Source organism: Gossypium raimondii, chromosome 5 (genome assembly GCF_025698545.1).
Source record: "Gossypium raimondii isolate GPD5lz chromosome 5, ASM2569854v1, whole genome shotgun sequence".
Classification (NCBI taxonomy): Eukaryota; Viridiplantae; Streptophyta; class Magnoliopsida; order Malvales; family Malvaceae; genus Gossypium; species Gossypium raimondii.
The window spans coordinates 7,637,411-7,698,995 of NC_068569.1; the positions used below are offsets into that span (position 1 = coordinate 7,637,411).

General features: G+C 33.6%; 8 protein-coding genes across 11 annotated transcripts; 6 read left to right on the forward strand and 2 right to left on the reverse strand.

Annotated features, from left to right (window-relative positions):
* The first annotated feature begins 6,327 nt into the window (after window positions 1-6,327).
* Window positions 6,328-8,885, forward strand: LOC105766775 (protein NRT1/ PTR FAMILY 2.7). Its single transcript, XM_052630818.1, has 4 exons — window positions 6,328-6,490; window positions 6,616-6,833; window positions 6,923-7,464; window positions 7,875-8,885. Exons 1-4 carry the CDS (start codon window positions 6,361-6,363, stop codon window positions 8,716-8,718), a joined length of 1,734 nt encoding a protein of 577 aa, XP_052486778.1. The 5' UTR covers window positions 6,328-6,360; the 3' UTR covers window positions 8,719-8,885.
* Window positions 8,886-20,858: 11,973 nt separating this feature from the next.
* Window positions 20,859-23,781, forward strand: LOC105770552 (protein NRT1/ PTR FAMILY 2.7). Of its 2 annotated transcripts, none has more exons than XM_012591809.2 (4): window positions 20,859-21,017; window positions 21,215-21,432; window positions 21,522-22,060; window positions 22,718-23,781. In XM_012591809.2, exons 1-4 carry the CDS (start codon window positions 20,963-20,965, stop codon window positions 23,556-23,558), a joined length of 1,653 nt encoding a protein of 550 aa, XP_012447263.1. In that variant the 5' UTR covers window positions 20,859-20,962; the 3' UTR covers window positions 23,559-23,781. The 2 variants fall into 2 exon arrangements, with proteins under 2 accessions (XP_012447263.1, XP_052486849.1); XM_052630889.1 differs by having other exon boundaries at window positions 20,899-21,017; window positions 21,172-21,432.
* A 902-nt stretch (window positions 23,782-24,683) lies between these two features.
* On the reverse strand, window positions 24,684-30,872 carry LOC105769426 (serrate RNA effector molecule). 3 transcript variants are annotated; one of them, XM_012590053.2, is made up of 13 exons: window positions 30,748-30,864; window positions 30,250-30,674; window positions 29,235-29,347; window positions 28,546-28,603; window positions 28,306-28,392; window positions 28,130-28,204; window positions 28,006-28,053; window positions 27,755-27,823; window positions 26,849-27,652; window positions 26,716-26,764; window positions 26,347-26,624; window positions 26,093-26,269; window positions 24,684-25,465 (listed from the first exon to the last, which is right to left on the reverse strand). In XM_012590053.2, exons 2-13 carry the CDS (start codon window positions 30,651-30,653, stop codon window positions 25,405-25,407), a joined length of 2,223 nt encoding a protein of 740 aa, XP_012445507.1. In that variant the 5' UTR covers window positions 30,654-30,674; window positions 30,748-30,864; the 3' UTR covers window positions 24,684-25,404. The 3 variants fall into 3 exon arrangements, with proteins under 3 accessions (XP_012445507.1, XP_012445506.1, XP_052487187.1); XM_012590052.2 differs by having other exon boundaries at window positions 30,250-30,872; XM_052631227.1 differs by having other exon boundaries at window positions 28,306-28,380; window positions 30,250-30,871.
* A 2,039-nt stretch (window positions 30,873-32,911) lies between these two features.
* On the forward strand, window positions 32,912-34,647 carry LOC105769712 (60S ribosomal protein L30). The gene is made up of 5 exons (XM_012590526.2): window positions 32,912-33,081; window positions 33,201-33,306; window positions 33,635-33,736; window positions 34,271-34,339; window positions 34,427-34,647. Exons 1-5 carry the CDS (start codon window positions 33,061-33,063, stop codon window positions 34,465-34,467), a joined length of 339 nt encoding a protein of 112 aa, XP_012445980.1. The 5' UTR covers window positions 32,912-33,060; the 3' UTR covers window positions 34,468-34,647.
* A 145-nt stretch (window positions 34,648-34,792) lies between these two features.
* Window positions 34,793-37,275, forward strand: LOC105769711 (uncharacterized). Its single transcript, XM_012590525.2, has 3 exons — window positions 34,793-35,424; window positions 35,746-36,073; window positions 36,842-37,275. The coding sequence occupies exons 1-3, from the start codon at window positions 35,277-35,279 to the stop codon at window positions 37,044-37,046; spliced, it is 681 nt and encodes a 226-aa protein (XP_012445979.1). The 5' UTR covers window positions 34,793-35,276; the 3' UTR covers window positions 37,047-37,275.
* Window positions 37,276-40,716: 3,441 nt separating this feature from the next.
* On the forward strand, window positions 40,717-45,994 carry LOC105770103 (probable inactive receptor kinase At5g10020). Its single transcript, XM_012591158.2, has 3 exons — window positions 40,717-42,340; window positions 42,916-44,484; window positions 45,101-45,994. Exons 1-3 carry the CDS (start codon window positions 41,437-41,439, stop codon window positions 45,712-45,714), a joined length of 3,087 nt encoding a protein of 1,028 aa, XP_012446612.1. The 5' UTR covers window positions 40,717-41,436; the 3' UTR covers window positions 45,715-45,994.
* Window positions 45,995-49,389: 3,395 nt separating this feature from the next.
* LOC105770742 (NDR1/HIN1-like protein 13) lies at window positions 49,390-51,099 on the forward strand. The gene is made up of 2 exons (XM_012592072.2): window positions 49,390-49,677; window positions 50,130-51,099. Exon 2 carries the CDS (start codon window positions 50,154-50,156, stop codon window positions 50,934-50,936), a length of 783 nt encoding a protein of 260 aa, XP_012447526.1. The 5' UTR covers window positions 49,390-49,677; window positions 50,130-50,153; the 3' UTR covers window positions 50,937-51,099.
* A 3,640-nt stretch (window positions 51,100-54,739) lies between these two features.
* LOC105768049 (protein ETHYLENE INSENSITIVE 3) lies at window positions 54,740-58,186 on the reverse strand. Its single transcript, XM_012587754.2, has 2 exons — window positions 57,796-58,186; window positions 54,740-56,939 (listed from the first exon to the last, which is right to left on the reverse strand). The coding sequence occupies exon 2, from the start codon at window positions 56,821-56,823 to the stop codon at window positions 54,985-54,987; it is 1,839 nt and encodes a 612-aa protein (XP_012443208.1). The 5' UTR covers window positions 56,824-56,939; window positions 57,796-58,186; the 3' UTR covers window positions 54,740-54,984.
* Between the last annotated feature and the right edge of the window lie 3,399 nt (window positions 58,187-61,585).

The window sequence follows — 61,585 nt, forward strand, 5'->3', positions numbered from 1 at the left end:
GTCTTTGGTTGTCGATGCTATCCGTATCTCAGACCATTTCATGCTCATAAGTTACAGTTTTGGTCTCAGCCTTGTGTATTTTTTGGCTATAGTATGGTACATAAAGGGTACAAGTGCCTTGCTGGGAATCATAAAGTATTTGTTTCCAGACATGTCATTTTTGATGAAGGTTGTTTCCCTTTTATGAGTGGTTCTAATTTTGCAGATGATTCACAGTCTGCTCGTGACGTCACTGAATTTCAACATCAACAGTCTGTTGTTCCTATTGTGGTGCCTATCTCAAGGCTGGTCAGTTCTTCAAATTCAGCTATGTCTTTATCACTTCAGAACACTTCTGTCAGTATGCCAAGATCTGATACTCCACAAGGTCGCCTACAAGTACGTTGCTCACCTATGAATATGGTCTCTAACAGTCCTTCTTCCAATTCTCCATGTTAGAATCCAGCATCCTCTTGTTCCTCGTCTGGTCCGAATGGTTGTTTGCCTAGTCAACTTGCTCAGGCTTCTCCAGTTAATTTGCATTCCATGCAAACGAGGTCCAAAAGTGGGTCAAGCCCAGGATTTTTTCCGCAGAGCTAACAGCATCTGAACCTGTTACAATTGAATAGACGTTCACCAGCAAAGAGTGGACTCTTGCAGCATAACAGGAGTATGAAGCTTTGATGAAGAATCACACGTGGGACTTGGTTCATTTACCTGCCGATGGGAAAGCTGTGGGTTGCAAGTGGCTTTTCAAACTTAAAAGAAAATCAGACGGTACCATTGCTCGTTACAAAGGTCGTTTAATTATCAAGGGTTATCTTCAAGAGGCAGGCATCGATTTTGAAGAAATCTTGCCAACAACTATTCGATTCGTCTTGTCCTTAGTTGTTAAATTTGGATGGCAGCTTCGACAGGTGGATATTAACAACGCTTTCCTCAATGGAGAGTTGTCTAAAGAAATCTATATGACACAACCACCTGGCTTCGAGCAACACAGTGATGAATGGTTGCTAGTGTGCAGACTGAAGAAAGCATTGCATGGTCTCAAACAGGCTCCTCGGGCATGGTTTTCTAAGCTACGTGAGTTCCTGATTGGCTCGCAATTTGTTTCTGCTAAGTCTGATTGTAATACCCCGAAAATTACTACAGTAAGAAAGTAGGTTTCCTTGATAGTAAAATAAGGAAATAAAGTGACAAAAAGAGAAATTTTGAGTTATGGAAACATTGGAAATTATATTATGACATATTAATTCAAGAAAAGATTAAATCGCAAAAGTGAGAAAAGTTTTGTTGCCTAATAGTAAATACTCAAAATTTGAGGGATTAAAGTGTAAATACAAAAAGTTAAAGGACCAATAGTGTAAATATTTTAAGGGTGGAATAATCTAGAAACTACGGAAAATAGATGAATTAGGACCAAATTGAAAAGATAAAGAATTTTGATGGACTAAATCATAATTTTACCAAATTAAGTGATGATTCAAGGATGAAATTTTTAAAGATTATAAAGGGCAAAATGGCCAATTAGAAGAGAGAGAAATCTAAAAGATAATGATGATATTGGAGATATTTTATATTAATTAAATAAATATTAGTTTATTAATATTTTAATTTGATTTTTAAATGATATTTTATTATTTAGTATATATAAGAAAAGGAAGATGAAGAATCATCCATTCCACCATATTTCCATGCAACTAACGCGAGAAGAGAGGAGAACAAAGAAAGTTTTGCTTTCTTTACAATTTGGTCATTCCACAAAAAAATTACCATTTCCACCTAGAAATCAAAAGAATTTTCATAGCTTCCAAGAGAGAAGAATAACAAGGAGATAATGGGGAGCTAGAATATCAAGTTAGATTCAAGAAATAGAAGCTGAAGGAGAGAAAAAATCAAGTTAAAGATTGAAATCAATAGCACAAGTTAAGAACATTAAGATTTCAATATATTTTTAAGTTTTATATTATTGAAAAAGCATGGAAATAATGTTATAGTAGAGTTTTCTTATATAAGTCTTATGTTCTTGATATGTTAGTGAAGAGAAATAAGTGAAAGTGATGGGAAATATTATAGAGAAAGGGTATAAGGGAGTTATACACCTAGTAATCAACATTTTGCACTAAAACAGTTTTGGACAGCAGCAGTAGGTTAATCTTGAAAAATCACCATAAATTGTGGAAATATAATTAGAGTATGAATAAAATATGGAAATAAAGATTATTGAACCTAGTTTCTCATAGAAGAAACGATGTAAGTAATTGAATTGTAAATCATGAGATATAATAAATTTTGTGAGACAAGGTCGAATGAATTTGGGTTCCCTGTTTTGACTTGGAAGAATCATTAAAATTTTACAAAAATAATTATGGGTTATAATTTATATATATAAAATCCTTAATGAGTATTTTTCAATAGAAACAAACATAAACATCATCCAAATTTTTACAAAGAGATAATTAATTTTTAGTGAAGAGGGGTCGGAACTGTCAAACATTGAAACATGGGAAACTTTAAAGAATAAACTGTACTTATTGGCTAAACCAAAAATTTTGAAAATTTTATGGTAAGAATATATGTGAGTTTAGTTTTATATAAAATTTTGGGATCTCAATTCAGAGTTCTGTAGCTTAAGATATAATTAATTTAGTGGCTATGACTCAAGTGAACAGCTTGTTATGAGTAAACAAGTTAATAGTGGTATTATGTATATATCAAGGATGTGGATTGGAGTGGAGGAGGAGGAAAAATATATGTGAATATTCAGCTAATATGAGTTTATTTTAAAATAGCTAATTTACATGTTTTAGGTTCAGGACTAAATTGAATAAAAGTAAAATTTTAAGGGTAATTTTGTAAAAATGTCAAAAAGTGACCAAATTGCATGAAATGAATTGTTTTATTATTTAAATTAATAAATTGAATGAAATATTAATTTATATCAAGATTGGGTGGAAATTGAGGAAAATAAAAATTACCAAAATGTCTCTAAATTTTGGTATTTCGCAATTTAGCCTGGTAAGTTCATGTAACTTGAATTATATTCTTAGATGATTGAAATATATATATTGGATTGAGAAATTGATTTGAATTGTGAACATGAGAAATTGTGAATTGAATGAAATTGAAATAAAGCTTTGAATTACATGAGTAAATATCGGGTCTCGTAGGCCCTATTTGTTATGAATATAATATTTCAAGGATATGTTGTAAAGAATTATGAAAGCACGTTAAAAATTTGAAAGTTTTAATTTGGATGAAATTTTGTAACTCGGTTTAATACGTATGCAAATGTATGTCTTCTAGTAATGCCTCGTGCCCTATTCCGGCGTCGAATACGCGTAAAGGGTGTTACAATGTGACATCGCCAGATTCGATCATAACGTTTAGACCGGGTTTGAGGTGTTATACTGATGCTTCTTTTTTGTTAAGAAGGCTGAAGGGGTGATCTTGTATGTCCTAGTCTACGTTGATGATATAATAGTCACTGGAAATCATCAACAAAGCATTGACAATTTTGTTTCGTCCCTAGACACTCAGTTTGCTTTAAAGGATTTGGGGTTTCTTGGTTATTTCCTTGGTATTGAGGTAACCCCCACTGCTACTAGTTTTTTTTAAATCAGTCAAAGTATATCCTTGATCTGCTGAAGAAAGCCAATATGGATCAAGTAAATAGCTCTCCTACTCCTATGGTTGCCACTTCTAAACTATCTCAGAATGATGGGTGTACGATTGACAACGAGGCTGAATATCGTAGCATTGTTGGTGCTCTTCAATATGTGGTCATCACCAGGCCGGATATTCTATTTGCTGTGAACAAGGTATGTCAATTTATGCATCGTCCCCTTGATCAACATTTTAGAGCAGTCAAACGCATTCTCAAATATCTTCAAGGCACTGTTGATTATGGTATTCAATTCACAAAGATTGCTACGTTGGATGTGGTTGGATACTCCGATGCGAATTGGGGTACGGGTGTAGATGATCGAAGGTTTACTACGGGTTTTTGAGTATTTCTTGGAGGTAACCTTGTTGCATGGGGGTCAAAGAAGCAGCCAGTTGTCTCCAGGTCCACAACAGAGGCGGAGTATAGGGGGCTGGCTCATACAGTTGCTGAAGTTGTTTGGCTCGAGTCACTTTTGTTAGAACTGCATGTTCCATCTTTGTGAAAACCTACAGTGTGGTGTGATAGCTCAGGAGCTGTTGATGTATCTGCAAACCCAGTATTGCACTCCAAATTTAAACACGTAGAGTTGGATCTTTTCTTTGTCCGTGAGAAAATTGCAGCTGGAAAACTTGCTGTGGGTCACATTCCAGCGCATGAGCAGATTGGAGACGTGTTCACTAAGCCACTGTCAGTATCCTTGTTTACGAAATTCAGATCATGTCTTAAGCTAGGTCCAAAAGACTCCGTTTAGCAGGTGTTGTTAGCAGAAGTCGAAGAGAATGGTGGCATATTAGAGTATGGAAACAATTATGGTAGTTAGCAGGTAGTAGTTAGAAGTCTTGGCAGTTAGTAGTTATGGTTGGATAACAAATGTATTATAAATAGTATGATTTATGTGATGTAAAGAAAATAATCATTTTCGATAATACAGTTTAAGTTTTCAATCTCAACAGTTGCCACTTGTATAAATAATAGGGCAATACTATAATTTTTCAAAGTATAGGAGGCTTAAGCAATTTTACCTTTTTTCTGGTAGAGCCAAATAAATTGGCGCCACCAGATTCCAAGACACTAGTCTGTTCTGCCTATTTGCCTATTGAAACAACCTAAATTTTTTTTTTCATTCGTTACTTTTTCTGATTCTTTGTCCTTTTTCATTTTTTAAGTTTTTTGTTCTTTTTAAATTCTCATGTTTTTTTTAGAGTGAACAATTTACTTAATGAGAAGGGATTGTATGAAAATAAGATGCCACGCCATTTATATCCATTTCCAATAGTTTAATGTTACATCAACTTTTTCTCTTGAATTTTAGCATTTCCTCCTAAAAAATCAAATCAAACTAAAAATACTGAAATTTAGGAGGAAAAAATTAATGTAACATTAAACTATTGGAAATGGGTACAAATAATGTGTCTTAAAAGAAAATCAAATTTGAAAAAGATGGGAAAAATAGTTTTATAAAAAAATAAAAGATTAAGAAAACAAATTCTCAAAATCAGACATATTCATATAGGAATTATTGAAATGGAAATAAAATCATTATTTTGTAAAGGAGTAGACAGCCCTATAATAGTAACACTACTAAATATAAGGAATGCAATCTAATTTAATTATTGAAGTAAACCTAATTATCAATAATGATGTGAATATAAAAGAAAGTTTAATATTAAGGCTTCAAATCAAAACATTTGAATGAATGAAACCAATAATGATTTAGCAATCAAATGGAAGTGTATTTAAAGTTAATATAAAATTTTCAACAACTAAAATTGAAAACCTCAAGTTGAAATTCATCAATGGTGGGTAGCATGGAATTTTGGAGTCCAAGTTGATGTTATGGTTTTTATGTATTCTTTTTTATACTCATGAACAGTCATCCTAATATTCATTTTTTCCTTTTTGATCTCTGCTTATATGTTTGGTTTATTGTTGTTGGTATGCAGGGATAAAAATGAATTTATAAGAAATTAACAAAAGTTTCAAAATGTGGATTAATGTTATTTTCTTTAAGATTCTACTCGCTCCACCTATATTATGATGTGTAAAAGAGTTATTGGCAAATGAAGCTCAATGATTGTCTACATTTTGCTCTCATGAAAGCAGTCCACTAATCAATTAAGCGAAGCATAATAAGGATACCAATTTCTATATAAAATTTCTACAATAATTCTTTATAAAACAATTTAGGAATATAAAAGATGGTGAAAAATAAGAATTAGTAGTCATATATCTAATTTTGATGATCAATATGTTAGTAACAAATTAATAGAAGTCAATGTACTCTCTAAGTAGTATTATTCAAGATAATTAAAACAAATAAAAGTTCGGTTGGATCGATAAAATTAAAATTTTAGAAATTATGATAGTTTGTATTTAAACTTTAAGGTTTATCATATATAGATTTAAATGGATTTTTATAGATTTTGTATAACATACAAAAGACGCAATATTATTTTATAAATTTTAAGTATTTCTCAACTGATTTGTTGTTTAATTAACTTGTAACACCCACCTAATCAAATAAATTATAATTAGTAATAAATATGTCACTTTACTTTTTTTTTTTAAGAAAATAAAAACTCAAAAAATGTAAAAGTTAAAAATTATGTAAAAAAAAAAACCAACTTTAGATTCAAATATATATAAATAGACGTAATGTATATAAAAAGACTGCCAAACACAAAGCATCTCTGATCCAAAACTCCAAAGCCAAAATGTCATCCATAGAGTTGCAGCAGCCAACTGCTACTGGTAGCAACAAGAATGGTGACCATGAATCACAGTCACAGATGTTAAGTCCTGGCCATAAACGTGGTGGTTGGTTCACCTTTTTCTTTGTTTCAGGTTACTCTCTCTCTCTCTCTCTCTCTCTTAATTCTCAATTTCAGACATGTCTAAAACAACCTTGTAATGAAAACGTGTTCGTGTTGTGTCATGTCGTGTGTGTGTGTTTCTCTCTCTGTCACCAGCAACTTTGACAGGATTGATGATAGCTGGTTGGGGATGGCTGACGAATTTGATTGTGTATCTGATCGAGGAATTCAATGTTAAGAGCATTGACGCTACTCAGATAAGCAATGTAGTCAACGGTTCCATCAACTTGATACCAATTATTGGTGCTGTTTTGGCTGACTCTTTCCTCGGCTCTTTCCATGTCGTTTCAATCTCTTCATTCTTCTCTCTCCTGGTCTGTATACCTCACTCATCCTTAGCTCACAGATCTTAATTCCCAGTTCACTAAATTCCATTTCTAATGTCCATTTTAAACTTTTCCAGGGAATAATTGCTCTAACCTTAACAGCGACACTTAGTCACTTGAGACCACAACACTGTGGAACTGGTTCAACCTTGTGCCACGCTCCATCGAAACTCCAATTAGCTGTTTTATACACGGGTATTGCTTTGGCATCAATAGGCCTGGGAGTGGTTCGTTTTACTTTAGCATCCTTGGGAGCCAATCAATTTGATAGTCCTGAAGATCAAGGAGTTTTCTTCAACTGGTTTTTCTTTATATTTTATTCTGCCTGTGTCGTAAGTTCTTTAGGCATCGTCTATGTTGAGGATAGTATTAGTTGGGGACTGGGATTTGGCATGTGTGCAGCTTTTAATTTTCTGGGCTTGGTTATTTTCTTCCTGGGAAACCGTTTCTACCGCCATGATAAGCCTCAAGGTAGCCCTTACACGAGTTTGGCTCGTGTGATTGTTGCTGCAATACGAAAGAGGAACGTCTTGGTTTCATCTGAAAGCAAGTATTATTATCATGAGATTAATGATGGAGCTAATAAAGCCATCGCTGCAACACCTAAACGCAGCTTCAGGTATGAACTATGAACTTGATTATTCTTTTGATATAAGCATATAAAATTGCAGTCTTTTTCCTGCCGACAAATCATATTATTGCTTTTGTCAGAAGTATGCTCTTTTTCTTTGAATTGGACTCGGAAACTTAAATAGCAGGGCAACCTGATATTACGATAATGCACGATAACAGTCGGCGCCGTATCAAAAACACTTTCACCTACCACCCACCGTAACTTGAGGATTTGGAATCTTAGAAATTTCCTGACTTTTTATTTTCTTTGCATAAGGAAAATACAAAAATTGACTTTGGTATACTACTTTTACACTTAAAATAGCTTTTTGGATTTGAACCTCTAAAAATCCACCAAAAACAAGACAATTATCATTTACTTAACCTAATTAAAATCCCTTAATTTCATTTCTGTAGGTTCTTGAACCGTGCAGCACTGATAACTGAAGGAGACATTAGTTCAGATGGATCCATAGCCAAGCCGTGGAATATAAGCTCAGTTCAACAAGTTGAAGACTTGAAAACTCTGATTAGGATTCTCCCATTATGGGCAAGCACAGTATTTTTAGCCACCCCTATTGTAATTCAGACCAACATGACAATTCTTCAAGCTCTAGCAATGGATCGTCACCTCGGCCCAAATTTCAAGATCCCCGCCGGTTCAATCACGGTCGTGGTTTTAATCTCCTCAGCCATCTTTATCGCCCTGTTTGACCGGTTTCTTTACTCCACCTGGCAGTCCCTGACCGGCCGCTCATTAACACCCTTACAAAGAATCGGAGCAGGCCATGCTTTCAACATCCTAAGCATGGCAATCTCCGCCCTGGTGGAGTCAAAGAGGCTAAATGTAGCCCATGATAACCACCTCCAAGACCAGCAGGGCGGCGCCGCCGCCGTGGTGCCAATGCTCGCCTTATGGCTGTTTCCACAACTCATCGTAGTTGGGATGGGTGAAGCTTTCCATTTTCCGGGAAACGTTTCATTGTACTATCAAGAATTCCCTGTCTCAATGAAAAGCACAGCAACTTCCATGATTTCCATAGTCATCGGCGTCGCTTTCTATGTCAGCACTGCTGTGGTTGATCTGATAAGGAACGTTACCGGATGGTTGCCGGATGATATAAACGATGGAAGACTAGACAATGTTTATTGGACTTTCGTTGTGTTGGGATTGCTTAATTATGGCTACTTTTTACTGTGTGCTAAGTTTTACAAGTATCAAAATCTCGAAAAGGAGGCGGAAGCGAACACCCAGATTTGATCAGAACGTTTAATTCAATTTAAGTTTACTGTAGTTATAGGTGAACGTAAGATTATGGACAAATTTCTAATAACAGCGATTTGTATGATTTAATTTCATATCACACGAATATTCATGTGAAAGTAAATTTTATTATATAATTTAATAATTTATAATAATTTAATAAATTTATTTTATTTAAATTTAATGAAACAACCATTAAATATTAAAATTATGATAAATGATATCTCTTTGCTTTATTAAAGAAGTCATGTGCCCAATTAATAAATACTATTTAATAAAAATAAATAAAATTGAGATTATAATACTATAAGGCAATAATAAAAGAAATTATCTTAAAAGGCTTCGGTCATCGCACGCGTAATGTTTTCGTTCAAATTTTTATATAATAAGCTGAATATGATTGAAATTATTTGAACTAAGAAATCTATAATAAATCATTTATTTCTTTTCTCAAAACTCAATTTATAATTATTAATTTTAAAATTTTGCAATAAAGAATATGAAGATATTAAAGGTTGATTGCAATCTATTCGATGTGAATTCAACTGGTTAAAAAATATTCTAACATGATTTTTTTTTGTTAAATTTCACGTATAATCATTTAACTATTAAAATTTCTATTTTAAAATATTCAAAATAAAATTTTTATAATTTAACGATAATCTGAAATGATAATTAAAAACTCAGTATAATAATAAATTTAACTCTTAATTTTTAGATATTATTAATTTAATCATAATTATAAAAATAAATAAATCTTAAAATTTAAAAATAATCTTAAATTATCCTAATTCTAAAAAATATATAAATATTTTAAAAATATAATAATAAATTTAAATTATATAATAATATTAATATTAAATATAATATAATCCCTTCCCCCACCATCCCCTCTCCCTTCCCTAGTTATATATCTCACTCCTTTTCACGCGAAAACACCGCACGTCTCTCATTTTCACCCTTTTTTTTTTTTTTTTCTTATCTTTCATTTAGCTTTCAAATTCTTCTATTTCTCAAATTGCTTGCATTACTTTCCCATCTTCGAATTTTTGTTTATGTTTTTAGAGCTCTTTACTCTGCCTTTCTGTTTTGCGTATTAAATGTGTTCATAACTCTTTGAAGTCAATTTGAGTTCAAATTAGTTTGTGTTTAGGATTTGAATTTCTCATTTCTTGTGTTGCATGTCATTTTCTTTGAGTGGCATTTATTTATAAACCCATTTTCCAATCTGGGTTTGTCATTTTTTTGTTATTTACTGGGAATTAAATTTTTTTTTAAAAAAGGTATTTGTTTTCCTGGGAATTCTATGCATTTTCTCTTTGTTTGGTAGGTTTTGATTATATTAATGTTGTTTGAAAAACAAAACCCTGATGTGTATGGGTGTTTTTGGTGGGGGTGGTGATTTTAATTTTATTTAATATTAATATTATTATACAATTTAAACTATTATATTTTAAAAATATTTATATTTTTTGAATTTTTAGAGTTAGAATTAAATTGAGATTATATATAAATTTTGAGAATTAATTTTGAAAATTATGACTAAATTGATATAAAATGTAAAAGTTAAAAAAAAGGCTAAATTTATTATTATATTCATTTTTAACCGTGACATCTATTTGTAAATTGTAATTTGAATGGAAGTAATTAAAAAATTATAATCTTTTATTTTAAAAGTTTAAAATGGAATATTTTAATAACTAGATAAGTTTATCCATGATTTTTTTTTGGGTATAAAATGGTGAAATAGAATTATCTTCATTAATGGTGATGGATGGCAGCTACTTTACTTGAAAGTTAAAAGACCTGATTCCTTCCCAAAATAAATTTTCGAGTTTTGAAAGCCTATGTCTACATCCCTTCTTCTTTTATTTCAATTTCTCCTCTTTATTGTCTCTTCAAAAAGATCTTTTCATAATCACTTTCAATTAAATTCCAAATATAAGCTAACAACAAAAATAAATGTAGTTAAAAATAATAATTCAGCACAAAGGCTAAAGAGGAAAAAGTAACAACTACAGATCTTTAAATTACATTTATGGTAGAAAAGTTATAAAATAATTATTTAATTATTTAATTTTGTTTTTTATTAAATGGTTAACGGAGAATGATGTTTTAACTTTTAAAATTAGTATAATAGTAATTTTAATTCTCAATATTTATAAATTGTGTCAATTTAATCTTAATTCTAAAACATTTAACCTATAATATTTACACATAGTATAATTTAATTTTTCTTTCGTGACTCTTTTACTTAAAAAGTTTAAAAAAGTTATATTTTCATTCTTTTAAAAATAACCCTTAATGCCAAAAACATAAAATAAAATTATAAAAGAAAAATCAAATTATACAATGTGCAAAATTTGAAGATTAATTTTTAGAATCAATATTGAATTGACACAATATATACATGTTAAAGGTTAAAGTTGTTATTATGTTAATTTTAAAAATTATCAAGTCATCTTTCTGTTAGTGTTTAGTTAAAAAATTTAAATAGTTAAATAATATTTTGTAACTTTTCATGGTTAAGTGATCAGAAAAATAATAATTATAATTAAATAACTACTAATATAATTAATATTTTTTGTTTTGATATTTTAATTTGGGTTAGGTGCTTCTTAAATGTTATTCGGCCAATTTGAACGGGAAAAAGGCTCTTTTTTTTGAGCTAGCAAAATTAGTCCAAAAAGGATTTAAAAAAAAATCGATTTTGTCTTTTTTATCGGTTCATCGATTTATGATCTAATCATAGTTTGTAATTGAATCAGTTCTCTCTCTTATTCTAAATCGATATACTGACCGATCCAATCTAATTTTAATAATTATAATGTATATTTATTATTTTAAAATTAAATTATATTTGAATTATCATTTACTTATTATATTTTGGTTTTCAAAATTGATAGAATATGAAAAGAAAACATATATTTTTGTTTATAATTACAATTAAAATGATTGTGCGTGAAAAAAGGTTATACTAACTAATATAATAAAAATAAATGATAATTTTGTTATAAATTTTAAACCCACTTAAGAAAGGAATGATAACGAGATTACAATATTTAAAAATGTGGAGAATGTAAGTATTAAAATTCCATCATAGTTGAACCATACCATCAATTATGTTATGAAATGGATAAAGCTGTTGAACAGATTGATATTTATTTATTGTTTTCCAAAATGGGTGTGAATGAAGGGCATAGAAAGGGTCAAACTAAGACACCAGTTTAAGACAAAACAATGCTATTATAAGCTCCCATCCAATTAAATAAACAAAAAAATATTTTATATAGTGTCAGTTACTAGAACTCGGTTACGAGGATTAGGTATAGATATAAATATATCTAATATTTTAAAAAACATTTGAAGAACCAATCATAATTGAGTAATTATCGCATAAAAATAAGAATAATGTAAATTATATGCATTGCCAGCCATACCAAAATTTTTGAAAATAAGAATAAAATTTTGGGTTAATGGCATGAAAAACCTTTATATGTATTTTTAAAATGATTAATTTTACTATTCTGATTTAGAATCCTAAAGTTATCTTTTTTACTGACATACCATATCGTTCAATAAGGGGCCACCATGTGGTTGTTTGTTGACTTTTGACCAGCTAATTGAGATCTTTTTTAACCAATTTTCCTTTTTCTTTTTCTTTTCATACATAATAAAACCTCAACTTCTCTACTTAGATAATACAAAAAAAAAAAACATTTAAGGGTAAATTTCACTAGCAGTCACTTAATTTTGATACAACTGACAAAACAGTTACTTCAATTTCAATTCAATTACTCAACTTTTAAAAAGTAACAAATCAGTCACCAACGTTATTGAAAAGTGACAAATCAATCACTCATTAATATCGTTATCGAAAAGTTACAAATCAGTCACTCATTAACATTTTCAGTTACAGGCCTAATGAGACAGGAGATGTGGTCAGTAAACTAACTGATGTGGCCAGTTAACTTGCCATGTTAGACGAGACAAAGTTGAGTGACTGTTTTTTTTCGTCTTTCCTTTTCCTTTGTTTTAATAAATTTCATTTTCTATTGTTTTAATAAATTGCCTAATATTTTTACTTTTTTGCATAAATGACCCAATGTGTTCATACTTCTTCTTCTCCATCCCAACAATCTCACCGTCGCCGCCTCCGCCACAACCATCTTTGGCGTCACCATTGTTGACCTCCAAACTACCATCCTATCCTCTCTTTTTTCTTTCTTTTTCAACCCCCCAATAGAAAAGCCACCATGGTTGGGATCCAACTATCTTTTTCTGTTGCCCAAAGCTATTAACTCTGAAAAAGCCAAATCAAAATGGGATTGGAGATAACTTTGGGTCAAACTATCATAACCACAACCAAGCCGGTGAGGAGAAAATCCTCCATAGCAAAATTCAAGCGATTCAAGAACCAAAATGACTTGGATTTGTCGAGATCTTCATGGGATATGATGATATAAACAAACGAGTCGTCAATTAAACTAAACAACACTAACTCCATTGCCAAGATTATCAAGTTGCATAAAATAAAATCAGAAGCAAAACAAAAGGAACATTCAGACAAACCAAACAATCGATTGAACCCATGATTTTTAGGGAAAAAGGAAGCGGTTCCTCTAAAGGGACAGCCAAATACCGACAAGTGCAATTCTGGGTCGAGTGGGTGATTAGCAAGATCCCAAAGTTGAAACCGGACTAGGTATTGTAGCGAAAGAGGATGATTTGAATGGTTTGTCTATAACTTATTTGTTATTTTTTGAAAGTTGAGTGACTGAATTAAAATCAAAGTGACTATTTTGTCAGCTGCATCAAAGTTGAGTGATTGTTGGTGTAATTTACCCAAAATTTAATACAAAAATGGGATATGTTGTAGATTAATTATAAAATTGGTACAATTTTTTTACCCTATTATTTAACAATCATTCCAGGTGGAAAAAATATTTTTTTAAGTAGTGCTGCCATTTTATCAGGCAACACAAAAAATAAGAGTATTTTCTTTAAATACATAACAAATATCTTACGTGTAAGAAAAAAATATTATTTTTTAAGGTGGTGTTGCTTGACACGGTGGCACCAGTTGGGGATTCTAAAAAAAACTACTAATTCGTGAGATCGGAAGGTGCAGCCAGATAGTGTGGCGACACCAAATATGTGTTTAAAACAAATCTATTGTTGTTTCGAGAGAAAAATATTGAGTTGTTAAAGTTAAACAATTGAAATATTAAGTTTAAAACAATTACAAAAGTCTCGAACTTGGGTCCTACAACTATTAGAAATCAAGATTGAAGATCAAGAATATTTGTTTTCATTTCATAAATCAAAATTATTATTTTTACTTTAGAAATCAAGTTTCAGCTAATAATGTTAGTTTGTAATTATTTTTTATGGAATTTCATTTTATTTTACTATTATGTATAATTATATGACTATATATTGATAATTATTTTCTAGTATGAGATGCAAGTTATATCATTTGACAAAAAGTTTTATTGGTTTAAAAAGTTATGAATTGTTTTAGTAACAACTAATATATATATTTTTATTTAGGGGGAAGATTGTAACGATCCGATAGTCACAGGTGTTGGAAAGTGCATTTTCAAGGCTCCATTACCGTAAATCAGACTCGTAAATATTTATTAAAAATATTTACAAAGTTAGTGGTGTAGTTAATTAGGTTTTGGTTAGGTGAAATTGCATGAATTAAGAGTAATTAGGTAAAAGGACTAAATTGTATAAAGAGTGAAAGTTGAATTATAGATTAAAGAAAAATTAAAGTGACCAAATGAGCAATTATGCCAACGGTCATAATTGAGGCGGCATAAGTGTATATATTATAAATATTTAAAGTTAAAAGATATATATTATAATATTATAATATTAAAACTTAAAACTTAAATATAAATATTATATTATAAAGATAAAGTAAAAGAAAAGAAATAGAAAAGAAGGAGAGAAAGAAACGAAACAGAAAAGGAAAGAAAGGAAGAAAAAAAAGAAAGAAAGAAGGAGAAAAGTTAGGGTTTTAAGGGTTCAAAGCTCAATTGGTTAGTCAATTTAGTCCATTTTCTTGTAATTTTTATGTTTTTAGAATCCCGGTATTAAATACTACCAAACCTATGTCAAAATTTTAGAAATTATTAAGTTTTTAAGTGATGTTTATGTTGAATAATTTTAGTATTAGGGATTAACTTGATAGATTTTTAAGTTAGAAATGAAAAGGATTAAATTGTAGAATAAATTGTAAATTTTGAATATTAGGGACTAAATTGTGAAAATTCAAAATTTAAGGATTTAAGTGAAATTAGAGAGTAAATCTAGTCTAAAGTGGAATTTGTATGAAAATATAAGATTGATTGTGAATATAAGATTGACTGTGAAGAAATAAAATTAGACTCGATTTAGGGGCTAAATTGGAATTTAGGCAAATATTGAGAAAAATTGAAATATTAAATATGATGTTGAATTGTGTTGTATTGATGAATTTTAATTGTTTTAATTCTATAGCTAACGTCATACCAGAGTCCTCGACTAAAAAGGGAAAAGATAAAGTCGACGAGGAATAGCTCGAAATTTTTGGTTTGTATTTCTATAATCCGAATCTAATTATTAATTGTTGTATTTTGATTAAATGTTATTGTAAGTGATTAAGGTGAGAATTATTGTGTTTTACAATTGAAATGGATTGATTTAGTATGTGATGAATTTATTGAATTTATATTGATTGAATTGGTATATATATTGAATATATTGATTATTTGAATTGAAATGAATATTGGTTGTATTTGGAAAGTGAATTGAAACCTTATTAACTGTATTGGGCTGAGTTGGATATAGATGGCATGCCATAGGATTGGAAGAGTTCAAGAATTTCTTTGACTTCGAGTCGATGAGACACCGGGTGCCAATTTATTACTTCGGATTAATTTGATGAGGCACTGGATGCCAATTTACTTCGGTTTAACCGATGTGACATGAGTGTCAATTTATTACTTCGAATATTCGATGAGGCACAGGGTGCCAAACTGGTGTGTTTTGGTTGGATCCGTGTATCCGTCCGTGTCCGAGTAATGTTAATAGGGGTAAATGAATAATAAAGTATTATAATTGATATTGAAATGGAGTGATATGGGAAATGAAGTGGAATAGTGAATTGAATATGGTATGGATAAAGCAATTGCATAAATGAAATGTGATTAAAATTGTGAAAAGCTATTCTATAACAAGTGATGGAAAATTTAGTATTATATGGTTTTAAATGTTCAATTGTGCTTAACATTTTATTATACATATTATATTGTTTTATTTTTAAATATTCGGATTATAGAAATACCACTGAGTTTTTACTCAGCATACAGTTTTTTTTTCGTGCGTAGCTTAGGTACCTAATTTTGATCGCCGATTCAGCATCCAATAACGATCCCGAACTCAAACGTGGTGAAGTTTTTCCTTTTGTGTCGACATGTACCTAGGGTGTCCAAATATTAATCATTTTGTGGGTTGATTGTAAATAAGATTATAAGTTAATATTGGATGGTTATATACATATAAATATGTGTTTATATTTGAGGTCATATTAAGGCAAGTTTAAGTTAATGTTTAAATAAACATGAAATAGGTAAAATAGATTGAATTTGGCATGTTTACAAATTGGATTTGAATTATGTTTTATTGATATATTTAGATTGTTAGGGATCGACCCGATTAAGCAACAAGTAACAAAAATAGCGGAATAAATTGAGAAATTGAATACACGGGCAAAGATAATTTTACTATAATTTTACTATAATGGGAAAAGAACGAAGAGTACAAAAGATGGAGATAAAACTACACCCCAAACCCCAAAAAGTAAAGAACCCTCAAAACGTAAACACAAAATTCTCTAAATGTGTTATGAGTTCTAATATCTAAATGGGATGTTTTTTCTAAGGTTGTAAAAGAGCCTATTTATAGGCTAAATTCATATGTCAAATAATAATAAAACAATCTAAACTAATTAGTGTTTGATTGAAACAAATAAACAGAGTTTAACTAGAAGATTATTTTTCAAATTTGACTGAAAAGAGGAGTCATACTTAACAAATCTCCATCTTGACTCATATTTCTACAACGCCATCTTTGCCAAATCCCGCCATGAGCCTATCTTGAACTATGCAAGGAATTAACTGAGTCGAATCTGTGCTTAGAAACTGGAAGACTTCTAGCCTTCGAATTGTACACTGCCAAATCAAAACTAACACGGGTCTGATTTTCACGAACACAATGCCCTAACTTTTCAAAACCTATATCCACAAGAGAACATCTCTTCAACGAAACGATCATACATTTTTCCCTCTTATAACCAAGTTGCCTCCGCTCCAAACGAGTTGACTTCGACTCTGTAACGGGCGAGGGACGTCCGATTTCACCGGTCACTGTAGAACCTTCCAGAATATAAAGACTGCCAGTTCTTTTACCTTTTAACAAAACGAGAGCTCCACGAGATACTTTAATGCCACTTGACTCAATGTTGATTCTGCGTCCTTTCAAGTCTAAAATACTCAAGGAGATGAGATTCTTTCGTAAATCAGGTACATACCTGACATCTGAGAGTGTCCTAATCGTCTTATCATGTATCCTAATTTTAACAGTACCAATACAAATTACCTTGCTAGATGAATCGTTTCCCATGCGCACAACTCCACCTTCAACCGAACTGTATGTGGAGAATCATTCTCTATTGGGACACATGTAGAAAGAACATCCCGAATCTAGGATCCACTCGGACGTGAACTTGGAGTTATCGCTCGTTGACACTAACAAGAAATCATCACCGCTTTCATCGATCAAATTAGCACCAGCTACATCTTCCTCGTTACTCTTAGCAGCTCTTTTATTTCGCAATTTATAACAATCTGCTTTGACGTGACCTAACTTTTTACAATAGTGACACCTTTTGTCTCGTTTCTTTGATGCCATCAAAACGGAAGCTTGCCTATCTGCTTTGCTATCCAAATGAAGCTCATTGTCGAGTTTATCTGCTTTGCTATCCAAATGAAGCTCATTGTCGAGTTTATCTCTACTCAACAAATGACCCTTCACATCTTCGAACGAGAGTTTGTCTCTTCCATAAATTAGGGTATCCCTGAAAGACTTGTATGAATGGGGTAAAGAGCACAATAATAGCATAGCTTGATTTTCATCATCAATATGAACATCAACGTTCTTTAAATCATTTAAAAGAGTAATGAATTGACTGATGTGATCTCTGAGAAGCTCACCTTCGTTCATGCAAAATGTAAATAGACGTTGTTTCAACACTAAACGATTAGCCAGAGACTTAGTCGCATAAAGAGTTTCTAACCTTTTCCACAAGGCGGATGAGGTCTTCTCCATCAATACCTCCTGCAATACCGTATTCGCGAGGCACAACTGGATTGCAGACAAAGCCTTTTTATCAAGCTCTTCCCATTCTATTTTATTTAAATTCTCAGGCTTTTTCCCAGTAACAACCTTTTTCAAACCGGATTGAACTAGAATTGGCATCATCTGAACTTGTCACAGATTGAAATTTGTCTCACCATCGAACTTCTCAATTTCAAACCTTATTGCTGCCATATCTGAATGGGCTGATCTATGAAAATTAAACTAGCTCTGATACCACTTGTTAGGGATCGACCCAATTAAGCAACAAGTAACAAAAATAGCGGAATAAATTGAAAAATTGAACACACAAATTTAACGTGGAAAAACCCCTCCAAAGAGGATAAAAAACCACGGGCAAAGATAATTTTACTATAATGACAAAAGAACGAAGAGTACAAAAGATGGAGATAAAACTAAACCCCAAACCCCAAAAAACAAAGAACCCTTAAAACGTAAACACAAAATTCTCTAAATGTGTTATGAGTTCTAATCTCTAAATGGTGTGTTTTTTCTAAGGTTGTAAAAGAGCCTATTTATAGGCTAAATTCACATGTCAAATAATAATAAAATAATCTAAACTAATCAGTGTTTGATTGAAACAAATAAATAAATCTTAACTAGAAGATTATTTTTCAAATTTGACTGAAAATAGGAGTCATACTTAACATAGATGATATAATTGTGGTACCTATGATGGTACATTGGTTAGGCACCTAGGATGATTGTTTTGACATATTTTGGATGTGTTTGATTGTGTTTTGAATTGGTTAAACAAATGATTTTTGAGTTGCTTATTGTTCAAGCTTGTATCCATATGGCCAGACACACGGGTGTGTGAACCCTGCAGCTTTGAAAATTTTTAATATTTTACAAAAAATTCTCTGAGTCTCCAAATTAGTCCCGATTTGTTTCTAACAAGTATTTTGGGTCTCGAGGGCTCAAATAAGGGAAATTATGTATGAATATAATTGGTTTTTAACCTGAATATTATGTGATATCAATGTATAAATTTATGTCTGTTTGATCGATAAGTTTCAATAAATACTTTGAAACCCTATTCCAGTGACAGATGTGGGTTAAGGGTGTTACAACATGCATCTGATTTCCCAGAATACTCAAATATAATACATTTCCAAAGGTTGGCGCCAAATCCCAAATCAAAAGAGTTGGTTGTAAGTCAACAATTCCCAAATAAGGAAGAATGTTTAGTTGTCATCAAGAAGTATAACATAAAAGTGTTGTGGACTACAAAATCGTTATATTTAAATTGACATTATATATCGGGGAGTGTTGAAGGTCTACAGAAGGTTGCAACTGGCGGTTACAAGCTACATTGATGCATATGTCACAACTATGGAAGATTCAAAAATATGTAGGGCCTCATACATGTACTGCTACTAGAATGACACAAGATCACAAGAAACTATATTTGACATTAATTTGTAATTGCATCATGCCACTAGTGAAAGACATGCCCACCATTCTTTTATCGATCTTAATTGTCGACATAAAATCCCGGTTTCAATATAAAATGCCATACATGAAAGAGTGATGGGCTAAACAGATGGTGATGGAATTGTTATACGGTGATTGGGCTGCATTCTACATTGAATTTCAGGGTGGTTAGCCGCGATATAGGAGTACATGCCAGAGACTATGATTGACTTGTAGATACTGTCTACTTATGGCCCGAATGACCAACTAGATCCAAGGAAAAACAATTTCCACCGTTTTTTTCTGGACATTCGATCCATGCATTAGGGTCTTTTCTTATTGTAAGTCGTTTGTGCAAGTTGATGAAATTTGGTTGCATGAGAAATATACGCAAATCCTCCTTATTGTGGTTGCATAAGAAGATAATCAGAACGTACTACCGATAGTGTTTGTCATTGTGGAGAGTGAGAACATGGAATCGTGATAAATTTTCTTGATGAACTTGTAGAGGCATATTGTTATACAACACAAAATTTGCATTATTTCTAATCGATTACAAGGGCTAATTGTGACGATTAGACGTTCCAAAGTTTCGTTTACTGCATTCGACACATTGCAATTAACTTTCATAGGGACTTTAAGAAATGACATCTTGTACAATGTCCAAGATTGCAGCAGTAACAAACAACTGTCTATATCTTGTGCATCGTGTTTGTCGCCAAATAAAGCTCACGATATAACATTACTAATACCGTTGAACCCCAACTATATGAGCGAGAAATTGAAAATCTACCAATATAGGCAAGTACATCAGGTGGACGTTATTGTTACATGAGTCTGGTGTGAGTACCCCAACTCCATTATATACGTTCGAGTAACAAACATCTTCTCCCACTCAGAGACAGTATTCGGTGAAGTTCTGAATTTTAACAGCACAATCACCCGGTGATCGTCCAAGCAACTGATAACAAAGCAACGCAAGTTTGATTAGTTTACCTGAACCCGTGACCGTTGCACCGCCAACCGAGAGCTCAAGTTACAATGCAACATCTTTTAAAGTAATGGTGCACTCCCCACATGATAAATGAAATGTGTGGTCTTCGGACGCCACCTCTCAACTAAATTTGATATCAAGTCGGCCATGATGCTGACTTGAGTTGGTATATTTGGTTGTACTGTAATTATTTTAACTGCTACATGCTGCTACCTTAATTTTCGGGCTTGATGCTAAGAGGGTTGACACAAGCACAAGCAATTTATGAGGCACATTCAAAAGTTATAACAGCACCATATCTCTCTGCCTATAAATTGAGCGCCTGATAACAGCTCTTCAGCAACAGCCATTAATGGCAAAACCACCGAGCCCAAGCTAGTCCCTGCTGATATTGAAGCTTCTGAAATGCCAGATTCCATGACCAAAAAGGGTGGTTTCATCACCTTATTCTTCATTTCAGGTCTCTCTCTCTCTCTCTCTCTCTCTCTCTCTCTCTCTCTCTTAAGATATTCTAAGCTCCCGCCTACAGTTATGCATGTTACATAGACTTGGAGCAACATTTGGAGGGTCTTAAGCATATGATTTCTTCTCTGACTTTAAATAGCATGTTACAGATTGGGACTAACATTTGTGTATTGTCGGGCACGCAATAAGCAGGGACACTGTCGGGAGTGATGTTGTCTGGTTTCGGATGGTTAGCAAACCTGATCGTTTATCTGGTTCAGGAATTCAATGTGGAGAGCATTAATGCCACTCAAATTGCCAACGTTGTTCATGGTTGCATAAACTTGCTTCCAGTACTTGGAGCAATCATTGCTGATTCATTCTTGGGAAGTTTTCATGTTGCTGCAATTTCTAGCTTTATATCTTTTCTGGTAAACTTAATCTTGCTTTACATTTCATTCTTCTTAATCCTGGCCGGTCAAGTAACTTCATTGATCAAATTTAAACTTTTCTTTTTCAGGGGATGATTCTGCTGATTTTAACAGCAAAGCTTAGCTCTTTGAAACCTCCACCATGCGAGATTGGTTCAAGCTTCTGCAGAGCTCCATCTAAACTACAATATGTAGTCCTGTATTTAAGTATAACAACGGCGTCTGCAGGGTTAGGAGGAAGCCGATATACGCTAGCAACATTGGGAGCAAACCAACTTGATAAGCCTAAAGATAAAGAAACTTTCTTCAATTGGTTCTTCTTCACTGTTAATGCATCTAGCATAATAAGTTCCACTGCAATTGTCTACGTCGAGGACAGCATTAGCTGGGCTCTTGGATATACCATATGTTTTGCTGCTAATTTCATTGCTTTAGCTGTTTTCTTGGCCGGACAACGATTCTATCGATGTGACAAGCCTCAAGGGAGCCCGTTTACTGGTCTGCTTCGTGTAGTTGTCGCTGCTGTAAGGAAAAGGAAGGTCTTGCTCTCATCAAGAAGTGAAGATTATTACCATGAACACTGCGAAACGAGTAAGGTTATGCCTGTAACAGCAAATGGGTGGTTCAGGTAAAAACTCATAATTTACAAATTCACATTATTCATAAGCAATTATTAGATCCATTAAAGCCTATACTTTCATTTTAAAAAAAAAGTGAATAAAGTTCAAATACTCCAATTAAAGCATTATCCCATGATATCGATGTCAACCTTAGGCAACTAAGACATTAATTGGCATGGTTTAGGAAGATTCTTCCATGATGATTTACAGAGTATGGGCATAAAAATCATGGTCGATCCTTATCCAAGATCATCTTTTTAAGTGTAACATCAATATGGGTGAGGGTTTCCCATAACTCATTGTTTGATCACATGAAATACCATATGATTCGAAGGTCATGCACAAGAGGTATGATGATCTACCTTCTGTTCTGCACATCACACGTAGAGATTTCAACAGTGAGCCTTTTTAAGTTGTAATCATTAGATGCATGACATTTTAATATAGTGGTGAGCCCATGGCATGTGCTCTAGTCAACCCTCGTTCAAGAACTTGAACTCTTACTTTTAGTGAGTTTTGACACCACTCTTCAAAGAACTGCAGAAAGGACAAAAGATATTTTCATATGAAGAAATAAGACATGAAATGAGCGGCTTAGAATGGCATTCAATAAGTTTTTTGAATTCAAATCTCAACATTTGAAACAAATTAAGCTTTGGATGTAGGTTTTTGAACCGAGCAGCGATGAAAACCGAAGGAGACATCGATTCAGATGGATTAATTGCAAGACCATGGAAGCTATGCAGTTTAGAGCAAGTAGGAAATCTGAGAACTGTAATAAGACTTGTCCCAATATGGTCAAGTGGTATATTTCTTATAACCCCGGTAGCAATCCAATCCAGCATTGCAGTTACCCAAGCTCTATCAATGGATCGTCACCTTGGTTCCAATTTCAAGATCCCTGCAGCGTCAATTATAGTTGTGATACTAGTATCCTCATCCTTCTTCGTAGCCCTGTTTGATCGTTTCGTATTTCCCACGTGGCAGAAGCTGACTGGCCGGCCTCTGACGTTGCTACAACGAATAGGAATAGGCCACGTGATCATTGTCCTAAGCATGGCAATTTCAGCAATGGTGGAGTCAAAACGGCTCAAAACAATCCAAGATAACAAGCTTGAAGCACTTCCTGGTGCCATAGTGCCTATGCAAGTCTGGTGGTTATTTCCTCAGCTTGTTGTGATTGGTATAGGTGATGCATTCCATTTTCCAGGACAAATTGCATTGTATTACCATGAATTCCCAGCCTCTTTGCGAAGCATCGCGACCGCCATGGTTTCTTTAGTTGTCGGCATTGCTTTCTATGTCAGTACAGCTCTTGTTGAACTAATCAGAAGACTTACAGGATGGTTGCCTGGAAACATAAATAGTGGAAGGCTAGATAATCTGTATTGGATCTTAGTTACAGCAGGGGCACTGAATTTTATGTACTTTTTAGTTTGTGCCAAGCTGTACAAGTGTCGAAATATTGAAAAGGAAGTGGATGCTAACTCCGGCTTTGATATATAGTGGTGATCAAGAAACAAAGCTGGAAGGCCTAGTGTGTCTTATCCCCAAATCAACCTGCTTGAAATTTAAGACTCTCAACTCAAAAAAATCTCATGGTCATGGGAATATTGGAAGGTTTGGTTTAATAGATTAGAAAGATCTATGTAGAGCCAAATACCCTTCATTTAGTGATGTTACATATTCAAAAAGAAGAAAATGACAAAAAAGTCACCATTAAACTCTATTGGTTCATGTAATAATTGTAGCTATCTGTAAGAGGTAACATCTTAATCCGGATTACTAACATATTTGCAATCTGTCCCTTTCTATCAGAAAAGAATAGGACAAAATTCCTTTCAATGAAAAGTACAAGGTGATAAAACAATGTAAAAATAAATAAATTAAATAAAGAAAAATAAGAAAATCTCAAATGTATGTTTGTTTCATTGAAAATAACTTTTATGAAATATTTTAAGAAATCTACCAAACAACAAAAAATTTACCAAACAACAAAAAATCTTTTACGCAAATTCATCTAAACACCAGAAAATATTAATTTTTTCAAAAAAATAAATTATTTTCTAAAAATCATTTTCTGAAAGTTATTTTCAATGAAAGAAACGGATCCTAATACTAAAAGTATTTTCCTAATTCTTGAAGAAAGATGATGATTAATTTTGCACCAGAAATCTGTAGAGAGTGGTTCACCATCCGCTAGTCAAAATGAACATAGAAAGATGGAAAAGTACCCATGACTGACTGGCTGGAATCACTTGATAAAGTACCCACTTTCTTAATGCATTCTGATGCAATGTACTATTATTACGTTTAAAAATGGGCTGTCCCATGTCCATTATTGGCAAATGCTTTATTCTGTAGTTTAACTGTTTTGGGATATGTAGATAAATGCTGATACTTCTTTGAAATCATAATGGGATTGAAATATGGTAGGACCTTTTTTCTGCTGCTGTTTCCTCGTGTTTTCCACAATAACTCTATCGAAGTCCAATATCTTAAAGTCTACATCTCAAAGTATTGCTTTGAAATTTAAGGGTGGAAAAAGTCATTTTCAGTCACCCCATTTGAATATTGCTTGTTAAAATTCGCCTGTCAACATACATACATACAAACACACATACATACATATAAGAGCACACTATCCCAGTAGTTCTAATCTTTACCATAGCTGAAAATGAGATTATATTGTTCCACCTAAGAACAAAACAAAAGGGAACTCTAAAAGCCTTATCATTTATTGAATCGTGTTTTTCCCTGTTCATCCAACTTCCAATTTTGTAAACCTCTGGAATTTCCAAGGCTGAACCACAAGCAGAGACTTTAAACATCAAAGAAGCGAAGGAAATGAAGGCTTTGATGTTGGGACGAGTAGCTTCCTTTCTCTGTTGATGGCAAGGCATCTTTCATTGATTGGAGATCCTAACTTAATCCTCCACCACTGCCGGTAGAAGGTCAAAACAAAGTACCAACTATATGAAAAGTCTATCCACTCAAAAGTCCATGTTACAGATTTTTTTAACCATGTATGCCCCATCCCATGTTCATAAAAATCTCTTGTCAGGTGGGTTAACTAGGACAAGAATAACAGAAGACAGTTCCCAGCAAACTACACACTACTTGGTTAAATCACAACATCAGAATACTCTTAATTACAAAGGGAAACAGCTAGCATGCGTTATAGCAAGATTTAAGATTTTTTCATGTTTTAACAAAATCGAATAAGGTCGATGCTTTTCTAGTTAGATAATCATAAAATAACAGCATTTTGACCTTGGACTGCTTGATGAATAGCTTTATGCCTCAGTAGGATAGATTTTAGTCTTTGCCAATATACCTCCACTTCTAATACCTATAAGCTCCTGTAGTCTATAACAGTGACTTCATCCTCAGGTGCATCTAGGTCTTGATAACTGCATAAATAAAACAAGGCAAGCTTTACAAACATGACTGTAGAAGAGATAAAGAGAAACACTATAATACTAAAATAACATAGGAAATCTTCATCCAATTAATAGTAAATTGTTAAAACATAATGTAGTGTTCTCATGGCTTAGACTTCACACTCACATACTACTACACGGAAAGAAGCAAAGTAAATGAAAAATCGAAATACAGAAAATTGCATCTATTTTCTATCTTCCAAAACCATAAGAAACAGGAAACTGCTCAGAAATTGTGAATTCAAAGGAAAGCGGGGCAAGGAAAGGAACTTGTGAGCATATTTCAATGTCAATATAGATTTCAGAAGGTGAGGAACAGTGTTTTATAGATTAGTTACAAGGACACTAGAGTCATTTAGATATAAGCAAGTTCCCCACCACCATATTTTGGAAAAAAAAAACATTATAGGAAAAACATAGAAGCCAACACTATGTATAATTAAAATATATTTTGAACTAATGAAATCACAACATTTAGAAACATGAACTGCACTCTCTAATTCTGTATTCAAGTAGACAAGTATTAAGGCTAAGAACTGCAAATAAAACAGCTGCAATACATCCCAATTGCTTTCAAACAGTCTCAAGCAAACTTACCTTCTTAAACGACGAGGATCCTGTTGAAAGCCAGGAGGCAAAAGAAAGGGGGCTGGTCCACTTAAATTAGGTCCAGGACGTCCCCCTCTAGTATTGCCTTCGTAAGGAGGACCACCCTGCTCTCTGAAGACCTGCATTGCAAGTTCAGGTGGAGCTGGAACGAAGGGGCCCAAAGGACTGCAATTACACACATATGAGACCTCAAGAAAATAATAAGCTCATTACAGCTACTTCTAGAACAGCATGAGACCTACCCAGCACCAGGAACAGGCATCAATACTGGTGGAGGTGCAATATCTGAAGAAAATGGAGCTGCAACATGCATCCCTTGACCACCAAAAGCATCAAACATTGGATCATCACGATTGCCATCATCAGGACCATCCTTGTTGGATGGAAATTCACTTGATTGAGGGTTCTCAGACCTATCATATCTATCGCTACCATTTGCTCGATTATCACGTCCTCTACGAAAGCCACGTTCATCTTTCAAGCGATTTTCTAGCATTCTACGTCTTGGGGGCTTGTCCTTCTACAACAAGAAAAAAAGAAAGGTGAAAAAATGAGGTTATAAAAGCAGAAACAGAGAACATAACATCAAAACAACAACAATTGTAGCATACAGGTAGAGATTGCTGCATAACAGGTGTCCCCCCAGGTGCATCTGGATCACTGTGAATGGAAACAGTGCATATTATACAGGAATCATTAAGATTAAAACAACAACAACAATAAGTTGCATGTAACACCACTTACTTCATGTAATTTTGGTAATAAAGCTCTTCACGAACTTTAGACGTTAGCTCCATCACAAGCTCTGGATGTTTAAGTTTAAGATGCTTGTGCACGAATTCTGCAGCATGGAAGAGCTTTGTGCAACCCTTAGCACCACATCCATACTTCCAACCATACTTTTCATCCCTAATCTTACGGACAAAAGGATTCAAAGCTTCAACAGCAGCAGCTTCTATTTTGTCTTTGGCAGTCATTAATTCCAAAGGATCTTGACCCCTCAATCTCTCTTGCCAGCGTGAGTCAAGTTTCTTTTCCCACTCAGATCCGCTATTAGTAACATCAGAACTCTTTCCCTCTGGTCTCACATGCCTAAGACCCTTAGCTTCACTTGTTTCAATCATTCCATAATAATCCAAACCATGGACACGCCACAAGTAAGTTATAAGAGTATCAAGAAGCTCAACACCCTCCAGGCCTTTCACAGAATTCGAGCCACGTATAATAACCACCGGACCAGTCAAACTACCACGAGATTTATCTCTATTTACTTTGTCATTGTCGAACCCCCTTAATATGTTTTCCTCAATTCCTTTTTCAGAATCCAGTTTACGTACAAGACCCTGTGCTTGTTCAATGTCAATATGAATTCTTCTGGGATCATAACTGATCGGGTGAGCCTTAGGAGCAGCAGAAAGAATATCAGTTTCTTTTGCAGGTTCCTTACCATGCCGCCTTCTTTTGTCACCGATGTCAGTTTCATCTTCGGAATTAGGATCACTAGTTTGGCCTGATTTACTTGATGACAAGGGATTTACCCCAGGATTTCTGCATCACAAATATAAATTAAAGGTTAGCTGGTGGAAATAAAATGCCGGGAGCCAGGTTGAATACACAACCAAAGTCAGTGAGCATGAATTTCCATCTTACAAGTCCAGTGTTCCACTCTGTAGATCAAGCAAAAAGTCCTTTGCAACTCTGCATACAAGTTCGTTCCTCCTAAAAAGATAAGACCAAAAGCATAATATAAAAAATAAAGAAAAAATCCAACAATCGCATGATAAATTGACACCAAATCATCAACACCACCACACAACAAAATGCAGGACGGAGGGAGTCCATTGGCTTACTAACAAATTCATGAACTGAAAAATATCATGAAATGTGTAAGTACAACTAACCTTTCAATAACAGTGACCAAGTTTGTTGGATGATATTTGTCTCTCAACCTACATGCATAAGTAAGTTAAATTAGAACGATGAAGTGCGCAAATAGGCAGGAATTCAGTAACCAATGTGAAGTACCATTCCTCGTCTTTGTGAGCATCAAAAAATGCTTGTTTTTGGGTTGATATATACTCTGACTTGTATTCTTGGTACCTTCACAGTAATAAGTAAGAGTAACTCAATATTCCAATTTGTTTAAGCCACAAGTCACAAACAAGAAAAACCAAACAGATGATATTATTTCTCATTCGTACCTACGCTCAGCTTCAGCGGGTAGTATATCATCCTCAAGCTCTTGAATGAATTGCTTGTATGACATCAATCCTTCTCTGAAAATATTACTTATCATGCCATGTTATCGTATAAGATAAATAAAGATCCAGCAATGAAATGATAAGAACAACTTTTGAAAGTCCCCTCAATTAAAAGAGAACGTGAATGGTGTCAACACTGCAACAAAAAGTACATGTCTGTAAAGAAGATAAAAAGCTAACCTTTGAGTACTCCTTGAATTGGAAGCATCACCATAACCACCAAGGCCAGAATCACAATCTGAAAGGCAATATCATTGACAAACTAAAATAAAACAGCATGGATAGAAAACATAGATAAAAAGTTCGTTGCTGTTGCATTATACTATAATGCATCGTCACTATAAGGAATTTTAGAAGGAATCAATCTACTCAACAGAAAGTCATCATTAACTGCAATTACGCATCATTTCATAGATTCCCAAAGTTACTTTGATGACATGCATTTCAATACTTTCCAAACCGACACTGTAATCTGAAAAGCCAAGAAAGGACACCTAATGCAAAATACTAGTTTTTGGTTTTGCCCATTCTCAACAGCCAAATATCATAACTAGCCACGTGAAAATGAGCTCTTCATAGAAGAAGAATTTGCTAGCTTCAAAAAAGAATTATATGTAAAATTTAATTCTCTATATTATCAACACTAACCATAATATATCAAGATTTTATATTAACAACTAAAATGAAAAATTAACCGCAATAAATGTGAGTCTATAACCGGCATATAACGTTTTAAATTAAAGTGATAATATGTGCAAAAAAGACACAAACTACAAAGTGGTCAAATCAAAACTCAAAAGTGCTTCAAGATTACTCCAAGTGCAATAATTGAAATTTGAAATACTTAAGCAGTTTCTAGAAAGGACAACCTTGATAGCCACCGGAAGAGCGACCTGAGTACCAGCCATGAGGCCTTTCTTCAGGGTAACCAGGCCTTCCCATCATCTCACGATCATATCCACCACCATAGTCATGCCCAAACCTACACCATCAAAAGTGTTTTACAGCATGAGCAGAATCCGAGTATAAACCAAAACAGCCAAGTGAAAATAACTTATCATATATGAAAGCATCATAGTTGATGACTAGAATATGAACAAGGGTAGAATTCCAGAGTCAAAATAATTAGAGTCATGCACGGAAGATACACTGGATCCAGAGCAACATGAGGAAACTGAATCAATGATCCATTCATAGGTACCACAGTTGAAAACAAAAAGTTGGTCTCAGATGTTTGTCCAGGCAGTCCAGAATTTTGTAATAACAGTGTACCTTGCATTAGTAGGAAAAGGAAAGTCCAGTGTAACACCAAGGGATACTAGTGATGTGTAAGCATTTACAATAAGAAAATCAAATTGAGTCTGGCAAAAATAATGCAAATTTATCAAGAAAACCAGCACAAACACTTGGAACACTCTTCATCAACCATAAATTTGTCAGTCCCTTTCCAAGAAAAAGCATGCTGCCCAACTACTTACTTACTTAGTGAGTCATATTCAGTCTCCTATATTTAGGGTTGTTTTGCAGGTTCAGCAGTAGCCATTAGGATTTTGTAGCAGTGATTTGTATTCAAAATAGCCATATCATGGTCAAACAGCGTATATTTTACAAGACAATACCTAAACTACTGATTATATTCCGTCTTAATCCCATGTCTTGAATCTCAATCTTTCAGTTAAAGAATTTTCAAAGCTTAAATCAATCAACCAAAATACTAAGTTGAAACAAATCGGAAATAAGTTCATAAGACTTGAAAACATTAAGCAAAGAAAATCCCGAAGAAGTTAAATAAACCAAAAGTATAAATGCCTATAGCTAAATTAAGCTGTGTTATTTTACATTCTAATTGTAATTAAATCTGAAAAAAAAAAAATAAAGGATTACCTTCTATCTCCAGGTCCAAATCTTCCTCTAGGGCTCCCTCTTCTCCCTTCGTATCCTCCATCCTCACGCCTAGACCTCTTATGAGGGGGCGACCTCCGCGGCGGAGGCGAGTGTCTTCTATCCCTATAACTCAACGGCGGTGGCGGGGGGCTAATGCTGCTGCGCCTCTTGTAATCTCTCTCTCTGGGAGGTGGAGGCGGAGGAGAGCGATTGCGATCGTAGTAGTCGCGGTCCCGTCGCTCACGCGAGTCCCGATCGCGTCGTCGAGGTGGAGGCGGCGATGGGGCAGAGGAATTGGGATCGTCAGACGACGGAGGCTGTTTATTGTTATTGTTGTTGTCTTTACGGTCGCCACCGCGACGGCGGTCGAAGGAATCGACCGGCATGTTTATGACTTCGGCCATGACGGGCGGTAGAACGAAACCCTAGAAAGATGAAAATATAGATAAAGGAGGTGGAGAAAATTAACTTTTCGTAGATTGAGGATCGAGAGCAGACCGGAGTCACGAATGAGTAGCCAACTGTAAGCAAAATTCAGTTATAACTGCCTTAGCTGATTGAAACTGAATTTGGTCTCTAAGATTCGATTATTAAGTTCGCCGATTTTCAGTTTCACTTCCCTCCTATTCGATTTGATGGGCCATTTAATTATAATTTTTTAAGACTTAATCCACGCTTTAGTCCTTAAAGTATATAATTTTTACATTTTAGTCTTTAAAAATTTTCTGCACATTTCAGTTCTTAAGATTATTTGACGTTCTCAATTCAATCCCCAATGATATTAAATATTATCGTATCAATCTTTTGGCCGTTAAAAAAACCAATTAAAATAATCCGTCACCATAAATTGCTACCTATCATGCATCATAAAAATCATTAATTTAAAAAATTGTTAGAAATTTTTAAAAAATTTGTATTGAAATTTATTAATAAATTTAGGAAGAGCTTGCGTAAGGGCATCAACAACTCTTTCTTTCTTCTTAGAGGTTTCTTTTTGAACCCCCGAGCTCCTCCATCGCCCCTATTATCATGCGCCCTAAATCGTCGATAACTCCCACGAGCCAACCCTTAACCTGTGTGGGCAATGCCTTTAAGTTTATCTGGCCTTTATAGTTTTCAGCATCGACAATGACCAAGCCATCGGAACTTTTTTCTTTACAAGTAGTAAACCCAGATGTGGTTTAACCTTAAATCATTAACGGAAAAACATGAGCTTGCTTTTATAACGGTTGAATTGGATTACAGCAAGGTCATCCTCCTCAAGATGGGGCTTGCCAATAAGCTTTAGAGAACTGGGTTCCTGCCATACCGTCGGGAAGAAGAAGACACCCAACTGATCTTTCACGAAAGTGTATCGGATTTTCTATTGGTGCTAGTTATTTGGTTTGTGGTTGACAATTTACACGCCAACACTTGGGTTGGTGGACGCAATGGAGCCTCTACTGTACTTGCTTGTTAGTTTTCCATTACTTCAGAAAAAAAAAAAGCTAGAAAAAAATGCTTTATCATTTTAAATTTTTATATTTTTTAAAATTTTGAAATTTTAATTTTTTTACCAACATCGTTATAAGTTCAGATCATATTTATTTTTCTTGACACAATACTTTTTTGTATCACTTGAAAATAATAATCTAACATGATATTATATATATGATAATATATTTTCAACATAAAAATTTGAAATAATAGAATTTAACTAAAAAATATAGAAAATAAAAATGGCAAAATTAAATTATATAGACTAAATCCCTTAACTTATACATAGTAAAAGGGCTAATAGAAGAATTTGACCTAAAATTTATTTATTTATTGGGTAAACTACACCCATGGTCACTTTTGTTTACCTTAGGTTACGTTTTAGTCACTTATGTTTGAAATGTTACGTTTTAGTCATTTACGTTATCATGTTGTAACATTTTAGTCACTGAGTCATTAATCGTCGTTAATGGTGTAACGGTAAGCTGACGTGGCACGTTAAATCATCATTTCAAACAAAATTTTAGGTTAAATTATACAATTGATCCCCATATTTTTTTCGTTTTAAGTAATTTAATTTTTTTTCTTTTATGTTCTTTAAACTTTCATCTTTTTTTTCCATTCTCTTTTGTTTCTCCCTCTGTTTTCATACATTTCCCATTTCTTTTAACATATTAGGAAGTCGAATTGGCAATGAAAAAAGAAGTAGGAAGTCGACTGTCATCATTTGCCTATAACCAAAACCCATAAACCCATACCATGCTTCTTTTTTACTACCAATACGATTTCCTGGTATGTTAAAAGAAATAAAGAAGGTAGAAAAACAGAGGGAGAAGTAGAAGAGAATGGAAAAAAAAAAGAAAAAAGAAAGAAAGAAAGTTAAAAGAACATAAAAAAATTTTAAATTGCTCAAAACGAAAAATTATGGGGACCAATTGTATAATTTAACCTAAAATTTTTGTTTGAAATAATGATTTAACGTGCCACGTCAGCTTACCATTACACCATTAACGACAATTAACGGCTCAGTGACTAAAATGTTACAACACGATAACGTAAGTGACTAAAATGTAACATTTCAAACATAAGTGACTGAAATGTAATCTAAGGTAAACAAAAGTGACCATGGGTGTAGTTTACCCTATTTATTTTTAGTTAAAATTGGTTTTGGGTCATAAGAGGTAATTTTCCTTGGCCCAACCCTAGAAACCTTCAGTCAGGCATCGATATATTGGTTTAGGTTTTAGGGTTTCTTCGCTTCTTGTGGTGAACCAGTTGTAGCTGCCGCTGTCACTTCCCCGCTTCCATCTCACCGAAGCTCTCCCGTCGACGACAATGGTTGCCGCCAAGAAGACCGTAACTATCCATTCCCGTTTTGTTTCTTTTGAATTTTCTGCACTTTTTTTATTCTTAATTTCCTGAAAATATGCTAATAAATGGATTTGTTTTTAATGGGGGTGTTTGACGAAATGCAGAAGAAGACTCATGAGAGCATTAACAACAGATTGACTCTCGTTATGAAGAGTGGGAAATACACTTTGGGTTACAGAACTGTTCTCAAGTCTCTTAGAAGCTCCAAAGGTATTGGATAACTCTGCGTATTGGTTTGCGATTTCTAAAATTTTGAGCTACCGTATTGATGATTTGACTATTTCCGGCGTTTTAATCCTCCTGATTTAGATGAAGAATGATTAGATTATTTTATGTTCATTGTTTGGTGGTGATTTGAAGTTGAATGCATTTCATCTTGGTTAAAAACTTAAAATGGTCTTTTTCTTGGATAAGGGCATGTGGGTTTTTGGTGGATTTATATATACATTGGATTGCTTCATTCCCGTTGCTGATATAATGCTGATCAGTTGAGCCTTGAAAGCAGGTATTCATATGTAATTTTTCTAATGTTTTATAGGTAAGTTGATTATCATTGCCAACAACTGCCCTCCTCTTAGGAAGTCGGAGATTGAGTATTATGCCATGTTGTGCAAGGTTGGAGTTCACCACTACAATGGAAGTATGTTCCTTAACCTTTTGTTCTCGTGTTACATGCTTTAGCACGTACTTGTATCATGATTTGAGTATTTGTCTCTTGGATTAATTTCCTTTTCACATTGAACTAAGCGGATTATTAATAAGATTAGTTCAGCTATGTTGCTCCAACATCTATATCTAAAGACTATTTCTGCATGAGTATGGGATATGATTTTCCACATACAAGAAAATCTTGGGAAAAATAGAGCTGATCTGTGTTAAGACAGATACCCATATTCAACACTGCCCCCTGAATCTGAATAATGTAGATTCTGCCCTTCCTTGCTTCCTTCCTTTCTCTAGTTATTACAAACAAAGCTTGTATTTCTAGTGTTGCCGATAGAAGTGGTAGGATGAACAACATTCCTGATTGATATAGCCCATTGCATGTGTTCTTCATCTATTTATCTCAACTTATCTCGAGTTCTATATATAATGTTGTCAAAAGTTTTCGAGCAGTCATCATTTGTTTTAAAGAGTAATCCCCTTGACAAGGGTTTTTTTTTTTTTTTTGCAGACAACGTAGACTTGGGCACTGCTTGCGGCAAATACTTTAGAGTGTGCTGCCTCAGCATTATTGACCCTGGTATATATAAGAGTGTTGATAACATGCTGAATTTACGAATACATCTGTAGTTCCTGATTGTGGTAAGTATCTTTTGTGTTTTTACAGGTGACTCTGATATTATAAAGAGCATGCCCGGTGATCACTAAGCTATGGGGGGATAACTTCCTAGGTGCTGATTTAGTTTCAATTTTTGGGTGTCTAAAAACATTGTTGATGTTAAAGACAAACTTATTCTGAAATTCAGAACTTTCTTTGTAGTGTTTGTGGGACAGTGATGTTATTGGCCCATGTATTAGTGATTTTTTTGAGTGGATTTCGTTTAAAAATCTTTCGTTCAACATTTTTTATGGTAGATTATAAATTAATGCTCCTTTAGAAAAGCTAAGAAGTTGAGGAGGACATGGTAACTTGTGTGATGAAGTGAACATTTTTATTCTGAATATGGAAATATAAAATACATAAATTTGATCTAATACCAAAAAGAAAAATATGACATTGATCAAAATTTTAAGTAAAAGTTAGAATAATGCGGTAAAGCAAAGTTATTATTGTGAAGGAAAAAAGCAAAAGAGGCGAAGGAGATGACAGTAGTAGTAGAAGCAAATGAAGCTATTAGTTATTATTTTTCCCCATTATGAAGAAAACAATTTTCAGTTTTTACCACCATAAAATATAAGCTCCGAATGTATGTTAATGGAAAATTTGAAGAGATTGGTGCGAATAGACTCCATCAATTTTCATTTCATTGTCAGATATCTTTCTCAAAAGCTTCAGTTGACACCAAAACAACCCCCATTTCATTTATTTCTTCACCATTTCTCCACCCCCCCCCCCAAACAAAAAATGTAAAACAAATATCAATGATGTAATGTAGTTTAGGTTCTCTTTGGATCTAATCAAGTCACAGAGAATCCTGAATTCTTAAATCTCCATTCACTCTGAAACAAAGGTGTTCATGGAGAGTTTTGGCGCCGAAGATCTGTCCACAATAGGCGGCATAGCCACTGTTTCTCTTCTTCATTCTTTCATTCCCACCCATTGGCTTCCATTCTCCATCGTCGGCCGTGCCCAAAATTGGACCCTTTCTCGTACCCTTTTTGTCAGTAAGTCCCCTTCATCTAATTATTTATGCTTTCGATCTAATTCGCATATACTAATACCCAGACTAAAAAAAAAAAGACCCCTTTATTTACAGTTGATAAATTTCCCTGTTCTTTAGTTTTTGATATCTTAATTTTACCGTAATTAATGTCACGATCGATTCTAATATGTTGATTTGCTTTTCTGGGTTTCTTTAATTTTAGCAAAACTAAGATTTTTTAGCAGATAGTTAAAAACAAGGGAATCGAATACTATTAAAAATTAAAACACTTTTGGGCATTGCTTGATCCTTCTTTATCATTGTATTATTGTCTATGGCGCAGCCGCATTCGGAGCAGTTTTGCACGTAATATCGACTTCTCTTCTTGGTATAGCTGCAATAACTATGGCGAACACAATTGCTGGTGAAGAAACAGTGCATAAACTTGCTTCACTTTTGCTCATAGTTCTTGGTGGTAGCTATATATTGTTGTTTTTGTCTGGTAAGGGTGGACACAGTCATTCTCATAACCAACCCATGGAGAAAATGGCCGTCGCTGGCCTTGTCCTCGTTCCAGCATTGTCTCCTTGTGCAACCACTCTTCCTGTGTTCCTAGCTGTCGGAAATTCGTCTTCCATGATGGTACTTGCCATTATAGTGTTGCTATTCAGGTATACATGACAAACGACTTTGAAAATTTGAGAATGGCTTATTCAATTTGATTTTTATATATAAATAGTTAGTTGGCAGTTTAGTTGAAAGAGAGCTTATTTTCATGTGTTTCCAATTGGTATAGCATCTTCAGTTAACTATAGACTGGTGTTAACATACAAGTATTTTGATGTATGTCTTCAATTTTTATCATGCATATTGATTTTAATCTTTTTCTTCTTTGGTAAATAAGCAAATGAGAGACAGTTTTGATCCTGTTACTATTTATGGTTTGCAGAAATCTAGAACTGCTAAGGGTATGGGGATAGAGACTGATCTGTGCTTACTATAAAGAACTGGCAGTAGAATGTTGAAATCCTTGTAGACCATTGAACTACTTTTAGACATGAATCATCTTATGTTTTTGTGCTAAGCCAGTTACTTTGTTTCTTGAAAACAAATTGCATGATTTTTGTTTCTTTTACTAGCCTCCATCATTTGTCTTGGACCTGAGATATTTGCATTATACTTATCTGTGTTTACAATAATTTTCTTCGACTGACTCAAGCTTCAACCTATAATCTACACTGAAATTCATAATATTAATTGGTAGCAATACCATTGATTGTATAGAATTTTAATATTATGAGGAACTGATTTAAGTTAGGGTTTAACACTAGCCACTAATTTGCCAGTATACATGTATAGGTGCATTGCATAGTCTGCTATAAGCTTATAACCCAGGCTTTACTGTAGATGGCTTAATTAAGGTGACATTGAGTTTGCAGCACAATAGCAGTGATGACCTCGCTGGTGGCTTTATCCTTCTATGGTGCTAGCCAGCTCAAGTTTCGCTGGGTGGAGCGATATGACAAAGTTCTCGTGGGTTCGGTGCTATGCTTGGTAGGGATCCTAACACTCATTTTTCACGATCATGATGGAGAGGAAGGCTTGCATGCACATCAGGTGCATAGGAAAGTTATTGGTCTTTGAGGACTGCAACATCCTGGAAGCTTCCATCCCGTCGTCCAATTTAAACAGTTCATTGTGCCGTAAGTGGATTACAAGATTGTTTTCTTGGTGCTAGCCAGTCTTTTATGTGTTTATGGTATGTTTTGTTCTTTGTCGGTTACTTACATGGACCAATCCTATAAATAGCCATTAAAATGCTAATTTGACTCGAACGATATGCAAATACAATGAATTCTCTTCATTTATTTTATCCTCTTTTTGTCAAGTCATTATTGGCCACTGTTTCTCAGACTTATGGTGAAGTTTCAATGGTTTTTTTTTTTTTTAATTTCAACCAAATAAATGCTATATAAGAAATTATAAGAAAAACATTCTAACTCGATATATAAAAAAAATCTAAACTATTCTATAAATCAGTTTTGAGTAAATTATTAAGTTAATGAAAGTACACGGTTTCTTCTGCTCATCAATTTGTCTGTAAGTGCAGCAGCCATGGTATCCAATGAAAAACGCACCCTCCCTTTAAGGGCATATAACAAGGGGTTTTAATTTTTTTTCATTAAAGAGAGAGAGTCAAAAGTGTCCATTGAACAACATGGATAAAGCTGAAATAAATGAACAACAAACTTTTAATAAAATATGAAAGGAAAAAGAATAGTAAATTATGTATATAATTAAAGCCAACCCTTGGTTTCCTTGTTGAAAAGCATGATTTGTTTGATAAGTTTTTAAGGTAAACATGAATTATTTCATGTTCTCAAAGAGACAAAAGAAGTGGAAGACACGACATATTTTTTTATGTTTCCTAGCTATTTCTGTACATCTGCTTCTTCAGTAATAAATTTCTTTCTAGCTTTCTTTCAACAATTAAACATGACCCATCATTTGAAAACCTGTAAAATATTAATTGGTTTTATATTAAATAAACTCTTTTATAGTTGGGTCAGGTTCATATCACTTCACTTTTCAGGCTTCAACCTTATATTTCTTTAAAGTAATTCGGTTTTTTTTTTTAATAAATTTGAACGAGTTTTTTTTGGATCAGACCAATTAAGACTCCCATTTCTTTGATGTTTATCAGTTTATACTCTCAATAGATAGTCAGTAGCAGCTAGTCAATACTAGCTGTTAGTTAAAGTTATTATATAGTTGGTTCAGTTGTAACTATTTGCTATTCGTTATAGTGTATTAAGGAGTTAATATTCTTGTATAAATAGTTACAGAGACTTTATTGTAAAGAGATCATCTTTGCATATTGATGATATTTTAATATCAGATATCTTTCTTCTTGTATGTTTAGGGCGTATCTTGATATGGTATCATTTTGATCTTGTTTCTTGTTTTGGAGGAAAGAAGGAAGTTTTCAACACTGAGTTTGATGGTCCAATGTTTGATGTTTCTACTAATTGTTGTTCTTCAACTGAGAGTTGTAATCATTTTGACTTGTGGCATCGACATCTTAGCCATCCCTCTTTAAAAGTTTTAAGAACAGCTTTTCAATCTTGTAATATTCCTTGTCAAGTGAATAAAATTGATCAGTTGTGTGTTGCTTGTCAGTTTGAGAAGTCTCACAAGTTATCATTTCCCACTTCCAACACTAGTTATCACTCTCCTTTGAACTAGTTGTGTCAAGTGAATAATACACGGTCGTTAATTCCCTTACCTGCTGGCAAAAGGCCCATTGGCTGCAAATGGTTATTCAAGATCAAAAGGCACTCTGGTGGATCTATTGAGAGATATAAGGCAAGGCTAGTTGGAAAAGGGTATTCAAAAGTGGCAAAATTCGATTTTCAGGATACATTCAGTCCCGTGGTGAAGTCAGTTACTGTTAGAGTTATAATTTCTTTAATTGTCACGAGAGAATGGAAACTCAGGCAGGTTGATGTCAATAACGCTTTTTTAAATGGAGACTTACAAGAAGATGTTTTCATGGAACAACCTCCTGGGTATGAGCATCATCAAGATGGAGCAACATTGGTTTGTAAGCTACTAAAGGCTTTGTATGGGCTTAAACAAGCGCCACGTGCTTGGTTTGAGAAGCTCAAAGTCTACTTGCTTTCAGAAGGGTTTGTTGTGATCAAATCTGATCATCTTTATTCACTAAGATTGTAGGGACTAATGTGATTTATCTTTTAGTCTACGTCGATGATATTATCATCACTAGAAGCAATGAGTCTGCTTTGAAAGACATGGGGTTGTTGCATAGAAGTTACCTATACTTCTTAGGGATTATATCTTTCTCCGCTCAAGTATATTGTAGATTTACTGCAGAAGAGTGGTATGGATCAAGCACATGAGTCACTATTATTCGACTAGAACTAGCATTTGCTGTAAACAAAATCTGTCAATTCATGCATAAACCTTTGAATACTCATTTCAAGGCTTTAAAGCATATCTTGTAATACTTAAGTGCAGGGACGAGGCTAAAAAATTTTGTTAGCGGGGCCGAAATTAAATTGTAATTTTATGATATTAAAAATATAATTTTATCATTTTAATAGCCTATATCTTTATAATTTGTAAAGTACTGAATCAATTTTTTATCATTTAGGAGGGTCAAAGTACAATTTTACTTTTGCTAATTTAAAATTTTAAAAATTTTAAAATTCCTAAATGAAACCCCTACGCCCCTGCTTGCACTACTTCGCACTATGGTTTGTGTTTTAAACCTGCTCAACGCATGGCTATTACTGGTTTGGTTGATGCTAATTGGGAGTCTGATATTGATGACAGAAGTCATACAACAGGCTAATGTTTGTATCTTGGTGGTAATCCAGTCTCATGGTGCTCCAAGAAACAGCAGGTTGTCTCTCGAAGTACTGCAGAGGTTGAGTATCGGAGTGTGGCCTATGCCACTGCTGATGTCTTATGGCTTGAATCTTTGCTTGGAGAATTACAAGTTCAACTTGATGATCGAATCATTCTTTGGAGTGATAATTCTAGTATCGTTGCTGTGTTTGCAAATCCTGTTCTTCATTCTAAATTCAAGCATTTTGAGCTTGACTTATTTTTTATAAGGGAAAAGGTGGTTGCAGGCAAACTTTTTGTTGGTCAAGTTCCGACTCAGGACCAAGTTGCAAACATTCTGATCAAAACCCTTATCTGCATCTTTCTTTCTTAAGTTTCGAGACAAGCTTGGTATTTGTGTTATTCCTTCTATTTGAAGTGAGTTGTTTGGTAAGATGGGTGAATGTTAAGGATAGTCGGTAGAAGTTAGTCAAGAGTAGTTGTTAGTCAAAATTTTTATATAGTTGGTTCAATTTTAAGTATTTACATATTCTTGTATAAATAGCTATAGAGACTTTATTATAAAAAAATAATCTTTGCATATTAATAATATTTTAATATCAAATATCTTTATTCTTGTATGTTTAGTGTATCTCGATACATATTGTTTTCACCTATAAATTAATTGATGAAATGAGAAACAACTCAACAAGGAGTTAAAAAAAATGTATATTTATAGATCATTAATGGTGGATCAAAATTAAATGGAAGATTCTTTGGTGAAAGCAAAGCAAGCTAGCAAAGCTAGTAGTAAAATATTTCACCTACATAAAAACAAAGCAATACTGTCTTGGGATTAATCAAAAACTTTTCTAAGGTCAAAAGCAAACAACAAGGCACCAACTCAAGCAGCTATTACTTCAAACAATTCATTGCATGTTACTATGTTTTTTTTTATGATTTAATTATCTGATCTTAAGAACTATTCAACACCCAGAAGCTCAAATCATTGTTCTGTTTTCTTACTTCTTTAGTGTTCTTCATTAAATGTGTCTGCAATTTACGACCACATTAAAAACAAGACCACCTAACACTTCGTTCTCACACACACACTCTCTCTCTCTCACCTCCCTTATCTCACTCTTCAACATGGTTTTTCTCTCTGTCTCTGGTCTTTTTCTGCATCTTTGACCTTCTCTTTACTTAATATAACTTCCAATCGCTACTCTGTGTTGTACTTTCTTTGCAACTTCCCAACCCAAATAAAGCTCAAGATTCTCACTTTTAGCGACCCTTTTTTTTCCCCGGTTTGTATCTTCTTTACTAGTTGCTAAGCATTATCTTCTCGCTTCTCACTCTCAGCTCCTTGGTGTGATGTAGTGTCTTGTTATGAGCTTTTGAGCTTGTTTCACTTGATTTGGGTTTCTGTTTATCTCAATGGACATGGGTTTTGAACTTCATTCATTGGCTGCTTAGATTAGTTTAAAAAGGAAGCATCTTTGTAAGTATCCCATTGCTAAATTAGTTGAATTTTTTTCAGTGTTAAAACTATATCCATGTGTACTCCTCTAGCTCATCCAAGCATTGCAACTTGCTGTAGAAGTTCTCTATAGCTGTTGTTGGTCCCATTCTGATATATTCTGAGATTTGTTGTGGGGTGGGCTTGGGGACTTCATTTGAAGGAATGCAGAGATTCAGTTCAGTAATTTTGTTGTTTCTGGTAGTGACTGCATTAGCACAATCTGATTTTGAAGCACTCTTAGAGCTCAAGAAGGGCATAGAGAAAGACCCTTCTGGTAAAGTCATCGATTCATGGGACTCTAAGTCCTTGGCATCTGATGGGTGTCCTCGGAATTGGTTTGGCATCACCTGTAATGAAGGCCATGTGACTGCAATCACCCTAAACGGCTTGGGTTTGGTTGGAAACTTCAGTTTCCCTGTCATTGTTGGTCTTAAATTGCTTAGAAATTTGTCCATCTCAAGCAACCAGTTGACAGGGACCATCTCAAACATAGGTTCAATTCGTTCACTCCAATTTTTGGACCTCTCGGTTAATGCTTTTCATGGGGTTATACCATCAGGCATTGCCAATTTAAAAGATTTGGTTCTTCTGAATCTTTCTTCAAATAGTTTTGATGGCACATTTCCCTCTGGGTTTAGCAATCTTAAGAGGTTGAAATACTTAGATTTACGATCTAATGTCTTTTCTGGGGATATCATGAAACTTTTGTCCCAATTGCAAAGTGCGGTGCATGTGGATTTGAGCAGCAATCAGTTATCTGGTTCACTGGACTTGGGACTTGGAACCTCCCATTTTATTTCTTCAATTCAGTATTTAAATATAAGCCAGAATTTGTTGGTTGGAGAGCTCTTTGCTCATGATGGAATGCCGTACTTTGACAGTTTAGAAGTGTTGGATGCTAGTAATAATCAGTTAGTGGGAACCATACCTACCTTCAATTTCATAGTCTCTTTGAGGATTCTTCGGCTTGGGAGCAACCGCTTGTCAGGATCACTACCAGAAGCTCTTTTGCAAGAAAGCTCCATGATCTTATCTGAACTTGACCTCAGCCTTAATCAACTCGAAGGTATTCCCTTTTTAAACAGCCTAGTGTAACTTTAGTGAGCAATTGTATCTGTTAATGTATATTCTGCCACCCATTCCTAGTCTGCGATGTATTTATATATTTCGCTCTGCATTGCTAATTAAGTTTTGCTGTTTTTTTCATACGCTGCAATGACATTCCGGAGTGTTACATCATGCCTCTTTACATGTAGCATTTTCTGATTAAATAATATAAGACGCTCCCTGTTTTTCCAGATTTCCGAAAGTATTGTACTCTCCATAACTTTAACTAGACAGTGCTAGAAAATGCATGCTTTTTTTCTGGCTTGCCAAACCGGAAATGAAGTTTGTCTTGGATCACAAGATAAATGAAGACATTACAATAAGTGTCTGAAAATATTATTAGGTTCTGTCTATCTATTTAGGATATGCAGTTCAAAGTCAATTGTACAAGGTTTCATATGCCAATTACTTTGGTCAGTGATTGCTGAAGCTATGATTTTCTATCTGTGGCAGAACCTGCTGCCCCACTGTATTATGTTTTCAAACACTCTTGTGATTTTTTCTTATTCATGAAAATTTTTGCATCCGTGGTAGGGCCGGTGGGGAGTATAACCTCAACAACGCTAAAGAAGCTCAACATATCATCAAACAAACTCTCAGGGTCCTTGCCTTATAGGATAGGGCACTGTGCTGTCATAGATCTCAGTAACAACCTGCTCTCAGGGGACTTGTCCAGAATCCAAGGTTGGGGGAATTATGTGGAAGTTATTGAATTGAGTTCAAACTCACTAACCGGGACCTTGCCGGACAAAACTTCTGAGTTTTTAAGGTTGACTGCCTTCAAGGTCTGTAACAATTCATTACAAGGTGTTCTCCCATCAATTTTAGCTACATACCCGGAATTGAAGATCGTCGATCTTAGTGTCAACCGCCTTAACGGATCTCTCCTTCCAAGCTTCTTCATGTCAACAAAGTTGACTGATCTCAATCTCTCAGGCAATAACTTTACTGGTTCGATACCTCTTCAGGACATAAAGAACCTGCCTTCTGTAAGTTCTGCTGGAAATTTGAGCCTGTTGACTCTTGATCTGTCTCATAACTCATTAACTGGCAACTTGCCCCCCGAAATCGCCAAGTTCCATAACCTGGAAATTCTTAACCTATCCGATAACAAACTTGAGGGCAGCATCCCTGATGGTCTTCCTAATGAACTGAAAGGATTCAATGTGTCTCTTAATAATTTCTCTGGTGCTATACCCAACAACTTGAGGGGGTTTCCTGATTCATCATTCCATCCAGGAAACTCCTTATTGAAATTTGGTTCTTTTCCATTGTCACCGAAAGGTTCTTCCGACCTGAATTTGAAGCCTCACAGGTCTCAGATAAAACCTGTCACCAGAATTATCTTGATTGTCGGCTTGGTTGGCGGTGCTGCTATAATAGCTCTTGTGTGTGTAATGATTTACTATAGGAACAACTGGCAGGAAACTAGGAGTGAGGGTTTGAAAAGAAATGTTGGTAAAGAAACCGTATGTCAAGGAGAGTATTCCCTTTCTCATACATCAGTACCTTACAGAAGCAAGGATACATCATCTTCCTCATTTAGCTTTCGCCAAGAACTTTTGTCATCGTCCAAAAAGAGCTCTGCATTTGATCATGGGAACAGTTCATTCATTTTAAATGACCCAAAATATCTTGGTCACCTTGAGTCCACGAGAAGAGATGAAGGATTGGCTTCACCAATGTCCATCTTGTCATCTTCAAATGCATCTCCATCTAAAGCTGAATTTCCATTTGAGAGTTCCAGTGCACTAAAGGTTCGTTCTCCTGATAAACTAGCTGGGGATCTGCATCTCTTTGATGGATCTCTGGCGTTGACAGCAGACGAACTTTCACGTGCTCCGGCTGAAGTTATTGGAAGGAGTTGCCATGGGACATTGTATAAAGCCACACTTGACTCGGGTAACGTATTGGCTATCAAATGGTTAAAGGAAGGGATAGCAAAAGGTAAAAAGGAATTCGCAAGGGAGGTAAAGAAACTCGGGTACATCAAACACCCAAACTTAGTTTCTCTTCAGGGTTATTACTGGGGTCCCAAGGAGCATGAGAAGTTGATCATATCAAATTATGTAAATGCACGATGTTTGGCCTTCTATCTTCAAGGTAAGATTCTGTTCATTGTGTGATTATAGGCTTCCAAACTAGAAATTACTGCATTTTATACCTTTCGTAGCCTCTGGAGAAGGATTATGATGATGAAAAGCCAATTTTTTGCCCCACTCTCCAGTATGCCTAGATTAGATGACAATTTCCGTGCTGGCCAAATTTTCAGGATCTGGATTTTTCATTCATACCGTGCATTGTTAATAAACAAAGAAAGAAACTGCCTCTATTATCGTAGTTTAGGTACTAGGGAATTTGAATCAAGTAATGCTGTTATAGAAATATAATCAATGAGTCTAAAGCTGGATTAATAAGTGATATTATAAGCAATTATGAAGACAACTCCTAAATATATGCTAGATATTTGCTTATTTTATTGAAATGACTCTGTTTCAGTTAAACTAAAGCACTGTCTTGTTTTTACATTAAGGTCATTTGATCTTGTAGATTGAACTGAATGCAAGAATACCCTTACATAAGCCATTCTTTCTGCTTTTCTCATGGATAAATGATTTCTTTTAATATATACTTTTTTATCATTGTCTCAAACTGCAGTGCGGTGCATATGTGGTGGAGTTTGTGTTTCACAATTAACTTCTTTTAAATTCTTCTGCAGAGACAGAGCCAAGAAAATTGCCACCCTTGTCCCTGGACGAACGGCTTAGGGTTGCTATAGATGTGGCTCGGTGTCTGAGCTACCTACACAATGAGAGAGCAATACCCCATGGCAACCTTAAGTCAACAAACATTTTACTAGAAACTCCTAATTTGACTGCACGCCTCACTGATTACAGTCTCCATCGGATACTGACATCAGCTGGCACAGCTGAACAAGTTCTGAATGCAGGTGCCCTTGGCTATCGGCCCCCTGAGTTTGCTAGCTCAAGTAAACCATGTCCATCCTTGAAAAGTGATGTGTATGCCTTTGGGGTCATATTGATGGAGCTTCTAACTGGAAAAAGTTCAGGAGAGATAGTTTCGGGGAGCACAGGTATGGTTGATCTAACCGACTGGGTGAGGTTGTTAGCATCGGAAAACCGTGCCGATGACTGCTTTGATCCTATGATATTGGAAAAGGATAACATGGAACAAACACATAGAACACTCGACGCCATGCTACAAGTGGCACTGAGATGCATCCTACCGGCTCAAGAGAGACCCGATATGAAATCAGTTTACGAAGATCTCTCGGTAATTGTGTTACAGAAAAGTAAACAAAAGGGGTTCTAACTATGTAGTTTAACTACTAACCCCACATTGATTGGTTAATTACTATCATAAGTTGGAATTCAAGTCTCGGATTGTGTTCTCTGGCTCGAAATTCGTACCGTAAATATCATTTTGGATAGGGTTAGTAGGAAGAAATAAAGTTTCATTGTAGATGGTGGGTTAACCACTCCTTTTTAACCCTTGTCTATGAATGTAACTTTAGGAATAGATTTCATTGACTCATTCTGTGAAATATAACCATAAGCCTTCATATATATATAACCCTATGTTTCTTTACAAATTGAAAATATCCGTATCAAGCATGCATGCATCAATGTTTGGTAGTCGAATGGACAATGAACAATTGAGAGAGTGATACTAAGCAAGTCCTGGAACACCAATGTAGAATGTGAGTGGAGATGCTTTTTGCAGCCGGTGTTTGAACTTCCTAACCAGATTTACAGGGTCAAAAATGGTAGTCTAGATTCGGTTTATGTGGCAGCCATTGAAGGCCTGATGAAGAACATCAATCCAGGCTATCAGGTTTGAAAATGTTTGGGGGGCTTTTGGATTTGTGGGACATTATTGTCCTTCAGGCTTTTTCACTTTTTAAATCCAAGGCTTCTTCATCATTTAGGTCCACAAAAGGGTCCACTCTGATTTATCCTGATAACATCGTTAAATAAATCTGAACTAGATAAGTTTTAAAAATAACCTCTTACTTTTATAATTCAAATTTATTTTTCAAAGTTAAAGAGCATTAATGCTATAAATCATGCCAAAACAAAATAAGCATAGATTAAGCTTCTTCTAATTGTATAATTACCAACTTTCATTCAATTTCAAAAGTACTGATTGCAGCAAATATTTCAGTTTCGGTAAAGAAAATTGAGATAAATAAAGAGTAATTATTACGTCCACTTCTAGTATAATAAAAAAACTTCATAAATGAATTTAAGAATTTTTTAATTATTTTTTATACTCTAAAAATAAATCACATCAACCTGGATCCATTTGTAAAATTTTTTTATTAGTGTATAAGATGAATATAATGTTAAAACTATACACATTATAATTTCTATAGTTTTGGTTTCTTTTCTTCATCTTTCAACATCAAATATTCAGAATAGACAAACCTAACCAAGCATATAAGAAATATTCTCCAACTGCCCCATTTTATTTTTATTTTTATTGTAATCCGGCATTTGATTTTTTTTAAACTAAGGTTTTGAAGTCTTTTTGGGTCTTTCCTAAAATAATTAATATAAAAAATTTAAAATAAAATTGGCAATGAGTGTTAGCAAAATAGTTTTAAAGTGTATTAATAAATTAATCATATAGTATTGTAATTGTCTATAATTATTGGATAAAAATATTAATTTATATGGTAACTTAAAAGAAAATTTAAAACGAAATGTTGAGCTTAACCGATTAATTCGTTGTTTGAAGATAGCTTCCATCAAATTTAAATTTCATTCTCAGCATTTAATATTCCTTTTATTTTTCTTTACCAATCAAATCAGATAAACCACCTCCCGACGAGGTGAATATTTGCTCCAAATGTTTCTTCTATTGTTGTTTTTCATTGGAAAAAAATAAAATAAAATAGTGGGCGTCTAATTACTTGTAAGAAGATTTCAAACATGTGTGCAAGAAAAAATAGGGCAACTTCTCTAGTTTACCAAGGCACTACAATTCAAGTTATGCTTTTAAAGGTCCCAACTATTTTAGAAATATTTGTAAATTACTGCGCCTAACCACTGAGGTTAAAGACCCCAACTAATCGTTAATTTAAATGTCAAATCCGCGCTTCCACGTGTGAAAAGGTGGGGGCAGTCAACTAAAATAGGCAATGTGTGATGGGATACTGATTTTGAACTCCCGCCCTGCAATTTGGCTATGAACTAAAACCCACACTTTTTTGTTTTATTTGTTGGAAACTATTAGCTTTTATGAATAAAATGGAAATTTTTAAATATGAATACTTGTTTTTTAAAGAAAGACTTAAATTTTTTCTGAAAATTATCTAATTTAAAAATATTTGGCTTTTTTAATAAAATAATAGTTTTCAAAGAGTTAAGTTGTTTTAGATGTATATTATAGAATAAATTAAAAGACACAAATACCATATCATATTTATTCAACAATTTATAAAAATTTAAATCGATCAAAATTGTTTAAAAAAATCACAAAGTTATTTGACCTTAAAGGTTGTGTGATAATGTATGTATGTATGTATATATATATATATATATGCAAAATTAACTATTAAAATATCTATTTTGTATCGATTACATTAATAATTAATTAGGTTTACATCTAGTTGAAATAAAAACTTGAAAATTTCATATTATCAATTTCTTTTTAAATTAATCTATCTTCAAAAGATAGCAGCCCACTCTTTCAAAAATATTAATGGTTAAACTTATTTAAGCTAAATTTTCTTTTAGCTATAAAATTAGCTCATTTTTAAAATGGATGTATTTTCATCATATTTCACTTTCTTAACATAATAATTCTATTCAATCGCTCTCACGACAACTAACTTTTAACTCTAAATATATTTAATGTCAACAATTAACGCCATAAAATTATTATTTTGATATATATATATATATTACAAATTGAAGGAGAAATTATAACAATTTTTAACATCAAATTATTTTATATATTTTTATTATTCATAGAAATTAATATTTTCGAAGTTTACAGTTTTTTCTTTTAACATTAAATAAATTAAATTAAAACGCATCTATCATGTGAATGAAATATTTAATGTTTTTTAACTAGATTAAAATCTAGTTGATCTGTGACACAAACCCAACTCATTAATATATATACTAAAAATTATGTCACATGTGTATGCATGTGGAAACCACGTATGTAAAACACAGACGCTTAATTAAAAATAACATATAATAAACAATAAAATGTATAGTTTAAAAATAGTTAATAATAACATATTAAATGTATACGATATTAAAATAAAATATTAGATTAAATTGTAAGTAAAATGAAATTTAAACAAATAAATATATTAAATTAAGAATGCTAAATTGATACATTTCTTTAAAATGGTGTTGTAATCAATCCTAAGTTGGTGTCGAGTTAATTTGTATTACCAACTCAATCGACAACATAATTAAATATATACAATTGAAAGAGTTAATAAAATGTGCATAATAAAATTAAAATGTATTTAAAAGTCAAAATAAAGTTTTTGTTGGATGATAAAATTAAAGTTTTACTAATAAGATTAATTTGGGATCGAATCTCATCATTTTTATATTTTTATTGATTTTTAAATTAAAAAAACTGAAATATCTTTAAATAATGTAATTTTTTAAAATATAAAAAATTATTTTTATAATTTCCGCAGGAGACTTAAAAGTTTTAATAAAAAGTACAGGTTATAAACAAACAAATAGAGAATTATGTGACTAAAAAGAAAACATTATATTTATCCCTCCACGATGAGAAAGAAAATTAGAAAAGGGGTCCAGTGCCAACTGGCCCACGTTCAATTCTCCCACACGGAGAAAAAATGAAAAGTAGCGGAGAAAAACCAGAAATGAAGTAACACGTACGCCCCCAATAAACCCACCTGATGATTAGATGAAAATCAGACGCTGTTTCTTGACTCCTTCGCCCTCTTAAGTAGCAAAAGTTAAAACCCTTTTTTTCCCTTCTTTGACATCCTAGTCTGAACTGTACTCCATCTTTTACTATTTCTTCTACTGTCCCTTAATCCATTTCATAATATATACTTAGGTGACAAATCAAATCCCCCATTGATTTGGCTATTCTATTTGTAAACTCTTCAGACCCTTTCTGGTATTATCCCTGTATCTCCACTTCTCTATAGCCAGCCAGCAGCATTCAAGAACGAAAACAAAAGCTTGTTTTCATTTCTCTTTGATCTCTGAAGGAACCCATCTTCTTGTTTTTCTGATCAAAGGTTGCTAGTTTTAGCTTTCTTTTCAGGTACGTAATATGTTCTTCCAATCTTACAGCCTTTCCTTTCCTTTTCTTGCATGCATGCACATATATCACTCTTTTAAGATCAATCTCTAGCTAGTTATTTAAAGACATGTTTGGTTCGATGGAATACTCGTTTCATTACGAGCTGATTTAAAGCAATGTTACCATTTAGTTTGCGCCTTCGCGGAACGTTTAATGGGAAAAATTACCATTGATTTGTTTGTTTCTTTTGTGGAAAGTGCATTGATGAATGTGAATCTTTTAAATAACATTACAGTCAATTACTCGCTTGATTAAGACAAGTGAATTTTGTTCCTCCTTTAATTAAATCCCTGATTTTCCCCCCGAAACCCGTAAACGTTGGTGTTTAAATACGCGTATCCAAGCTTTTGGTTTCTCAGTCTCAGACATTCAAAACACTTAACTGCGGCTCTCGCGATTTTTTCCTCTTGTAGTGAATCACTGAGTTAAACTGCACGATGACTGAACGAGTCCACCCCGGCGATTCTCCGCCCACCTCCGGCGAACAATCGGTACCAAAACCAGCAACTTCGTCCCCCGAGAAACCTGCGCCACAACCTGGAACTTACGTCATCCAAATTCCCAAGGACCAAATCTACCGCGTCCCTCCGCCAGAGAACGCACACCGCTATGCGCATCTATCCAAACGGAAGCCTCGTCGGAGCACCTCTCGCAGCTGCTGTTGCTGCTTGTTGACTACCATCCTCGCTCTCCTCCTTGCGGCCGCCATTGCTGCCGCTGTGATTTACTTCGTTTTCAAGCCCGAGTCTCCAAATTACTCCGTCGAGAGCGTTGCCATAAAGGGATTCAACTTGACGTCACCATCGCCGCTCTCTCCTGAATTCGACGTCACCGTCCGGGCACACAATCCCAACGATAAAATCGGTATTTACTACGAGAAAGGCAGCTCCGTTAAAGTTTACTACGGTGACATTAACCTGTGCAACGGCGCGTTGCCGGCTTTTTTCCAGCCAACGAATAACGTAACGTTGTTCAAAACTGCTTTAAAGGGATCTGAAATTGAACTAAACAACGCCGTGCTCAGGACTCTTTCGGACCAGCAAAACAAAGGAGCGGTGCCGTTTAGTTTGAAGCTGAGAGCGCCAGTTAAGATTAAAGTTGGGTCCATTAAGACGTGGAAGATTACCGTTAAGGTGACGTGTAAGATAACGGTGGATAAGTTAACGGCGGCGTCCAAGGTTGTGTCAAACGATTGTGATTACGGAGTAGATCTTTGGTGATGATTGGAGTACAGTTGGTACAGTTGGAGTGTTTGGTTGCAGGGATAGTGCGTCATGAATATAATATTTTCCTGTTTTGTGATTATTACATCATAGGAGTGGCATACATGAACATGATACAGATTTTCAAAAATATTTTTATATGATACGCTTCATTTAATCATTTTTACGGTATTTTATTAATTATTAATTAATAAAATCCAAATCAATGTAAAAAAAGTACTCCCATCACAGTAGAATTGATGATTTCCATCCACAAGAAAAATCCGATTCCAAGGCCATTTATAACTTGGACTAGTTCAAACTTCAAAGGATTTGAAATAATAGGTTTATGTTAAATAAAATGCCTTTTTTTCTAAATGATTTAAAATATATTTTAGGGTGGTTGATTAAATGCATTAAATCATTGACCCAATAGTTTTTCTCATATAAAAAAAAGTCGCAATTTAAAATATAAAATTTAAATTTATTAAAATTGTTTCATGAATTAATTAAATTTAAATTTTATTAATCCAGTAATCATTATATATAAGATAAAATGCTTTGGATTTGGAATACACACAGACGTATATATAAGATAAAAGAATGGGTCGTGCATGCGGACCACTTCAAAAGATTTTCTATAATATGTTCCATGACTTAATATAATATTGAATTATTGGTAGTTGAATAAGTTTCACGTAAAATTGATAGTGTAATGGCAGGGAAAAAACAGAAAGAAGATTTCAAATGTGAAATCATCTTCTAATATCTAACCCGATGCAGTGTAATTAGAGACTTTTTGAAACTGCTGGCCTTGGGTGAAATCTGGATAAGAAAATGATTATTTGCCCAAAGAGAGCTCCTCCCCGTCCCTACTCCGGCAGCGGCAGAACCACCGTCACCTCCCAAGAGTTTTAGACATGCTCTTGTTTTGTTTTGCTTGATTATATCAAAATGTAACTACTGAATTATTAAATATACTTCTATAAACACATTTTTGAATACGAAAGCATAACACTCCAAGAACCCTTTCAATATATGAAATAAAAAAAATTGAGTAATTATTATTTTCAATTCAATTGGTACAGGTATTGTTGTTAACATAGAAAGACGTGGGTTTGAATGCGCTGAGATGTATTATCCTCTAATTTATTGGTTGGGAGAGACAATAGATAATTTTAGGCATTGTATCTAAAAGAATAACTAATGTTAAAAAAATTATCATTTTGAGGTGTGATTTTCATGACTCAATAGGAATGAATACATAGAAAGATAAAAAGGTTGGGGGTAAAATTGGCAATAATAATGAGGGTATATGTGGCAATGCTGATAAATAGTTGAATTCTTAGTTGATGTCATGATGGGATCATATTGTAATAATATAACTCAAAATTGTTGTGTTTTGAATTTCAGTAGTCTTCTAAAAATTGTGAATTTCACATACGCCTTGAGAAATTCAAAATTAGATTGTCAACATACATGTAATGCAAGCTTATAAAAGGAAGCAACAAGCTAAGAGTAACAAAACCCCGAAAGACCTATGAACCTAATAAAACAGATCTAAATTATGTCCCATAAGTTGCATCAGATCATGTTTGAAATATTATGAATGATTATAGCAAAATCTAATCATAACAATAATAATACTCCTCTCAAAAAATTATTAATGCCCATGAAAGTTACATTGAAATGCTTATTTGTTCCCATGTTTGTTTTCTCTTCGAATGGAATTTGGCACTTGGCTAATAAATTAATAATAAATGGGTAAAGTATTAAAATAATCTCTTTTTTTTTTTACTTCATGTAACATTTTAGTCACTTATGTTTGAAATGTTATATTTTAATCACTTACGATATTATTTTGTTACGAAATGGTTACTTTACCGTTGAGATCTGTTACCTCCCAAATGGCAATCAGACGTGATAGTTAAACCATAATATCTACCGTTAAAATGTTATCGTTTTAGTCACTTATGTCATCAGTTTGAGCATGTCTTTTTTGTCTGTCACATATACAGCAAAACATGAAAAGATGGATCACCTTTTTGTAAAAAAAAAAAACATAATATCTGAACCCAAAATCCAGGTAAAGAACAAAAAAACTCATTACTTACCGTAATCCATGCTTGGACCCTCCATTGAATCGATGCATTGTTCTTTCATTTTGAATAAAAAATTCAATCAATTGGTGGAGCACTCACTTTGATTTCTACTGTTTTGATTCAACGACAATGAAAATTGATGATTTTTTCAGTCAAAATGAAAACGAAAACTAAAAGAAAAAGGAGACTAAGATTTTTTTTTCGATTCAAGGATTAATTTGATACATTGGTTTTGATTATTTCGAAAAACTAAATTAACATCATTCCTTTAATTAATTTAGAAATTTCAATTAATTAAATTTATTTAATTAAAAAATCAATTAATTTATCTAGCCGGATATCTACATTAGCATTTAAAATCTATTTTAAATGTCATGTCGGACTGTCGTTTGGAAGGTAATAGATCTTAACAATAGAGTGACCATTTCATAACAAAACGATAACATAAATAACTAAAATGTAAATTGAAACAAATAAAGGTATCTATTTTAATAGTTTACCCATAATGAATTTACAAATAAACTGCTGGCATCTTCTTTCGAAGGAAAAGCACATATTTCTCTTGTTGTTATGCTTTTTATCCTGTCTGATCTCTTGTCTTTTACAATTATTACGTTTGGCAAATGGCCGCCACACCATGACAAAAGAATCAATCTGTTACAGATAAATTGTCTGAATAATTTCCGAAACTTTTAAATCTTATCATCAATGCACCAGAAATTCTAATTTAAGAATAAAGTACAATAACTCAATACTAAAATAAAATTCGTTACTTTTTTCCTTGAATCATTTATAAACTTGTATGATCCATTATTTCCTGCAATTTATCTTTTTATCATATCATAGCCGCCATATATCTCAAACTGAAAGAAATATATTTGAAAGAGAAGTCAATAAGTGCATACCTTAGATTAAAAATTAAGTCTTTATACGTACATATATGTTTATCTCTAAGTTATATTGAAATGGAGCTCCCTGCTGAGTTGCTTCAGTTCCATTTCAAGTAAAATAGACTGAGAATAATATAAATAAATTATAATAATTATTAAGTCAAATAACCCCCCCCCCCCATGTGACCTGGTCATGTATTTCCCTTGTATGCAAGGAAAGGACTAAAATCCAAAATATCAAAGGGGAGATGAATTTTGCAGATAAAAGCTCAACTGCAACATTTATAAAAATAAAAAATAAAACCCAACAATGAAAGCAACACCATACCATAGTGCCATCAAGGTTTGGATCATTATCCTTTTGCTTGAAATCTTTTCTCTTTTCCATTTGGGTAAAATGAACTCTTTTTATTGTGTGGTTTTTGTTTTTCCTGAAATGGGGGCCATCGAAATGATAAGTTTCAAACTTTTGAACAAAGCCAAGAAAACAGCTGACCCTACCACCAAACCCACACACGTGGCACACAACCACAACAGTTCCATTTCCATCTTCCATGTACGAGATTCGAGAAGATCCTGTTCAACTTAACCATGTTCTTTGCATTAACTGCTGTGGGTCTAAAGCTCACATAAGATGAACAAGAAGGATTGGATTGCATAAAAAGACAACCAGTTTCCATTCAACACCAATCTGTCAACTATGTACCCATTACAGGACAGAAACACGCAGATTCCTACAAAACATGACAATGGTTGAAACTGATAAAAAGTTCAAAGAAAGAGTGAAAATGGAAGGGGAGGAAAGAAGAGGAAAAAAAAAACCCAGAGATAATACATATAAACTTATTTATGAGACAGTAATATTCTATGTAAATCAGTTGCAAGATTATGGGACTTTTTGTTTTTATTGAAAGCCCATATGAAGACCTGATAAAACTTGCCAACTTCTAACAACTACAAGCATGAAGATAAATACAACCACCAAGTAAAAAAAAAAAAACATAAGGTTTTTAGCTAATGCATGTGTCGGCAGGCCTTAGTGGGGATTACCACTTGTGACCTGACCTTTGTTACTCAAAACCAGATTGAAACATCCTGCTTTGGCATGGTATCGACCCCAACAGCTTGTAGATCTTCCTTGTAATCAAAAGAAGCCAGATCGAACGGAGAACCAAACATCAACTGGAAGCTGTTGTTATTGTGGTTGGCCTCGAACGGAGAATTCAAACCCTTAAAACGGTCAAATTGACCTTCCCCTTGCATAAACATCTGATGATTACGAGGCATGCTGGACTCCTCGAAGAAATTCCCCTCCATCATGACTCCTTGATGACCGTTGAAGAATTCATCTTGTTGAGGTTGGCTTTTCGACTGGAGGAGGTTTTGACCTTCAGTACCTGGATTGTTACCGGGATTCATGTTTTTGTTGCCTTGAATGTTGTTATCATATATTGACATGAGGTCACTGATCATTTTCTGCCCATCTTCTGGAACTCCGAGTCCTGATAGTTCATAGGGTGTTGGAGCAGATGTAATAGATGGTGCAGTTGGCTTGGATGGTGCAAAAGGTTGAGGGAAAATGACTGGTTTCACTTCATTCACGTTAAAATTTGAACCGCCAAACTGCGCAGAAGAGTTTCTGAAAGGACAAGTTAATTGATGATTGTCCCTGGCAGTCCTGTCATGAAAACCCAGGCGGAGTTCACTATAAGGGCACTGGAGGAACTCACAAGTGTAGATCTTGTGTTCCATCATGTTCAAATCATCGGATGGCTTCCTCTTTCGCATGAAATCCAAATTATTGACAACTCCCTTAATAGGATACGATTGTTGTTGGACAGCCCTCATTGTATCCATGCTGAAATTAGATGTATTGAGATGCCCGGGTTTGAGCTCTTGTACATCAAAGTTTGGCTCATCTTCAGCCCCTTCAACATCATACTCATTGCAGTCATTTATAACAAAAGACCCACTTCCTCCACATGAGGACAAAGGTGGGCAGGAATCAGGGTAAAGCTCTCGTGCCAAGGCCTCCTCCTGGTTAATGATAGCGAGCCAAGTTGCACTCTCCTTTGCTGTCATCTTGTCCTGCAAGCACTTAGACTGCCTTACAAGCTTGCGAATCTTGGCAATATCAGGAGACATATGCTTGATTACTGCCGTGAGAACCCCCACTTTCCATGCCTTCTTCAAGTCATGAGGTTTCTTATAAGGAGGAGGACCTTGATCTTTGGGCAATCCCAGTTGTGGCCACCATTCCTCGTTGCCAGTAGGCCACCATGGTGGGGGAACACCTTTCTCCAAAGGAAACCGCCTCTGAGGGGGATCACAATGTTGCATCAGTGCAGACAAAAGAGAACCAAGAGTTGTATCTTGGAGTTCTTGTAAGGTGTGTGGCGTTGGCCCGATGTTGTTACAGCCATCATTCTTGCCAGGAATCAAATTATCAGCCTGGTACTTAGCAATAGCAGCAGGACCATTACGATCAAACCGGACTTTATCCTTCCACCATTCTCGAAGATTGTCAGATGCTCCAGTTACCGGCTTTCCCTTTTCCGGAATAATCCCGTAAACAAAACCTTGAGCCTTGCAAACTTCCATCATCTTCAACATGTACTTCAATATTCCATCCTGTGCCCTCGACATCTTCTTTCTCCTCGCCTGCTCTTGGGACTGGCGCTGCTTCGCGATATCAATCCCCTCCTTGCCCTTATGCTGCTCTTTAAGCCGTTTGAGACGCATTTTGTACCTCCACAACCTCCTCTCAAGTTCATCAACATCAACCTCTTCATCAGTATAATCATCCTCGACAGTGGCCTCTGCTTCACTCTGTGAGACTGCAACATCTTTTTCCCCCAGCGGAGCACTGAAGAAATTCATATCCCCACACATAGTCATCTCATCGAACATCATCGTTATTCCAAGATCTGATCGGACTCCAAGATAAGTCTAAAACTTGAGGGAATCTCAGTATCAGCAACACCACCTTTCCTTCTAGAAATAACCCAATAACTAAGGCTTAAGTTAACCTGCATATAAAAACAAATTGGTTAACAAAAACCACGTTAGGACTAAGTTTTCCCGGACAAAAAAGCAGCATTTAAAAGCTGAACTGATACAGACAGTCTAAACATAAATTCACTGACGAAAATGGCTAACAATTCAGATCAGCCAAAACCACAAAAGCATAAACAAAGATGCTCAGTTCCTAAAATCTATATAATACATAGATTATTTTTAGTAGTCCAAAACCTAAATTTCTGTAGAAAATAAGAAAATTAAACAGAACAAACTAGCCTACAAATAATATCAGCTGGTCAGCTGCATCCTTCTGCGGTTATCATGACATAGGAGAGACAAAAATACAAAATCTGATTCATAAATCTTAAATTAAGGGACAATCAGATAAAAGTCAGATCTCCAAAAAGAAGAAAGAAAACATCTTAAAATGAAGAAGTAACTGAAAAGATAGAACCCAACTCAAATTCATTGGATCTGATACAACCAGTTCCTGCATTTTATTAATCAATAATAATAACAAAAACTGTCATAGAAAGTAGAAAATCCCAAAAAGACATGCAGAACTTCAATTTGTTCAATCAATAACCCGAAAAGCCAGACAATCAAAACCTTTGGTTTAAAAATAAAAGCTCAACTTTACCAACAAACAATGAAAACCCCAATCAGGGAAAAAAACACAACCCAGAAAATCAAACAACTTTATCAATCAATAATGAACCCAAAATAGAAATCAAGACTTCAAGTTTATAAATCAACAATAAAGAAAAGCCCATATCAGAGAAGTAGTAGAAAACTTCATAGAAGGTACTAAGATCAAGTAAGACAAATAGAGACCCACTCAAAACCAAGTCCAAATAGACTTACCAGGAAGGAAAAAAAAAACACACACACACACCCAGAATTTGGCTTATTCCCCAAAGCTCAAAGAAGTTAATTTTGAAACTGAAGAAAAAAAGAAAGAGAAGAAATGGATGGATAGAGAGGGGAAGAAAGAAAAGGAATATTTATCCCTTGGAGTTCTGCAAGATGGAACTTTTTAGAACCCCAAAAGAGAGAATTATTGAAGAGAGGGGAAGAAGTGAAGGGCGAGGGTGGGGAGGTGGCTGCCTGTCTCCCAGTTTGGTGCTTGTGAAAGCATAGATAGATGAAAAGAGAGAGAAAGTGGGATGAACTGTTGGGGTGTAATAAAACCAAGGTATGGGGAAGTGAGACTTTGGATTAAATAGTAAAGGAAAATGGAAAGTAGAGGGAAAAAAAGAGAGGGAAACAAATGAAGTTCAGGTCAGGTTAATCCCATCTGATTCTTGGGATAGACGGTTTTTCTTTTCCTTTTCCTTCCCTTAATTTTAATAATAAATTTCCGTGTGAATTAATTAATTAAGATAATTTGAGAGGCTGGCTGGCCGTGTTTCTTTCAGCAATTATAGGAAATTTATTCCTGAGTGTTTTAATATACGTTTTATAGTTATTATGTAATAATATTTTTTATGAATTTAATGACTATTTTTATTATATTAAATTTCTGGTACATGAAAATTTTATATACAAATACATTTATACAACTAATATTAATTAATATACTTTTGTAATAATATTAATTAATTTTAATAAAGATCTTAAAAATGATAATATATTTATAAAAATTATATAAAAGGCAAATGAGGCTTTTACTAAAATGATAAAATCAAGTTATTGAATATCATAGTATTTGAAGGTCAAATATTACCATAGGTGTGTATTTTCAGATTTTATATGAAAATTTTAAAACAAACATATCGTCGCAATAATATGTGTTACTTTATACAAAGTTGAAACTTGATTAATAGGTGACACTAACTCAATTAAGCACTTAAAAATAGTACAGATAATAGTTTCAAAATTTTTATAAAATATATCATGGATGAATAGAAAACAATATAAATTTTGATTCAATATGCAAATCGTTACATGAGGTTTGGTTTAGTATAAATATAGACATGAAACTTTAATTACATGATTGTGGTTAAATGTATACATGAAACTTTTATTTTGATTCATCTATATATATTAAAATAAATAAAATATCAATTTATATTCATGTTGGATTGGATAGGTGTGATTATTTTTCAAATACATGTAAGCCTGAAATTAAAGATTATGTCTAATATTCACATTTGATTAATTTATATGATTTTAAAATTTATCCCAAAATAATAAAATATGAATGAAATATTATTTAAAGTCTCATGTAATACCGCAGTCGCACATTTGTATAATTATTAACTAGAGAAAACTTCTTTTAATATTTTAAGTGAAAACCTTGAAAGCCAACATATTTAAAAACAAAATATACATGAAGAAGATTTGGTGGTATTAAAAATAAATAAATAAATACGACTTTATTTTGAATACAGAATAAAAAAAGGTCGAAATTTTTGAGATTTTTAACATTATGAATTAGATTAGATTTTAAACTTCAAAAGGTTTTACTGGTTGATTATAATTGTGAATAAAACTGTAACTTAAAAATGAGTAATAAATAGAAAAGAAAAAAGTTGCCCATTATTCTCTCCACTTTAGGAGGAAGAGGAATATTATATAAATTTTAAAAGTAATAAACAGTTGTATGGAAGAAAGTAAGAAACATTAGTTTTGTTTCTACTCAAACTTAAAATAAAATAATAGTAAAGAGAATAAAATGATTGGACTACAAACAACTTAACACATATTTTAATCAACAGTGTCATCTCATTTCATTGCTTGTATAAAAAAACTAATCATCTTGTGGACTAGTATTTGGACACGTAAACCATATGCGATGCTCTTAATCTATCATTTTTCATGCGCAAAACCAAGCCCAAGATGAATGCTAAGCCGATAAGATTCATTAACTAATCAGTTAGACAAACAGAATTTCGATGCTTTCTTATTATTATTTTAGTATGGTTCCCGACCTACTTTTAGGGTTGGGTAATTATTTTTTCAAGCACATTTAAATTTGAGTTTTCATATTTTCAAATTTTTTTACAAAATCAGATATAACAAAATATATATTTTTAATTATTTAAATTTAATGGAGATTTTTAATGGTGTTAACATTTCTTAAAAATACGTCAATATTTTAATTAAAATAAAATATTTAGACTAACTAATGACATTGCAAAAATTTATGTACAAAATTGAAGCACAGAGAATAAATTTTAAATTTGGGCATAATATAATAACCAAAACTAAAATTAGACCATTGTTATATAACCCAAGCAAGGAGGTATCAAATTTAGGAATTTAATCCCTATACTTTTTAGTTTTAAAATTTTAATTTTATTTGTTAATACCATTAAAATTATTCTATTAAATTGGCTAGTCTGACATGTTGAATTAAAAAAGACGCTTTACAATCATGTAATGAAAATGGCATTGCAATTAACTTCAATTTAACAAATAATTTTAATAGTGCTAACAATTTTAAAAATTACATCATTATTTTAATTAAAATAAAATATTTAAACCAATTAATGATATTATAAAATTGAATAGTAAAAGTTAAAATATAAAGATTAAATCTTAAATTCCAACCTAAAATAACTACCAAAAGTGAAAATTAACCATGAATATATAAATTAAAAACTGGAAATGGCAATGAAAGAAAAACCAAATGTCTTGACAGGTGTCACAATAAGGAATAGGGTACTATTAGGTTAATTATTAATTATTTCTAAGTTAAGTTGTAGAGTAAATATTTGAATATTAAAATATATTTCAAGTCTTTGTATTTTATGTATTTTTGAAATTTAGTATTTGAGCTAATATTTTTAGAAATTTAGTCTCACTATTTTCTAAATTTAAAATTCAAATTTAATTATTAACACTATTAATTTTTTATTAAATTCGTTAATGTAATGTTTTGAAATTAAAAAAATAATAATACTCACTTAGTAGTCATATAATAAAAAAAGACGTTGTAATGAGCTTGAATTTAACAAATAATTTTAATAGTATTAATAACTCTTAAAAGTTACATAAGCATTTTACTCGGACTAAAGTATTTGAGCTAACCAATGAAATTGTAATAAAACTGAAGTACCAAATTATATCAAAAGTTGAAATATAAATATTAAATCTTAAATTTGAATTTAACACAATGATTAAAATTGAAATTTGATCACTATTATATAAATTAAAATTTGAGAATAGGACTAAAATTAAAATTTATCATTTCTTATAAAATGCAAAAGAAAAATGATAAAACATTCCATGTGTCAACATGAGGAGGGTCAACCTTCCTCTTATATGTTATTAGTATGGTCCATGCTTTTACTTTGGGTTAATTATTTATTTAGCTAGTATATTATCATGTCAAAAAGAAAATGAAAACATTAGGCACATATACATATATATATATATATATTTGCCATTGCTTAACAGGAACCAAGTTACTTTGTCTTATGTACAATACATATGTACATGTGTGGACATCTGTTGAGTAATAACACTGCTATTAGTCATGTTTTGCATAGTTTGAATAATTCTACCTAAAGGAAAGAAATTAGAGGAACTACAACGACAAAGAAATGTATAATATCTGCCATGTCCGCTTAGAATGAAAAAGTTTCTCATATTTATTAATATATCTTGAATACAATAATAAAACACGTTATATTTTAAAAGGAGATGC

Excerpts from the sequence above, each read along its gene's own strand:
- LOC105766775 (XM_052630818.1), top strand. The coding sequence starts at position 6,361 with ATGTCATCCATAGAGTTGCAGCAGCCAACTGCTACTGGTAGCAACAAG. Across the intron at positions 6,834-6,922 it reads CTTCATTCTTCTCTCTCCTG|GGAATAATTGCTCTAACCTT; the intron begins GTCTGTATACCT and ends AAACTTTTCCAG. Across the intron at positions 7,465-7,874 it reads ACACCTAAACGCAGCTTCAG|GTTCTTGAACCGTGCAGCAC; the intron begins GTATGAACTATG and ends TCATTTCTGTAG.
- LOC105770552 (XM_012591809.2), top strand. The coding sequence starts at position 20,963 with ATGCCAGATTCCATGACCAAAAAGGGTGGTTTCATCACCTTATTCTTC. Across the intron at positions 21,018-21,214 it reads CACCTTATTCTTCATTTCAG|GGACACTGTCGGGAGTGATG; the intron begins GTCTCTCTCTCT and ends CGCAATAAGCAG. Across the intron at positions 21,433-21,521 it reads CTAGCTTTATATCTTTTCTG|GGGATGATTCTGCTGATTTT; the intron begins GTAAACTTAATC and ends TTTCTTTTTCAG.
- LOC105769426 (XM_012590052.2), bottom strand. The coding sequence starts at position 30,653 with ATGGCCGAAGTCATAAACATGCCGGTCGATTCCTTCGACCGCCGTCGC. Across the intron at positions 27,824-28,005 it reads TTGGTCACTGTTATTGAAAG|GAGGAACGAACTTGTATGCA; the intron begins GTTAGTTGTACT and ends TTATCTTTTTAG. Across the intron at positions 26,270-26,346 it reads ATGCCTGTTCCTGGTGCTGG|TCCTTTGGGCCCCTTCGTTC; the intron begins GTAGGTCTCATG and ends GTGTAATTGCAG.
- LOC105769712 (XM_012590526.2), top strand. The coding sequence starts at position 33,061 with ATGGTTGCCGCCAAGAAGACC. Across the intron at positions 33,307-33,634 it reads GTCTCTTAGAAGCTCCAAAG|GTAAGTTGATTATCATTGCC; the intron begins GTATTGGATAAC and ends AATGTTTTATAG. Across the intron at positions 34,340-34,426 it reads CCTCAGCATTATTGACCCTG|GTGACTCTGATATTATAAAG; the intron begins GTATATATAAGA and ends GTGTTTTTACAG.
- LOC105769711 (XM_012590525.2), top strand. The coding sequence starts at position 35,277 with ATGGAGAGTTTTGGCGCCGAAGATCTGTCCACAATAGGCGGCATAGCC. Across the intron at positions 35,425-35,745 it reads TTCTCGTACCCTTTTTGTCA|CCGCATTCGGAGCAGTTTTG; the intron begins GTAAGTCCCCTT and ends TCTATGGCGCAG. Across the intron at positions 36,074-36,841 it reads ATTATAGTGTTGCTATTCAG|CACAATAGCAGTGATGACCT; the intron begins GTATACATGACA and ends TTGAGTTTGCAG.
- LOC105770103 (XM_012591158.2), top strand. The coding sequence starts at position 41,437 with ATGCAGAGATTCAGTTCAGTAATTTTGTTGTTTCTGGTAGTGACTGCA. Across the intron at positions 42,341-42,915 it reads CAGCCTTAATCAACTCGAAG|GGCCGGTGGGGAGTATAACC; the intron begins GTATTCCCTTTT and ends CATCCGTGGTAG. Across the intron at positions 44,485-45,100 it reads TTTGGCCTTCTATCTTCAAG|AGACAGAGCCAAGAAAATTG; the intron begins GTAAGATTCTGT and ends ATTCTTCTGCAG.
- LOC105770742 (XM_012592072.2), top strand. The coding sequence starts at position 50,154 with ATGACTGAACGAGTCCACCCCGGCGATTCTCCGCCCACCTCCGGCGAA.
- LOC105768049 (XM_012587754.2), bottom strand. The coding sequence starts at position 56,823 with ATGATGTTCGATGAGATGACTATGTGTGGGGATATGAATTTCTTCAGT.